General features: G+C 49.9%; 2 protein-coding genes across 2 annotated transcripts; both read left to right on the top strand.

The window, feature by feature from the left end:
* Positions 1–38,462: 38,462 nt before the first annotated feature.
* PRELP (proline and arginine rich end leucine rich repeat protein) lies at positions 38,463–53,083 on the top strand. The gene is made up of 3 exons (XM_082613239.1): positions 38,463–38,596; positions 46,889–47,874; positions 50,402–53,083. The coding sequence occupies exons 2-3, from the start codon at positions 46,905–46,907 to the stop codon at positions 50,575–50,577; spliced, it is 1,146 nt and encodes a 381-aa protein (XP_082469365.1). The 5' UTR covers positions 38,463–38,596; positions 46,889–46,904; the 3' UTR covers positions 50,578–53,083.
* A 5,142-nt stretch (positions 53,084–58,225) lies between these two features.
* On the top strand, positions 58,226–63,702 carry OPTC (opticin; the record flags this gene model as incomplete). The annotated part of the gene is made up of 6 exons (XM_082615182.1): positions 58,226–58,456; positions 59,201–59,336; positions 60,862–61,020; positions 61,722–61,924; positions 62,942–63,037; positions 63,532–63,702. The coding sequence occupies 6 exons, from the start codon at positions 58,226–58,228 to the stop codon at positions 63,700–63,702; spliced, it is 996 nt and encodes a 331-aa protein (XP_082471308.1).
* Positions 63,703–70,988: the final 7,286 nt, after the last annotated feature.

Genomic DNA, 70,988 nt, shown 5'->3' with positions numbered 1-70,988 from the left:
GTCTGTTCTTTGCTCAGACAGGATGGGGTTAAAGTAGCAGCTGATTAGGGAGCTCTGGCTCACTCAGGCGGGGGGTGGGGTGGGTATGGATGCGGGGTGAGCCTGCAGCGGCAGAGGCCGGCATGATGTTGTAACAGCCTGAGGCATGCCGTGTGTTCTCCCAGGGAAGTTGTCCCTGGATCACGGGACCATGGCAGTGGTGGGCTGCACAGGCTCCCGGGAGGGGAGGTGTGGATAGTGACCTGTGCTTGCACACAGGATTCTTGGTGGCTGCAGCAGCAGCCTTAGCATCTCATGCCTGTCTCTGGTGTCCACGCTGATAACCACGGCTTGCTCCCGTCTCTGGAGCTCGTTTAGGTGGTGCTCTGAATCCCCTTTCCTTGCGAACCACGAAACAATGGTTTCTTGCCTCTTCGGCAGTTCCAGACTTTTTCCCAGACTCCCTCCCGGCTAGCTGTGGCGCACTAGCCCCCTTCAGGCTATGTTCACGCAGCCAGCTCCAGTCCTCTCCCTCGGATCCGACCTCTGAAGCCCAAGCCTCAGCTCCCAGCCCCCACCCGCCCCGGCAGGTGAGCAGACAAGCCTCTCAGGCTGGTGAGTGCTGGTCAGCACCGATCCTCTGTGCGGAAATCTCTCCACTTTGCCCTCTGCACTCTGTTGCTGCGCTCTCTTCAGTGGTTCCAAAGCTTCCCCCCTTCCACCCCCCACCCCACCCCCCACCGTCTCTGCCAGTGAAGGGGCTTCCTAGTGTGTGGAAACCTTTCCTCCTTCACAGCTCCCTCCCACTGGTGCAGGTCCCGTCCCTATTCTTTTGTCTCTGATTTTTCTTTTTTCTCTTGCCCTACCCAAGTACGTGGGGAGTTTCTTGCCTTTTGGGAAGTTTGAGATCTTCTGCCAGCCTTCAGTAGGTGTTCTGTAGGAGCTGCTCCACATGTAGATGTATTTCTGATGCATTTGTGGGGAGGAAGGTGATCTCCACGTCTCACTCCTCTGCCATCTTGAAGGTCCTCTCAAGGGTAGTTTATATTTTTCTAGTTGAACTTAAATATGCAAATACACACTTAGCCACAAAAACACAGAACTCTCTGTCCATGTCACCAGACAGGTTAGGCAGAAGACGAAGTCATCTCTGCCATGCTCAGGTCAGTAAGCTAAGTCTAACCTTCTGCCTCCTCCCCCACCCCCTCCCCACTTCCCACTTCAAGGGTTCTATGGGCTCTTCTAACCGTGGACTTATTAATTTATAAAGTCAACATCGGGCTTCCCTGGTGGCGCAGTGGTTAAGAGTCCGCCTGCCGATGCAGGGGACACGGGTTCGTGCCCTGATCCGGGAGGATCCCACATGCCGCGGGGCGGCTGAGCCCGTGAGCCATGGCCGCTGGGCCAGTGCGTCCGGAGCCTGTGCTCCGCAACGGGAGAGGCCACAGCAGTGAGAGGCCCGCGTACCGCCAAAAAAAAAAAAAAAAGTCAACATCACTGAGAGTCTGTTTATGCCAACCAGTCTTCTTGGGATACAAAGATGAATGAAACGAAGCCATGGAACATAGGAGCTCAAATCATAGATGCGGGGGGCAGATAAGTACAAGGGCAATCATGATTTAATGAGATTAAGCCTGTGGTATGGAAGTAAAATGTGCTGCTGGAATACAGACGAAGGGTAATTTAATCAGTTTGGCAGTGACGAAGGGTAATTTAATCAGTTTGGCAGTGGAAGTATGGAGAAAGTGTGCAGGATGAGTAAAAGTTCATCACTTAAAAAAGAGGGGGTGTCACTGGGGACCAAACCAAGCCATCATTCATTCATTCATCCATTTATACCTTCACTCACTAATTTTTAGGACTGTGATAAGCAATAAACAAGACAGACAGACTTTACTTTTAATGTAAACTTTAACACACATGCAAGTGTTCTGGAAGGGGCAGCTGAGTGAGATGAACCTCTCTAAGGAGGTGACACTTAGGCTGAGACCTAAAGGAAGAATAAGAATTAGCTAGGTGAAAAAGAGTGGAAACATGTTCAGGCAGAGAAAGGAACATGTTCGAATCTAAAAGTGAGAGAGTTTCATGCTTATGAGAAGCAGCAAGACGTCTGGTGTCATTGATGCTAAGAAACATGGAGGAGAGTGCCATGAAATGAGGCTAAGGAAGTAGGAAGGGTCCAGACATATTAAGGGATTCCCCCAACACACACACTTCCTCCTGATATGGTTGTGTGCAGAATTAGGGGGAACACTAAGAAGACAGAGCCTGGAGTTTAACTCTAGAGTTGAGTTCAACTCTATGAGATTAAAGAGCTGTGGGCTGGGAGCTCTTCTGCATCCAGTCGCTTGGTATGGGAGATGTGGTCTAGGAAGAATACAAGTGTAAGCTGACAGAGCTGCAACCTTGGTATATTGTAGCCATGTCACATGAAGGCATGGGATTCTCCTCCCTTAAATACTCACCATCATGGCTGGTACAGGGCCATGGATCAACAAGGATGTCATGCAGCATCAGATAGGGATGCCTCAGTCAAATGTGACCATCCTACAAATAAGACACCATATAACACTCAAAGGTGGCCAAAAGAAAGTACCCGATGGTGGCCTGGCATATTCTCAAGTTCCCCCCTTCTTTTGGCCTTTGAATGCAGATTGACTTTCTTGGACTAAGCGACCACTGTGGTCCTTAGGCCCAAAAGGGGTATAGATGGAGGCTCAAGTGGTTAGTGTGAATAGTAAACAGAGGCAAGTCCTTATTTTTATTCCAAACTTGTAACATTAGGCATACAAGTTACACTAAATGTTTTTGATGGGACACCATCAAAAGCATTTAGGCTAGGAAATGTAAAGATCAGAATTACATTTGTAAAAGATTACTTTGAATACTGGTGAATTCAAAGTATTCATGGAATACTTTGGAATGCATTAAAGGAGAGAAAGAGAATAAAGCCAGAGAGACTAATTAGGAGGTTTTATTAGTTAGAAATGCTTTCAACTTCAAGTAAGAGAATACCCAACATAGTTTAAACCTTGGTTTAACAACAAGAAGTCAGGAAATCAGGCAGCCCCAAGGGATGGTTGGGCAGCTCAATAATATCATTAAAGACCCAAGCTTGTTCTATCCTTCCACTCCACCGCTGTCCATGTGTTGGCTTTTTTTTTTTTTTTTTTTTGCGGTATGTGGGCCTCTCACTGTTGTGGCCTCTCCCGTTGCGGAGCACAGGCTCCGGACGCGCAGGCTCAGCGGCCATGGGGCCGCTCCGCGGCATGTGGGATCTTCCCGGACCGGGGCATGAACCCACATCCCCTGCATCGGCAGGCGGACTCTCAACCTCTGCACCACCAGGGAAGCCCCATGTGTTGGCTTTTTATTCTCTTGCTTGTCCCCTCATGGTTGCAAGATGATTGTCTTACCTCAAGACACAATAATCTTATTGAAGGCAGAGAAAAGGAGGAAGGAACAGTGCTAGCCACCATCTGTTCCTTTTCTCAGAAAAGCAAAACTTTCCCAGAAGCTCATCACAGATGTCTCCTTACATCTCATTTGTCAGAATTGGATCAGAATGCCCCTCTAACTGCAAGCGAGACTGCAAAATTGAAAATCTGGATTGTACATTATAATTCAGTGCCTGAAGCTAGATACATTGCTGCCTGGAGCAAAATTGGGATTCTCATAGCCAGGTGAAAAGAGAAATGACTGTTGAGTAGGAAATAAACAGCAATGGTCACGGAGGCAAGAGAAGAGGGCCCCAGATAAGATACATTGGAGATAGAGATATTTAAAAGGTAGAAGTTACAGAACTTGGTGATGGGATGAGGAGAATAAAGGAGAGGAAGAGGAAAAGGTTGATTTCCAGGTTATCAGTTTGGGCAGCCAATGGATTATAATGTCATCAGAAAATATGAGGAAAAAACACAGATGTGGGGAAGATGAAGAGTCTACTTTTAGACATTTTGAGTTTGAGGAGTTTGCATATATCCAAGTATTAATATCATGTATGTAGGTGGATATATCACTCTGGAGCGCAGGAGTAAGTTCTGGGCTATAGATATGGATTTGAGAATCATTGGAAGCCATGGGAGTAAAGGGGTTTGTTAGAGAGGATGCCTTGGGTTACACAGAAAGAAACACAACTCAAACAAGGTTAAGGAGAGAAAAAGAACAAATTTGGCTCACACAGCAGGAAATACATAGGATGCGGCTAAATTTTGGTCCAAGAGCATCTAATACTGATACTCAGATCTGGAAGGTGGTGTTTTTTTTCCCCTCCAACTCCCGCTTTTCTTTATCTTTTATAAGATAACAAATCATTTTTGTGTATATTACTTCATTATATCCTCATGACTATCCCTTGAAGCAGGTATATTATTGTCCCCACTTTAAACATGAAAAGCCAAAGCCTAAAAGATTTAGTGTCCTGTCCTCACTCAAGAAGGGAAAGGAATTTAGATTTGCAGTCTGCAAGGGACATGAATCTCTGACTCTCAGAGCTCCTAGACCTTTAGCTATGGGCAGAAATGGCCTTTCAATGAAGCTGTAAATTATTTCCTTCTTGTTGTCGTGTAGACAAGCATGAGTGATGATTGTCTCTCTCTTGCAACAACTCACTGAAGGTCAGCAGGAACTGACCAACACAAGTCAACATCCCAACATTTTTCTATCAAGCCCCCTAAATCACCACTCCTGGAGTTGTTTGACTTATGTCGACAACAAATCATGGGAATAATTTGAGCATGTATGAAAAATGAGGGCTTTCCTGGTGGCACAGTGGTTGAGAGTCTGCCTGCCGGTGCGGGGGACACGGGTTCGTGCCCCGGTCCAGGAAGATCCCACATGCCGCGGAGTGGCTAGGCCCGTGAGCCATGGCCGCTGAGCCTGTGCATCCAGAGCCTGTGCTCCGCAACGGGAGAGGTCACAACGGTGAGAGACGCACGTACTGCAAAAAAAAAAAAAAAAGAATAAGATCCAGGAAAGCAGAAAAGATGGAAGATATAGAAAATAGAGGTGCGAAGGTGGTAGAGTGTGGGATCCATAGCACCAATGGAAAGACTGGCCTCACAAGCTGCCTTCCATTGTAACAGGGAGGCCAGAAGAGAGAATGGGAAAGGATGCAAGGAGGATTGGATATATCTATGTCAGCTTGCTCTACCCCATTTCAATACCTTTCTATATTACCTTTCTCTGTTATAGAGGCTGGAAAGAGCAAACCTAAAATTTCTGGTGTCCCTTGCAGCTAGGAGTGTCCATGGGATGAATTCTAGTCAATGGGAGTAGCTGAAATCCTAGAGGGGGCTTTCCCTTCCTGAATAAAATGGCAAAGCATCTCTAGCAGTGGGCTTTTTCCTTCCCACCTTTTTATTTCCTCTCTTTGTCTTGGCTGGGCATTGGCTTTGATGCCTGGATATCCAGCAGTTATCTTGCAACCATGAGGAGAAAGTACACACACTAAAGTTGATGGAACAGGAAGATAGAGGCTGGTACCTGAATGATCTCCTTGAGCGACTGCACTTGCCCTGTACTATCTATCTCCACACTTTTTGTTTCCTTGAGGAAGGAAGGAAGGAAGGAGAGAAGGAAGGGAGGGAGGGAGGGAGGGAGGGAGGAAGAAAACAACTTTCTTAGTTAAGCCATTATCTGTCAGGGTTACTATTACTGATAAATAAACATAAACCTGGTTTATGTATACCCCTGGGGCCTCTGGGATGCCTCCTTTTATTCATAGAGGCACTCCCCTGACAGCTGTGGACACAATACTAATGGCAGTAGATGCTGGGGCTCACTGGGCCATGCCATAGAACATGTGGGTATCAAGACTCCTGTATAAGTACAACAGGAGAGCGGAAGGAGCTGGGTTAGCAGACCTAGAGGAGCTTCTCTTTGGAAGGGAGTAGGGAAGACAATAGAGACACACTGTGTAGCAGAAAGAGCAGCTGACTGGGATTAGTTATCCTGGTCCTAGCCCTCAGCCTGCCACTAACTATCTGTGTGACCTCTCTGGGCCTCAGCCTATAAAATGAAGGATTTGAGCTAGATCAGTGGTTCTCAACTTTACCAAAAAGAAGAAGAACCCTATATTTTTTGAAAGACTTTTGATCTACCTAACTGCATTTATCAAACTATTCATATTTCCATGAGAATACTCTGTTGATATAATTCCAGCCAAACGCAAAGAAAAACAACTTTTAAATTTAGCCTGTTTAGTCTTATCATAGGATAAAATTTCCATTAGTTCTTTAGAAAGTTGTAAATGTTTCTCAGATCCACATGATTATCTTTGAGGACTCGTCATAATCTAGGGATTCGCCTAGGAGATCTCTGAGGTCCAATTCCCTCTCCCATGATGCCAGAGCCCTGTGCCCCTTAGCAGCCAGTGGAGGTACATTTTCCATTCTACTTGTAGGCTCAGTTTTGATTTCCAGTGCCAGGAGCTATCTTATTTCCTTTGTGAAAGACAAGCCTGTCCTAATGGCCCATTCCTGCTGGCCTGAGAGTACCTCATTTGCCCTGCGTGTCTGCCAGCCCTCCTCAAAGGTGATCTTTTTCTACCTTAGTCCACCTTCCTCCTCATGCCAGGAGGGAGCTGTCTCACCTAAACCTTCATCTCAATTACCCTGCTGTGCAACCTTCTGACCTGAGAAACCTGGAGACCCTCTCAGCCAGTCTGAGGAATGAGCCTGATCCTTTCCCTCAAGTAGCTCCATCTGCTGCTGAAGAGAGAGGGGCAGAGACTCTCAATCCAGTTGAGTAAATGCTGTGATGGAGAATCCAATTTGCTGCTGAAGCACTTAATGGTCAATTCTACTTGGACGTGGGAAGGCCAGAGAGAGGTGGGAGAGAAGGTGATATCTGAGTAGAGCCTGAAGGGTGAAGGGAGAGCCAGGGCAACATTTGAAGATCAGTGCCACAAAGGAAGGTTGGGCTGGGCTGCGGAAGGGCAGGGCTTGCATGCTGGTTCGTACCTCATTTGTCTGACAACTTTATTTAAGGCCTCCCTCCCTCCCTGCCTTCCTTCCTCTCATAAATATTTATTGAGCATCTTTTTTGTGTCAGGTATCCTTTAGGTGGTAGAAACAAATCTGAATAAGACATGTCTTGTCTTGAAGGAGCAGACACTCAGGAGGCAAGGATATATCCACTCTATTCCTGCTCCTTAGAAGGGACTGATAAGGATTGTTCCTCCCCACCCACTCTGACCCCGACACCTCACTGCTCTAGAGGAGTCCAGGCCTGGACAGAGGATGAGTGGCATGCTCAGAAGGCATGGGCACTTAGTGGAGAGCCTGTGGTAGGATCATCATAAAATAATCCTCATTGGGCTTCCCTGGTGGCGCAGTGGTTGAGAGTCTGCCTGCCGATGCAGAGGACACGGGTTCGTGCCCCAGTCCGGGAAGATCCTACATGCAGCGGAGCGGCTGGACCCGTGAGCCATGGCTGCTGAGCCTGTGCGTCGGGAGCCTGTGCTCCGCAACTGGAGAGGCCACAACAGTGAGAGGCCAGCGTACCACAAAAAATAATAATAATAATAAATAAATAATCCTCAGAGATGCTGTAATCCTAGTAGATCCTGGAGGAGAGAGGCCAGCACCAATCAAGTTTGTTCAACAAACTTTACCAAGGATCTCCTAAGGCTACTGTTGGGGTTCCCGGGGAGAGGAAGTATTCCTTTCCCCTCAAAGCATGCACATTAAAGTTGTTGAGACAAATACACAGTGAGAATGTTAGGGAGAGTAAGATAACTTCCCTGAGAGAGGTACAAAAACCAGGGGAGCTCAGAGGCAGGGAAGAGCCTACCCAGTCAGAATGGTTAAAAATGGAGAGAGCAGCTGTTGGGATGAGGCTTCTCATCAATTAGGACAGCCTTTGGCTACATGTGACAGAAACCTGATTACTGAGGTTTAACAAATAGGTGTTTGTTTTTCTCTTGTGACAAAAAGTGTGGAGGGAGGCCCACGCAGGTCTCAAGGATGTCATCAAGGACCTAGGCCCCCTCTGGCTTCCGGGCCAGCATCCTTAATATGTAGCCTTCTTAGGTTGGAAGTTGGCTTCTCCACCCCCAGGCATCAATCACATCATAGACTTTCAAGGGAGCAAGAAAGTGAAAAGCAAAAGACACATGCCAGATATATTACCACTCTGCCTCCTCCTTTTTTGTTAAAAAAAATGTATATCTCATTGGCCAGAACTGTGTCACATTATCACCTCTAGCAACAAAGAAGCCTGGAAAATCATTATTTTTAGGATGGCACATTGATCTCCCTTCTCCAAACAAAAGCAATGTATTGTCAATGAGGCAGAAGGGGAGCACAGATATGGGCTAGACAACAAGCAGTGCCTGCCAGAACCCTAAAGAATCAGTAGAACCTGCTAGAATGAAGTGTGGAAAGACTTCCAGGCAGAGGAAACAGCAAGAGCAAAGGCGCAGGGTGGGAATGTGCCAGGCATGTTTGGGGCACCACGAATATTCCAGTTCAGCTGGAGCATAGAGTGTGACTAGTGGGAAGAATGGACTCTCTCACTTAGTCCCAGCTTACCCTTCCCCCTCCCCGTGTCCTCAAGTCCATTCTCTACGTCTGCATCTTTATTCCTGTCCTTCCTGGGACTAATTTCTTGAACAAACACTAACATGGCACTTACTATGTGTCAGACACTGTGCTAAGGACTTTCTAAATAGTAATCAATTAGTCCTCATAACAGCCCTATGGGTTAGGTACAATATTACCAATGTGTTACAGATAAGGAAACTGAGGTACAGAGAGGTTAAGTAACTTGCCCAAGGCTCCACAGTCACTCACAGCAGAGTCCAATTTTGAGCCAGAGTCCATGTTCTCAAGGACCTCAGTGTGAGGCCACTGTGTGGAAGCTTCAGGAAGTTCTCTGGGTCACAGAAGACATGCTCTCTAAGGGGATGGTCAAAGATGCCAAGGGCTAAGAGGGAGTTAAGCATGGACACGGCTGACCTCTGTGACCTCCGAGGACTGTCTCTCACCTTATGCCCTATCCAGGCCTGCTAGGAGTCTAAAATGGATTAATGGGAATGAAGGTGCTTTGATAAAGTTGGGCCGTGCTCCCTGAATACAAGGTCATGCCATTCCCCAGGTTGGCCAGCACTGGAATATCAATAAGGTCTTCTAGTGAGACTGAAGGTCAAGGACACTGAGAGGCAGGGAAATTATTTCCCTTCCGGCCCTGCCTGCCTGCCCTCCATTCCTGACCTTCCCCAACTCCAGGAGGGTGAGAGGAGAGAGTGAGGCAGAAAGGAGTAAGGAGGCGGTCAACACAAGAAAAGACAGGCTGCCCTTAAAACAACAACCAACAGTCCCCTCCTGACTTAGAGGTTTGGTCTATGCGCTGAGCTTTTGGCTTAAACTGAAACCCTTTGGCCCATCCTGCCTGCTGGGCACAGGGTTTGTTTGCCCAGCAGATCGCTTCAGCCTGACCTGAAATTTTTCTAGCAAAGGGTCAGTGCAGACCAGGAAGAGGGCCTGGAGCAAGAAGAGATAGTAGCACCCATCTTGCAGAATGGGCGGAGGCCCTGGGGGGTCTCTGGCATTTTGTCAGAGGAGCCAGGAAGGCAGCCTCGATTCCTACTTCTCCCCAAGCCGACAGCTGGGTGAGACAGCCCCAGGGCCCAGTCTGCAGACTCACTTCAGTTGTTCTGTTTCCATCTGTCCCAGACTGACTGCCTCAGGAGCTGCGGTGGGGTGGACAGAGATAAGCTCTCTGCCAGAGGCAGTATGGAGCGTGGCTGGGAAGATGTCTGGGTCTAGGAGGGGCTGTGTACAGGAGACATTATGTAGCCGCCATCTAAAGACAAATTACAGGGATGAGGAGGATGGAGAGAAGGGATAGAGGTGGTTCCTGAAGGCTTGGGGAAGGAGAAAGGGAAGCTAAATTAGGACAGTGAAGAAAAAATAACCACGCAGAGTAGAAAAAGGAAGGAAGAAAGTAAAAAAAGGAGCTTTCTGCATCCTCCTGGAGGGCAAAATAGAGAAGATAGCTTCACTGCTAAACTTCAGCAAGAAGCATTGGGTTAGATCTTAGATTTCAAGAGGGGGGACCCACCCACCTTTATCCACTGGCATGGTTGCACAGTGAGACGTCTTCCTTAGAAGCTGGAAGGAGGGATGGGCTCTGAATACATCCAGGGAAACGGGCTTAGGGACCTCCAGAAGCCCTTCTAAGTAGACTTTACAGTTTCCTCAGAGCCAGGGAAAGAAGAGAGAAGCAGGAACTGGGAGGAAGGAGGGCAGAACTGACATTAATCGAAGGCCACAGTGTAGGCTCTCTGCTGACGTTCTGTCACTGAATGCAGACACTGGCCCCCGTGCAGGCGCTAGATCTCTCTTTCACAAGGGAATAATCTGAATGCTCTACAAGGTCAAATGGCAATTAAGTAGCAGAATCAGGATTTGAACTCGAGTTTGGCACAAATGCCCATGATCTTTCCACCAGGGTACTTCTTGGGCAAAGGCAGTAGGAGGAGACTTCGTGGGAGTTGAGGAAGAGAGCCTGCTATAGTGGAAAGAATGCTGAACCTCAAAGACCAAGGTCAAATATCTGGATCTGACGTGCAAGAGATGTCTTATGACCTTAGACAAATAATTTCCATCTCCTAGTCTCAGTTTCCCATCTTATAAAGTGAGAGCTTGGGCTAGGTGCTCTCTAAAGCCTTTACTGTCTCTAAGCACATAATGTTTAGTTGGGAACCTGCTTCCATTTACTGCAGTAGCCTTCTTTTTCCTACTTCTGGTATTATGTTCTATTCTGGGCATGTGAACTAGGGGTGGGTACCTCTTCTTGCAGCCCATTCAAGACTGAGGGCAGAGACTAGAAATTATGATGACACTTTCTAACGTGGTGTGATCAATTAATTAACCAAATAAATAAACAAATATGTATTAAACCTACCACGTGCTTGACACGGTGCTTAGTTGGTGATACAAAGGAGAATGAGGGGGCTTCCCTGGTGGCGCAGTGGTTGAGAGTCCGCCTGCCGATGCAGGGGACACGGGTTTGATCCCCCGTCTGGGAGGATCCCGTGTGCCGTGGAGAGGCTGGGCCCGTGAGCCATGGCCGCTGAGCCTGCGCGTCCGGAGCCTGTGCTCCGCAACGGGAGAGGTCCCATCAGTGAGAGGCCCACGTACCGCAAAAAAAAAAAAAAAAAAAAAAAGGGGAATGAGACTTGACCTCCAGGTCCAAGGAGCTTACGGGCTAATGGGAAACCCACATCCACAAAGGATATTTGCCAAGTGTGATCAGAAATCACTCACGCTTTATGGAAAAGCTTGGTAAGCCATGCCCATTTCAGCCCAGGCTCCTCCACTCAGAGATGTATGTGAGCCAAGGTCAAGGGTGTTTGGGACCACACCTTCTCTATTTTGTCAGCTGTACCTTTGGCCTCTTGGATGCTGGCCACTTCTGACATTGGCAGCCACGTTGAAATCGTAGTCAGTTGTCTCTGACTGTGGTTGGCAGTCTCTGGGGGAACCTGGGACAACTTGTTCATGGCCAGTGGACGGTGATAAGTGTGGGCATGGGGCAAGCATGGAGCGGTGTGGCCACACTCAGGAGGACTTGAGACAGGCCGGGACCCAGGAAGGACCCTTTGCTGCAGTGCTTGTACCTGGACACACGTCTCCTTGAGCAACAGAACACAAAGAAACTATAAGGGACTAAAAATAAATGTGCGCATGCACAACTGGGGCAAATTCTGGACAACGAGATATAAAGAGACCAAAAAGCTCAACTGCCACTTCCAAAGAGCCGGGAGCAAAATCAGGGGGTTGGGAGTAAAAGCAGGGTATTGCGCGTGACCCCTGCACACGCCACCACCTAAGGGGTGGGCAAACCACTTAAGCCACCCCTCAGGCCTGACCCCTGGACACGCTCCTACCCTCACTGCATATTAGGAAACAGTTTGCCCCGCCCCCACCCCAGCAAGCGAGCGAGCAATCAAGGGAACCTGTTGTTTGTTCACGTTACGGGGCCCCAATAAAGCCTTGCCTGAATTTCTTGTCTGGCCTCTGATCAATTTCTATTCATTAAGGAGGCCAAAAACCCTGGTCAGCAAAAGGCTGAACAACCTGACTGTGGAAGGGAAGACCTTAGGAGGACCAGACCACTGATGCAGAGGTAGAGGTGGAGGACCTTCCTGCCAGAGGGGATGAGAATGTTTACAGGCTTGGAGGAGAGAAAGCAAGAGTCTTGTTCCAAGGATTGCAAATAAATACTTGAGCTGGCTGGAGGGTAGAGATAGCACTGAAGCGGAAGGCAAAGCCAGCTGCAAAGGGGCTCAGAAGTGATGCTGGGGGTCTGCACTTTATCCTGAGAATAACAGGGGAGCTGTCCCTCCTGCTCTTGTCCAGAACAGCCCTTCTGTGGCCATTTCCCTTTCCTGCCTTTCTTTACAAGACTCCCAGGTGCCTAGGATAAGCTCCCTTTAAGCTTGGCCTGGTTAAATCTTGCCCATCCTCCAAGGCCCTGTTCAGATTCCCTTTCCTCCAGGAAGCCTTCTTGGACTACCTCATTTCATTTATTCATTCATTCAACAAATGTGCTTTAAGGTCCTCCAGTGGGCCAGGCACTGTGCTAGGCACTGGCCATGAACAAGCAGATATGGTTCCCATCCTTGTGCAGTCTGTGGAGCACAATGTTTTGGAAACCTCGGTGAAATCTCCTCTTTTGATCTCCTCTAGGTGCCCTGCCAATGAGGCTGTCAAGGACCCTTCCAGGAGAAGTCCCCTCCCTCCTAGACAGACAGCAACTCGGGGCAGAGACCAGGCCTCCTCATCTCTGTATTCTGGAGGTGGTTGGCACAGTGCTGGGCACTTGAGATGCTCCGCCCGCATTGTAGAAATATCTGGCTTTCCAACAGCTTTAAGCAAAGTGGAAAGTTCCCCTGGCTGACACCCACCCTTTCCCTATCCTCCCCAATTCCAGCGCAGCTCCTCTGCAGAGAAAAGAGATGGAAGCTCCAGCTGAACCTTTAGCCCCAGGATGCAGAAAGAGAACAGAGAAAGGAGGAAACGCCTGGGCTGGATGCCAGCCCGGATGCCTTGGGCCAAGCTGGGGCTTCTTGGTCCTCTGCGCTCTGGAATGTGGCAAGCGCTTGCCAGGGTGGCTTGGAGCAGCTCCTCCCCAAAAGCCACTGGCTTTTCACCCTGAACAGAGCCACGCTGGCAGCTCCTCCTGGGCCTTCCTCGCAGTGCACTGGTGCCCCATGCTGGACAGAAAGCAGGCACTGATCTCATTCCCTCCTGAGGGTTTGTGTATCACTGATGGAGAGGCCTCAGAAGGCCTTGCATGGGGCTGAGCCTTGGGCATGGCCCCTGAGCTTTCTCCACTCTGACCTCTGACCACTCACCTGGACTCTCTGGGGTTTTTCCTGACAGTGTGGCAAACTCATTGTCAGGATAGGCTGACCCCCACCCCAGTATTGTCTTCCTTTGAAACAGGCACAGACCCACCACCTGCTGGCGGGCATATCCCAATGCAATCTTAAATTAAAAACAGGCTCCTCGGAGGTCAGTCCAAATGCCCACAGCAGGGCTGGGGCACCCTGTGTACGTCTCCCACCTTCAGGGGTGGGGAAGATGAGAGTGATCATGCCGACAAGAAACCAAGGCCAGCCTGCCTCTGGGCAGAGGATGGAGGGCAGAGTCAGGGGGGATGGCGACTGAGATGAGGCGGAAGGCTGGAGGAGGATGGGGTTCTCCTGGGGCTGAGACAGTGCCCTGGAATGCTGTGGAATGTAGGAGCGTCCGTTTTTTAATTTTAATTATTTTCCCCCTAATAACAGGCTGTGTGCAGCTGCTGGAAAGAAAAGGGCGTTAACCTTCCAGAGCCATGGAGTGGACAGTCCTATCTCTATGACTCTGTGCTGACCCCTCACCTCCCAGGGCATGAGCCTCTTGGAGGGACACCGCCACAGTCCTACCAAAGAGACCAAGCAGAACTAGCGAGAGAAATGCTGCAGGGAAACAGGGTCAGGGATCAGTGACCAAGACTGGAAGACGTCAGGAAGAAGCAAGGTCAGAGACAAGGAAGAAAGTGCAGGAGGGCAGCTTGAAGAGATAAAGTACAAGGAACGGTCAGATCAGTCAGTGAACAGGACTGAGTTTATCCACCAGAGAAAGGAAGAGCTGAGTGTCCTGAGACCATGTGCTAGGGGCTGTGTCAGGGCCTTTTAGAAACATATCATTTAACCCTCATTTCAGCCAGGTCCTGACCTCTTTTACAGCAGACTGAAACTTTTGTAAGGAATTTCAGTAACTTGCTTGTGGCTCCATGGCTGAAGTGGTGGAGCGGGGATTGAATGCAGGTCTATCAGATTGCAGATGGCTTCCCCATCACTCTGTCTTCACTGTGAGAGGAGGCGTGGCTGGATCGGAGCAGACAAAAGGAACTCCAGAACTCTGGAAAATTAGGACTGACATCGGCGTCTTCTACAACAACTCTGCCTCCAGGAGACATTAGATTTCATTGGGAACAATGTCATGTCTTAATTAGGTAGCCAATTAATTTTGAAGGGAGGTCACAGAATCAACCAACCTTCCTTCCTTCCCTTCCTCCCTCTAACATTATTTATGGCGCAGTTACAACCTGTCGGGCATGGTGTTAAGTCTGAGGAACAAACACGACTAAGAACCAGCCCTTCCCCTTGGGGAACTCACAATCCTTTGAGAAATTCCAGGAAATTGAGGCAGCTCTTTACACACACACCCTTACTCTCAGGACAATATTTCCCTGTCCTTACTTCTGAGTTCCTAATTGGGGGCCCAGCAAAGCTCCTGCTTCTCCCCCGAGCCCAGCTCCCTCTGTTTTGAGAGACAGTCAAGCTCTGGCCAAGCCTCTCCTTCCCCCTCTTCTCCCAGAGTTGCTCCAGAGGCTACAGCCAGAGTAGTCAGTGACACCACAAAAAGGTCTCTAAAAGCCCCGAAAGTCTTTGAGCTCCTTTCACATATCTGGACACAGCTGGGCCTGGGGCAGCCTAAATTCTCCAGGCCATAAGTCACACAGACTTCTAAGCCTGGAACAGATGAACATTTCTTTGGCTTCGAGCCTCTTCCCCTCACAGTCACTGACCCAACCGTCTCCTACACATAGAAACACTCACCACACCCCATTCCTGCTCTGCTGTGAAATCACAGCGCAGCCCCCAGAGAGCTGTCACCCACATGGTCCATGCTCAAAGCAGTTGCCATCAATAAACTCAGTCTGGCAACCAAAAAATGTTTCAAAATAACTCAAGTTATTTGTAGTATTCTCAAAACAATACTTCTCAAGATCCTGTTTCCCCTCTCCCGTTTATTTCTCTATATACCAAATCTGATCCTGTAGCTCTCCTTTCCAAAATTCCTACTTCCCAAACTCCTTTTCCAGCTCTTCGTCTTATCTCCACTTTCCTCTTGCTTCTGTAACACAAAAGCCCCAAACACACAGACCACCCCTGGAGAGAGGGGAGGGGAAGAAGATGACTGGGTAAAGCCCTCTCTCCTGGGCAGGGGAAAGGGTGAAGGTTGGAAATATTCATGCAGTCATCACTTTTTCCCCATCACAGTAGCTGTCACTACAGATAGCCCTTACAGATCACACCAAGCCACAGCTGGGCAGGACAATTGCTGGACAAAGGGACCATACCAACCTGACTATTCTGGTCAGCCCTGATCTAAATATTCTGTTCTAATTCTAAGCTACAATGGGTTACCATTAGTCAATTGTCCCACTTCTGATTTGGAAGAATATGGTCACCATATCTCTGACCCACATTTTCTCTTGGCAACTCTAATATATCCTGACTGTATTAAATACTTTGTATATTGCTATAGACTGAAAGTTTGTGCCCCCTGCCCCAAGTCATATGTTGAAATCCTAATTGCCAATGTGATGGTATTTAGAGGTGGGGCATTTGGGAGGTGATTAGGTCACAAGGGTAGAGCCTTCATGAATAGATTAGTGTCTCTATAAAAGAGACCCCAGTGGGCTCCTTTACCCCTTCTGCCATGTGAGGACACAGTGAGAAGACAGCTGTGTGTGAGTCAGGAAGTAGGCTTTTATCAGATACCAGATCTGCTGGTAACTTGATGTTGGACTTCCCAGTCTCCAGAAAGATGAGAAATAAATTCTTGTTTATGAGCCACCCAGTCTATAGTGCTCTGTTATAGCAGTCCAAATGGACTACGACATATACATTGTTGATTCTGTTAGTGTCTGCTTAGTCACCTGGAGACTGTAGGTTCCTTAAGGTCTCAGACCATGTTTATTCTCATTCTGTCCTAAGCCTCATGAACAGGTCTGTAGTGGTTAGCTAATGCTGCATAACAAATCATCTCAAATATTAGTGACTTAAAACAACAACAATCATTTATTACCTTTCATTGTTTCTACAGATCAGGAATCTGGGAGTGGCTTGGCTGGGTAGCTCTGACTCAGCTCTCATGAGGTTGTGGTCAAAATGTCAGCCAAGGCTGCAGTTCCTAAAGGTGTGATTGGGTCTGGAGGATCCACTTCCAAGGTTGCCTATTCACATGGCTGGCCAGTTGGTGCTGGCTGTTGGGGGAAGGCCTTGGTTCCTCTTCAAGGGGACCTCTTCATGTGTCCTGGACTTCCTTACAACATGGCTACTGGGTTCCAAAGGCAAACATCTTGAGACAGAGTGAATCAGGCAGAAGCTGAAGCTTTTTGTGACCTAATCTTTAGAAGTCGCACAGCATCACTTCTGCTGTGCTCTGTTGTTCAGGGCAATCCCGAGACCCTGCTGATTCAAGCGGGGAGGGAACATAAAACCTGCCCCTCACTGGGTTCTAGTCACCTGGTAAGGAGAGCTCATGGGATGGGATAAATATACAGATGTAGCCGCATTGGGAGAATAGAGTGCGACCACGTCTCTGGCCCTTGTGAGCCCAAAACAAATGCTCATGGGTGGACTTTGTATTCACTGGCACTTGGAACTGAAACAACCATGTCACTGGGGAGGAAAATTAATTCAGAGTCTGAATTCTTCACTGCTCTCTGTATCCACATCCTTTGCCATGAAATCTTTGGTGTTCTCCCTACCCTGACCCTTGCCCCAACCATATGGCTTGCCTTGACTAACAGGTTGTCAGCAGACGTGAATCCAGCAGAGGCTTTATAAGGCACTTGCATGTTTCTCCTGGGGCTCTTGCACTTCTGCCCTTGCCGTAAAAATAAGTCTGAGCGAGCCCACAGAGGATACGAGACATGCAGAAAGGAACTGATTTGTCTCAGCTGTCCCAGCCGAGGAGGGTTGACCTACAAATATGTTAGCAGGGCCAGGGAAGATGAGAACGACTCAGAACCCCACAAGCTTGTGAGCTAAATGAACACTTCTAGTTTGAAGGCCTGAGTTTGGGGGTTGGTCAGTTAGGCTGCATTTTTGAGGCAATAAGTAACTGACATAGCCCTCTCCTACTATCACAGAAAGCACCGCATGAGCTGGGAGCCTGTGTTCTAGGTCAGGCTCAGTATCTGTTGTAGACAGAATTAATGGCCCCCCAATGTCCACATCCTAATTCTCAGAGCCTGTGAATATGTTACCTTACATGGAAAACGGGACCTTGCAGATGGAATTAAGTTAAGGATCTTGAGATGGAGAGATCATTTTTCATCATCTGGGTGGGCCCAATTTAATCACAAAGGTGCTTATGAGAGGGAGGCAAGATAGTGAAAGTCAGGGAGAAGGTGTGATGACAGCAGAGGTTGAGTGTGTGCTCCCGCTGTGGAGGACAGAGCCACAGCCAAGGAACGCAGGCGGCCTCTAGAAGCTGCAAAAGGCAAGGAAAAAATTCTCTCCTAGAGCCCCCAGAAGAGACACCATTCTGTTGAAACCTTGATTTTCACCTATAAGACACATTTCAGCCTTCCGGCCTCCAGAAATAGAAGAGAATAAATTAGTTGTTTTAAGCCACTATGCTTATGGTAATTTGTTACAGCAGCACTAGGAAACTAATATAGTGTCTAACAACTATATGCCCTAGAAGCAGTCAGGTGCCACACTATGAGCCTCACTTACTCTTCTGGCAAATGAGGAGGCGTGGTAGATTAAAGATGGCCACAAACCTTGACTACTCCTCCTTTTGAGACCTGGGTTGGCCTTAGTGGCTTGCTTGACCAATAGAATGTGGCAGAAGTGACGTTCTGTAACTTTCAAGGCTTGTAACAAGAAAACTTACCTCGGGCCTCCCTGGTGGCGCAGTGGTTGAGAGTCCGCCTGCCGATGCAGGGGATACGGGTTCGTGCCCCGGTCTGGGAGGATCCCATATGCCGCGGAGCGGCTGGGCCCGTGAGCCATGGCCGCTGGGCCTGCGCGTCCGGAGCCTGTGCTCCGCAACGGGAGAGGCCACAACAGTGAGAGGCCCGCATACCGCAAAAAGAAAAAAAAAAAAAAAAAGAAAGAAAACTTACCTCCTCTCAGGTCTCTCAAAACACGCTTTAGGAGCCTAGCGGCCAGCCCCTGTTTTAAGGCAGGCCTATCTCCTAGGCAGCTGGTTACCTGGCTCAATTTTTAACAAAATGTCTATGGACGCCCTCTCCCCCAGTCCCTTCAGACTCTTGCAGGGGTGGGGGGTCCCAGATCAAATCTTTGGACAAGTGCCCACTGATTAACGGGACAGAGAGTCCAGCTTTCCACCCGAGTAACAGCTTGACTCTTCTACTCTCTATATCATTCTTTCCATTGGCTTCTGGAGACAGGGCAGCACTGACTGCTTCCCTTGGAGCTGTCATCCCAGGCTCTGCCCCAGCCTGACATTTCCCTGGCAGCCAGTGGGTTAAGCCTAGAGTTTGCTGGGGTTGGACAGGGTGGGGAGTGTTGTTCAACAGAAGGTCTGGGAATTAGAGAGCCTAGAATTGGACCTGGACTGGGACAAGGGAGAAGGGAACAAGCTCCTGCCTTTACTTAGAGGAAGTGTTGGTGCATTCCAAACCTTCCAACTCATTTACTCCAACTTCCCTTTTCTACAAGCTCTTTACAGCCAGGACCTCCCTGTCTATATCTGCCAAATGTAGGAACAGCATCACCATTTTCAACAATGAAATTTTCAACCTTTCCCAAAAGATGCTATCTATAATTTAAAAATAGGTTTTCCACCTCCCCTCTTTTCATGCACTAGTCTAGCTATTTCCCATATATATATGTTATGTATCACTCTGCATTCTCTCTAGGAAACCGCAGAGTCTAGGAGTTAAGGCTGTGGGCTCTGGAGTGAGATAGACCTGGGTTTAAATCCCAGCTTGCCTCTTAACAGCTATGCAGGTGAGTTACTTAGCCTCTGTAAGCCTTGGCTTTCTTTTCTGAAGAATGGAATGAATTATTTCCCTTACCTCATAGGGCTATTTGAGGGACTAAATAAGACAGACCACATCAAGGACATATAATAAGTGCTGTAGCAATTGTTATTTAGACTCTCATTGCTTGGTTAGCTCTGAATACGTCATTACACAACTGACTTCTTCCCTGGTTCTTTATCTAAAAGACAAGAATCTGGGCAGATGGGGAGATAGACACGAAGGACCTCACCCCAAGGCATTTCTGTTCTCCATTTCCACTGTGGGTAAGGTCAGAAGGGTGGGCTAATGAGTTCAGAAATATACCTAAATTTTTTTTCTCCCCCTGCAGTACGCGGGCCTCTCACTGTTGTGGCCTCTCCCATTGCGAAGCACAGGCTCCAGACGCGCAGGCTCAGCGGCCACGGCTCACGGGCCCAGCTGTTCTGTGGCATGTGGGATCTTCCCGGACCAGGGCACGAACCTGTGTCCCCTGCATCGGCAGGCGGACTCTCAACCACTGCGCCACCAGGGAAGCCCAATATACCTGAATTTGACAAGAGACCCTGGGGCTTGGGGTAGGCTGTCATCCTCTCTGTTCTGTTCGTTTCTCTAGTGACAAGCCTTCCAGCCTCAGTCTCATACTCCACAGGGTAGGAGAAAATTTCTCAAGGGAAGGCTTAGAAAGAGCTGGCTTTGGAGGACTGAGCACAATTTAGAGGACTGGGAGAATAAAACTATATGCCCATGTCCATATCTGTGGGTGTATTTGAAAGTGGAAGACACTTGGAAAAATGCAGACCTGAATGATGGCATTAGCTGAGTCACACCCCCCCACACCCCCCACACCCCCCACCCCCCACCCCACCCCCACCCCCCGGCTTGCAGGCGCTCTCACCTGACTCCCGACAAATAGGTAAATCCCCAGTTTCCCTTGGGACACGAGCCAGTATTTTTTGGTCCAGATGATGTGCAAATGCTCCCCGATGTTTAAGGTACATCCCTCCTCCTGCAGCCAGCCTAAGCCCTGTTCTTCCTTCCAAGAGGTCAAGACAGTGAGCACGCAGTCAGAGGGCTCCCTCTTCCTCAGCAAGAACATTTTCCAAGTCTATGGTTGCAGCTCATCCCAGTGGGAAGCCGCTGAAGGCAGGAGGTTCCATGGCTCCACCTCACAAAGTGTTGGGGGAGGGGTGGGTACAGGACTCACCAGGCCGCCCTTCAGAGGAGCCGGTGAGGCAGCTGTTCCAGACGTCAAGGCTGCTAGGGCGTTAAACACATAAAGGTCAACGGAGCCTGTGTCTGGAGCCTCCTCTGGGCTCCCCTGAGCAGCAGGCACCAAGACACACTGTGTTCATGACCCATTACACCACCCAAGGTGGCGACAGCTATGAAATTGCAAAACATTTTCCATCCTCAGCCCTGTTCTGGTAACTTCACTCTCTGCGGCTAATACTTCTAGTTCTTCCATATTTGCCTGAGATGAATGAATGACTAGATTCAGGAGTTTTGTTTGGGGTTTTTTTGTTTGTTTGTTTTTTTGGTGAAATGTTTGGAAAATTACTGCTAACACTACAATGATCCTCTTTCTCCCTTTTATTTATTTATTTTGTTAAGGGAGTGGGGTTGGAATAATTTTTTCTTCTTCTTCTAAAAGGTACTAGAGATTTAGATTTGTAGTACAGTGACCACCTGTCTTATATTTTCTCAGAAAGCCCCAGTTTTTTTAATGTAATTTGTGTAATCTTTACATAAATATGATTTAAATTTTATGAATCATTATTCACAAACCATGTGTACAAGAAGTGTGACTCATTTCCTTTCATTTCTGTTTTGATTTTTATTCAGTTGGGTTGGCAGAATCTTCAAGAACCACCCCTCTTCCCCAGGGTGGTGTCTAATGTGCCTGGATCTGATTCTCAACATGGCCTGTTTGCAGAAGAAACCTCCTCTGAGACCTCAGCCACCCTACCTGGTCTTGGTGGATGGGACCCTCAGATAGTGAGTAGACGTCCTTTGTTCTGCTCCATGGTCCCTTCAGGCTGATGGCTCTTTCCATTATTCTCTGCCACTCTCCAATGATTCTGGAGCTCCAACCATGTGCTGGAACAAACAGGAGCTTCTATAAGGCCTTTACCTGCCTAGGAGGTCCAGGCAGCATTTCTCTACACACTCGTTGCTACCTGGAGCTGTCCCAGTCGATGAGGTCCATACCCCCTGTTCTTGGATCCCTCTTATCTCCCTGGTATTTTCCCCTCTCTGGGGTCATTGAGTGAAGAAATGTGTGCAGGGTCAGCTTTTCTAAAACTCATTAATGTCTGTGCTCTCTTGTCCCCGTCCCCCAACCCCGTACATCTGAATTTTACGAACTGTCCCTCTGAGCAGGGTGAGGAGAGTCTTATATTTCCTCCATAAAAATATATAATATCATTAATATATTTCTTATATTTCTCTCCCAAGTCTTGTATCTAATCTGTATTCTAGTCAAGGGGACAAAACTGGGCAGAGGGTGATTTTTGCTCTGCTGATACAACACTGCCCGAGGTAATGAACTGAGAAAGACCTAGCTTTGGAGAGGAAGGGTAAAGAGGAGATGGAAACAAGCGGGGCCAGGGTGAGACATGTAAATAGTTCTGAAAGTTTTCCTGCTCAGCATAAAGACTTACAGCCCTTTAATATGTTGACCATATGTCCAGTATTTCCTATGACAGTCCCCAGTTTGAGTAACTTTATTCTTTAAAAGGAGACTCATTGTTAAATCTGTAGCTAAGTTTGTTTTAAATTTCATCCTTTGGGAGGGCTTTCCATATAGATACATTAAAGGTGGGAGAGGGTGGGAGGACCCTGAGGTCTGCCTCACTTTCTTCTGCAGGTGGAATGCATCATGGCCAAGTGGAGGTGTCCAGAGTCCCCCTGTGCCATCTGGATTGGAATAAGACATTGCTCAGAAACCCTTCCAAAGAATTGGGGAGTGTCCCTGAGCACCTCCCACTCCCAAAGGACAGTGCATGTGCTCCCTGGTTCCCCAAGCCTAGCAGGGCAGCTCGCCCCTCATCCAGAGAACTGTGGAATCCTATCTGCTTCAAGGACTCTTTCCAAAATGATCTCCCAAGCAGCTGCCTGAACTTGGAGTAGTGACAACTACATCTCTCACACCCCACTCATTTTGTTCTCTTCTTGTCCCTTCCCCCCAAGTATAGCATCCTGTACTAGCATTTCCTAGTATGTAAATAGCTTATAATCAGGGCTTGGTTTACCTAATATGTTCTTAGAGTAATAAAGGTAAGTGTCATATGTATAAGAGTCACACCCGGGGCTTCACTGGTGGCGCAGTGGTTGAGAGTCCGCCTGCCAATGCAGGGGACACGGGTTCGTGCCCCGGTCCAGGAAGATGCCACATGCCGCGGAGCGGCTGGGCCCATGAGCCATGGCCGCTGAGCCTGTGCGTCCGGAGCCTGTGCTCCGCAACGGGAGAGGCCACAGCAGTGAGAGGCCCGTGTACCGCAAAAAAAAAAAAAAAAGAGTCACACCTAAGCCCCCCTGATTTTCTCTTCCCCCACACTGCCCCAGGGTCATCCCAGCCACTCCCATGACTTCAGCTACCACCTATCTGCAGATGACCCAGTCTCTGTGTCCAGCCTACACTTCTCACTAAACCCCACACCTAACCACCCATCTGCCTAAGCACCCACCTTCCACTTGGAGGTCAAATTTGAAACAACACAAATTCAAGTTCTCCAAAAGTGGACTCCTTAATTTCTTCCATAAACCTGAGGCTCTTTTGTGTTCCATATTCTGATGCATCACATTTGACAGTGGTTTTCGGTCCATGTATGTCAGTGGATGGATGGGTGGGGGGGAAAGGGCATGTCTATGAACCTCTTAAAATTTTATGCAAGATTTTGTGTGCACATGTGTTTTCTTCCTGCAGAAAGAGATGGCAGGTTTTTCAGAACCTGACTGTGACCACTGAACTAGAGAGTCAAGCCCCCGTCTGTTTCTCTGGCTTCATCTCTTGGCAGTCCCGCTTTGAGCCCCAAGCCCCACATTTCCTGAACCTATGCTCGCGGGCAGTGACTGACTCCTGGAGTTCCTGGAAAATGCCATCAGTTTAATGTATGCTGGTTCTTCTACTGAAGGGTGTTCCCACGCTCTTTGTCTGCAACCTTCAGGCAGCACCTCTTCGGGGAAGCCTCCCTTGCCTGACCCAGGCAGAGCTGATCAGCCCTTCCCTAGTGCCCCACCTCTATATGGCATCCATCATACTGTAGAACAGCCTCTTGCATCCTGCGTGTGCCTCAGAATCTCCTGTGCATCTTTTAATAAAATGCAGATGCTCCAGCCTTGCTTCCTCCCCAGTGAATCAGAACTGTGAAGGAGAGAGGCCCCCCCAGGGGACTCTGAGGCACACGCTGCATGCTAAACCACAGTTGTAGGGCATTTTTGGGGTCCATATTACTTGGATGCACCAGACTATGAACTCCTTGAGAGCAGGGATCTTGTCTCAGCCACTTCCCCATCCCCGTGGCACTTAGAACAGTGACAGTGCACAGGAGAATGAGCCAGTCTCAACACTGGCCCACTGGCTGCCAGGTACCATTCTAGGGATTTCCATATACCGCCATTCAGCACCTACAATTTTCCCATGAGTTACATCATTGATCCCCTTCAGAGATGAAGAAATATTTGTGAATGAGTGAACAAGTGAATCATACTTTCTAGAAAGATGATTGGTTTAGAGAAATCTGAATATGATTTATTTCATAAACATGACTTTTTACAGGGGCAAGAAATATCTCACTCTGTTCTGATCATGTCCAGGGAGGGGAGAAAGAGCGAATCCGGGAAGAGATGTGATGATTTTCTGGAAAAGAGAACTACTCGGGTGGTGGCAGAACCAGACCAGGGCTGCCAGAAATTCACCCAAGAAGCCCCAACACAGCCCAGGCTGAGCCTGCCTCTTCCCATACATGAGGGGCTTGGCACAGGGCAGACTAAGAGGGCCACCAGGGGAGGGAGGGCAGCATTCCTGTCTCCTGCCTCCTCCTTCTCATGGCCGTTAGTCCCAAGGCCCAGTCTCTAGCTGCCATTTGCTCCCTTGGGAGCAAAGTGATGAGGAATATAGTTTAAATCATGAAGTTTAAATCAGAGGCAGCCCTCTGTGTCCATTCACAGCCACCTGAAAGCTGAACAAGGCCTTTGAGATCACAGAATTCTGCTCCTTTCCACGGAAGTAATGGGAGGACCACTCCCAGCCAGAAAGGGCAAGTAGGATTCAGAAAACAATGCAGAAGGGTGGCTGGCAGGACCTCAGTCGCACCACAACCATGGCACCGGGGTGACCCAACCCTGTTCTCTCCCCATTTTTCAAGGTCCTGCTCTTCAGGAACCACCTTAACCCTAACCCTCCAGAAGCCTTCCCAGAAATTGCACACTGTGTCCTCTCTCAGTCATCCACTCCCAACTCAACCCCAGGGCTTTCCCTCATAACACTTCTCTCTTCCCAGGCTGCTAGTCCCAGCTTCCCCAGGGAGCTGTGAGCCCCTCAGACATCACAGACCTCCCATAGGAGCTAACACCCCACTGGGAGCTCAAGAGTAAACAGGCTGACTATTCTGCTTACCAACAAGTCTTAAAAAATTAAAAACCTCCCAGTAAAATAACATCCAGTTATTTGAGTGAACAATTTGCCCTTAGATTTTAACGTAGATTTTAGAGTTGTCCCAGCACAGTTTTTCAGAGATGTAACACAACAAGAGTTTAAAATGGTCTTGAATTCTAGACGTAGACCCCTTGGGTTCAAATTCCAGCTCTGCAACTTATTAGCTGTAAATTCACAGGCAAGTTCCTTAACCTTGCTGTACCTCAGTTTCCTCATCCCTAAAATGGGTATAAAAACAGCACCTAGTCATAGAGCTGGTGTGAGGAGTGGATGAGTTAGTGTAAAGCACTTAGGACAGTGTCTGCCACACAAGCAGGAGCTCATAATGTGATCCTCTCATTAATTAAATTGATGTGATTCTCACATGACCTCTTGTGATTCTCACAACACTAGAAAGTAGGTAAAGATCTCTCCTCTTCACAGAAGAGAGGACCAGTCTCAGAGAAGTTATGTTACTTGCCTCCGACAACACAGCTAATACATGAGCACATGGCTACTCAAAGCCAGGATTCTGAGCTCCACAGACATGGCATAAAAAGCCCTGAATTCTGGTGTCCCTACCGTCCCTCCAACTTCCCCTCCCCTGGCATTCCTGTGGCCTTCCCACACATTCTTGAAGCTTCCCAATAACAGTTGGCTTTCCCACCCCAAACTCACTGTGGGCTGGGGGAATGGTGTCCCCCTCGCCCGCCACACTCCTGCTTTTCTGATCTTGGGCAGAGTGACATTCACGAACCACTCTGGGCTCAGTTGACAGTGCTGGTGGGCGCCGTGAGCAGGCAGGAGCCACGGTCCTCATTTGGCTTTCCCAGGACCCAACCTACACAGGATCCTATAGATTATCTCCTGGTGTCATCTTGCCAGGCTTTGCTGACGCAGCTGCCCAGGGCCCAGTGCAGTGGAGCCTGTCAGAGGGGGATGTCCTAGAACACAGGACTCTGCCCCTGAGGCAGCTTGGTAGAGCTGATGTGCCAGGAAGGTGGCTGGGTAGGTGTCCTTGGACAGGCTGAGGACAGAGAGTAGGTTGAGGACCTTGCTCTGCATGGGAGCCAGATGCTATCTGAAAGGCAGAATGATGTTGCATAGAAGATTTGGGTAGGATCCTCAGACAGGAGAGACCTGGACAGAGGCATATCAGCTGTAGTGTGAATGCCGATCCCTTCAGGGTGTCCTGGGCTTTGCTGCTCACCCAGTCTCTTCAACACAGATGTTGCCTCACTAAGTCTCATTAACTGTCCTCTCAGGTAGATATTGTTATTATCTCCATTTACAAGTGAAGAACTGAAACTCAGAGCTCCTGTCTCCAATTTAGGGGTCTTGCTACTAACCTCAGCGTTGAACAGACACAAACCTAAGCCAGGAGACCAGGCAGGTTCCAGACGCATATGTGAGCAGGTGACGCTGGTGGGGAGTTGGGTAGAGACTGGAGAGCAGGCTCTGCTCAGTGCCTACTGATCGCTGCCAGGTGGGAATGCAGCCTCAGGATTACAGGATCTTTGGTTTTCTCCGGAGAAGTTGGAAATCTGGATTTTTAAAATGTGAAATTTCCCGTTTTTTAATGTTGGCAACTAATTTTATTTAGTTTAAAATGTCTAGCAGGCTTCTCTGCTGGCGCAGTGGTTAAGAATCCGCCTGCCAATGCAGGGGACATGGGTTCGAGCCCTGGTCCGGGAAGATCCCACATGCCGTGGAGCAACTAAGCCTGTGGGCCACAACTACTGAGCCTGCGCTCTAGAGCCCATGCTCCACAACAAGAGAAGAAGCCACCACAATGAGAAGCCCACAACAAAGAGTAGTCCCCACTCGCCACAACTAGAGAAAGCCTGCGAGCAGCAACAAAGATCCAACGTAGCCAAAAACAAATAAATAAATTAATTAATTTTCAAAAAGTCTAGTGGGCTAAACAAAACACATTCTTGGGCTGGATTCGACTCAGGCTGCCAATTTGCAGACTTGGGCCAGCACGCTACCTTTAAGATGCCAGTAAGGCTGGGATAAGCCCTATCCTCCTCAATTGAATTAAAATGTTCAGGGGCTTCCCTGGTGGCACAGTGGTTGAGAGTCTGCCTGCCGATGCAGGGGACACGGGTTCATGCCCCGGTCCGGGAAGATCCCACATGCCGCGGAGCGGTTGGGCCCGTGAGCCATGGCCGTTGAGCCTGCGCGTCCGGAGCCTGTGCTCCTCAACGGGAGAGGCCACAACAGTGAGAGGCCCACATACTGCAAAAAAAAAAGTTCAAATGCCCCTGTAGGTCATACACATGTAAGTCAACACAAACCAGTGAGTGAGGAATTCTTTACTGAATGCCTGTATGTCAGACTTAGTTTTAGGGATACAGGATGTATCTCAACAAAAAACAGAAAAAACACCAAACTCATGGAGTTATATTCTAATTGGGAGACGTGATAAAGATAAATTTGTAAAATGTATGTGTTAATAACAACTGCTAAGGAGAAGAAGAAGGTAGAAAAGGGACTTACGAAGTTTTGTGCAGGTATTTCAATTTCAGACAGTGTGGCCAGAGACAGCCACTGAGAAGATGAAATGCGATAAAGACTTGAAGTTGAGGGGTGAGGGAGTTATGTAGATATCTGCAGGGAGAACAGACAGAAAGGGAATAACAAGTACAAAGGCCCTGAGGCCCAAAGAGAGTACCAGAGCGGATGAGAAACAGGAAGGGAGCAAGAGTGGCCGGGAGAGGGGTGAATGGTAGTATTAGAGGTGAGAGAGGTAAGAGGAGTGAGGGGGAGAAAGCCAAAGTACCTAGGGCTTTGAGTGTCACTTGGAGTGAGACTGGAAGCCATTGGAGTGACAGGGTCATTCTTGCTGCAGTGTTGAGGATCAGTTGAAGAGAAGCAAGGAATGAAGCAGAAAGAGCTTTTAAAACACTAGTGTGATAATCTGGGTAAGGAGATCGTGGTGGCTGGGGTCACAGTGCTGGCTGTGAGGGTAGTGAGAAGTGATCAGATTCTGGACGTATTTTGTGGGTAAGCCCAGTGGTGTGCTAGTAAAGGCTGAACAACCAGCTCTTGCAGGGTGGTGGCTGATTTCCATTCCTAACAGGTAACAGAGAGGTTTGTGAAAGCACCAGGCCTGGAGCCCTCCAAGGGGCAGGAAGGATGTCAACCCCACTCTTGCTGGATTCAGCAGGGGCCTAGAGGCAGAGTTACGCTTCCAGGTCCGTTCTTCCCCACCAGCTTGGTTACCCAACTCCTTTTGTGGGATCTTGGGTACCCCTGCCTATGGGTCAGTGAAGAAGTGTAAGACACAGATCTTCTATGGCTGGTAGCTGTGTGGCTTTTGACAGGTTATTTAATCTGAGTCTCAGTTTTTTTGTATTTAAAGTGGGGATAAAAATGACAATGAGGCGGGCTTCCCTGGTGGCGCAGTGGTTGAGAATCTGCCTGCTAATGCAGGGGACACAGGTTCGAGCCCTGGTCTGGGAAGATCCCACATGCCGCAGAGCAACTAGGCCCGTGAGCCACAACTACTGAGCCTGCGCGTCTGGAGCCTGCGCTCCACAACAAGAGAGGCCGCGATAGTGAGAGGCCTGCGCACCGCGATGAAGAGTGGCCCCTGCTTGCCACAACTAGAGAAAGCCCTCGCACAGAAATGAAGACCCAACACAGCCATAAATAAATAAATAAATAAATAAATAAATAAATAAATAAAAAGCCAAGCCTTTGAAGCCCTTTTTCTAAAAAAAAAAAAAAAAAAATGACAATGAGCCAATATATGAAGTTTCTTAACATATTGCCCAGCACATAGTAGCCATTTGATGTGTGAAAATTATTATTATTAATATGATAAGACTAAAACAAGGGGAAAAATGAAAGATTAATTTAGGATAGGATATAATTAAGGATATTTTTAGGTGGTATAGACCAGATCAGCCTTCAATCTTGGAAGCAAGTAGGGCCAAGAAAAGGGGAAAAAAAAAATTGAAGTTAATGCATCATGCATGCATTACATAAATATGTATAAGGGGGCCTACTCTATATCTTTTTCCCCTCTTCATAGTACAACCACCATTTGTGATATACTTAGATTTATTTATGTGTTTGTTTATTTTTTTTCCAGCTCTATTGGGGTATGATTGACAAATAAAAATTATATATATTTGGGTTACACAATGTGATTTTTTTGAGGTTATTTTCTGTACCTCCTGCTAGGCTGAGCTCTCCAGGAGGGCAGGGACCGTGTCTGTTTTGTTCACAGCTGTGTTCTCAGAGCCTAATATAGTGCCAGCCACATAGTTGGTGCTCAATAAGCATTTGTGGGATGAATGCCAGGCCTGGGCAGGGTGCTGGGATACACTGTAAGAATTCATAGAGCATTTCATCTTAAGGGGAAGCTGGAATAACTTCACTAATTCTCTGAGGGCTGTTCTGAGATCTTTGTGAGAGCAGAAGGTATCAGGCAAGGGGCCTGAAATGAGGAGAGAGGGACAAGGCAGTGGAGGAAGATGACAGGCACATGAGCACTGATACGAAGGCAGCAGGGGCACCAGAGATGGGCTGGGGTGGGGGGAGCAGGAGAAGGGGCCCAACGCTGGGCTTAGAAGCCAGGAGTGGGGCCAGGAGGGTGAAGGTGAAGCTTGCAAGAGGGAGGCTGAAAAGGGAGTGGCCTGGAGCCACCTCCGCCCCAACCCACCAGGGGCTTGGGTTGAGGGAAGGGACCCAGCTCTGGGTCACAGGGACCGGGTGGAGTCGAGGCACTGGACTGGAGCTGCACTGAAGGGTTGGGAGAGTCCTGGCAGAGCTGCAGGGCCCGGAGGCGCCTGGGGCTCAGTGAGGGCCTGGTGGAGAGGAGAGTGCTGCTGGAGCGGAGCGGCCAGGATGATTTAATCCCACGGCAATGTGACGGCTAATAAATTTCATATCCCCTCCCTGAGCTCAGCCACAAGAGGAGCCCAAGGCTGGGGGAGGGAGGAAGAAGCTGGGAGCAGGAGGGGAGAATGAAGTGAGCAGCCTGAAGAGGAAAAGGAGAGGAAATGAAGGGATGGGTGAAGGGGAGAGAGGACCAGGGGAGAAAGGAGGGGGAGAGAAGAGTGGGAGGGAGGAGTAGGGTCTCCTGACAGCAAGAATCAGTGTGACAGCCTCACGGACCAAATGGCCCATATCACACCCTTGTACCTCCGGGGGTGGTGACCATCACAAATCAGGTTCATAAATGCCAGTCTGATGGGGTGACACAGCCTCTTTCTGGGGGAACGTGTAGTCTAAGGGCAGAGCCACGTTATAAGAAGAGCACAGCTGGCTCCCCTCTGAGCCCGTCCTTGCCTTCCTCCTTCTGACCCCTCCTCCCCACACCTCCCCATCTCCCCTCTTTCTTCCTCTCCCCAGAACGAATGGGAAAGAGGGTGGCTGCCTGCCCAGAGAGCTACTGCATTCAGAAGGAGCAGACAGACGAGTAATGTTCATGATATAATAGCCCTAATGACAAGGCCACCGTTTACCCAGCACCTGTCTCCAGAACCCAAGGCTCTCTTTCAAATCCAAGTTCCGCTTAAGGCGGGAGGGGGCTTCTCTGTCCTCCAATAAGGATCTGGATGTAAAAAAGGAACCTGAATTCCAGCATGAGAGAGGCAAGGTAGACTGAAGGAAGAACTTCCTCACGAGGTCATTTAAGCTTATAGTGCTAGGCTAGTGAAGACTCGGGGTACGAAGGCAAGGTGGGGCGGAAAGCCTTCATTTCTGGGGGTATCTAGTGAAAGCAGAGCCACCACTCTCCCAGACTGCCTCCTCCCAACTCATCACACCACTTTGCTAACTCCAGAGCCTCTCATTGAGCCCTGGCCCATGGAACAGACAGTCGGGGCTGCCAGCCACCTTCCAAAACATGTTTTGCCTTTTTGCCTTCATTCTGTGGCTTGGCTCAACTGGGCCTAAAAATTCCCCACACCTGGGGTAGGCCAAGATGGGATGCTCCACCATTAACATCACTGTTTCCAGCCTGAACGCCCTGCTCTGTCCTCAGAACAGCCTTATGGGGTGGGACAGCATGTCTTCAGTCCCCAAAAGCAGCGAGGGGTAGCTTCCAGGGCCACATGGGGGGAGGGGCATCAAGAGGCCATGGTTCAGAGTGTCTGGGGTCTTGCTGCACAGCCCCTAGTGCCACCCCCAGAGTGCCTCCCAAGAAAGAGCATCTACGGTGGTCTTCTAAGACCTGGCTGGAGTGGCCCCATCAGCTCACTGCCAAGAGGTGACTGGATCGAAGGGGCATCATTTGTGCCCAGTAAATTTCTTCCCAGCTTGCAGCCCTCGGCCCAGAGCTCCCTTGGCTGAATCCTCTGTCTATGGCCGCCAAGGCCAGTGTAAACACTACAAAGGAAACACAGTGTCTCTTGGCAAGAACACTTCATAACAAAGCTCAGGATTCTTCCATGATGCTGTTTCGTGAGCTACGGCCATAAAAAGTATTCATCCTTTACTGTGAATCTTTGGGTTCAGACAGTCGTTATGGGTCTTGTTGCCCCGATTGTCCTGTCTATGTGTGTATTGCCCATTTTAGACTGAGAGTCAATGGAACACTTCAAATAAGCCCTAAGTTTCCCTGCTACGCTCCCTGGGCACTGACTGGGGAGGGAGAACAAGGATGAAGCCAATCATGGCTCCTCTCTCCCACACCATCAGCTGGGAGAATCTTGGGAAATGCCAATGCCAGTCTGATGGGGAGATGCAGCTTCTGTCAGGGGCAGAACCACACCATGTGAAGAAAAGACAAAGGAGATCCAAGAACAAACCACAGGCACGCAAGTGTGAACAGAAGGCAGGGTGAATGTAGGAACAGAGGGGTTCCAGGGATCTGCTCGGGTGGGCCGCCCTCCCTTCCGGAAGGGTGCTTTGACACAATTTCCAGGGCAGGATGGTGGCTCCACTCTGGAGAACCAAGCTGGGGCCCACAGACAACTACCAAAGGGCGTTCTCTCTCTCCCTCTGCTTCAGCCTACAGAGGGAGAGCCCCTGGAGGCAACAGAAGTCTCAGGCAGTGGGTGGGAGTGCATGCACACACTGCTGTGACATCCTACAGTAGCACTTCTGAACACTGCAGGCTGAGAAAGGAGAAAACTGGAGCTGAGAGCATTGGCTTCCGTCTTTGCCTCTGTCTGGATCCTTTCCCTCTGGTGGGGCCGGAATCTGGAGGCCCCACGTGGGCAGCCACGTGGCTCAGCCCCTGAGCCCTGTGATCTGGCTCTGAGTGAGGCCAGGGGTGTGCACAGGAGGTAGGCGGAGGAGGGCCAGGAGGCAAGACGGAGATGGGGCACCGTTCCCTGAACTGCAGGCCAACCAGTCATTTTTCCAGACTGGGCAAGCAGAGCAGAACACAAGAAAAATAAAAAGAAAGGAAGCTGATGCTAATGAGAGAGATAATGAGAGGAGTGGGCGAGCCTTGTGTCAGCTCCTGGAAAAGAAATGACAGCTCTGTTACCTCAGTAAAAGCCACAGACCAGGTCTCGGGAGACCAGGGTTCCAACGCAGCCTGACACCAGGAATAGTGTGGGTAGGAGTCAAGTCATATCATGTTTTATTAACTAACACCGCCCCCCACACTCCCACACACACATAACTCACTGTGGATTACCATTCGCTCAGCAAGCATTATCAGTATAGTGTAGCATGGACCCTGGAGCCAGGCTTCCTGGCTTTGACACTTAGAGACTGTATAATACTCTGTAAAATGGGGATAATAATAATAGTACCTAGTCCCGTGGTTGTTATGAGGATTAAAGGAGCTAATGCACTGTAAAGTACATGCATGGCACATAGTAAGCTCTTGGAAATGTTAGCTATTCTGACCATTATTACTCCTCTGCCAGGTCCTTTGCCAGGAGCTGGGTTTCTGCCTTGGAGACCCTCCGATCATACAAAGGAGGTACAAGCAGTAACTGCACCGTGCGGTAAGTGAAGTAAGAGAGCTGTGGCCCAGGGGAGCACGGGCAAGAGCAAGCTCACTCTGCCTGTGGAAATCAGGGAGAGCTTCATACAGGAGACAATATTTGATTTGGGTCCTGCAGGGTGAATAGGAGTTCCGCAAATGATGAATAAGGAAAGAAGGACATCTGAACCTAGATTGGGCAAAAGCTTAGAGACATGAAAACCTGGGATACATGACCTCGTGAATCTGGCTCTCAAGTTCTGTAGGAATTATAGAAGGAAATGAGAATGGCAGGAAGCCAGGTCAGACTGCAGGGCCTCGTGTCATGCTAAGGCATTTGAATTTTGTTCTGTAAAAAACTGAGACTCACTACAGAATTTTAAGCAAGGGGATCGCATGATCAAGTTTCTGTTTGGGGAAATAACACACTTGTGGGTCATGGAAAATAGATTAGAAAGTGAGAAGGCTGCAGAAAAACATACACAGGAGGATTTTGCAATGGCTCGGGCAAACACAAAGGAGGAGAAAGTATTCCAGTGCTTCTGGACTGGCTGGCAGGTTACACTGAGGCCAGGGTGCAGGGTACTGACACCTACTGTGTGTCAGAACTGTGCCAGGTCCCAGGGCTCCAAGTAAGAATCAGATTTGACACAGGCCACTGGGGAGTTTGTAGAGCAGGCAGAGAGGAGAACAGAGGAGGGCAGGGAAGTGGCACTGGTCCTGGTCTGGACACACACTAGGGGGATGCTGGAACACATGGACAGAGTGCTTATGGCTACCCATGGGGTTGGAGAGGAAGGTGCTGTCAAGAGATCATCCTAGAGGATGCAACAGCTGGCGGACAGAAGGGTCAGAGAGCAAAGATGTGAAATAGCCTGGAGGATTCTGGTTGCTGTGAGACAGTCACATGGTTAGGGTCTAGAGTTGGAGAAATGGGGCTGGAGAAGTAAGGAGGAGTCAGAGCTCAGCCAAAGGTGTGGATCCCAATCTCTCACGGCGGCAGGCTTTAAAAATACAGATCTATTTGAATCAGCATCTCTAAGGTGGGGGGGGTGGGGCTCAGACATTTTTAAGAGCTCTCCAGTGAATCTGACCTGCACCATAGGCTAAGAACCATGGTTATGGGGGCAGGGAGTCACTGAAAGGTGACCTGGTCAGATCCATGCCTTCGGAAGATCCAGGTGGAAGGTGGAGGGAAGAGGGAGGGGTGAGGCAGGGACACTCGTTCGGGAGCCCCAGTAGTGGTGTAGTACCATGGCAGGTGAGGGGGGAAGCTGCCAAAGCCACTAAGGAAATACAACTGACAGAACTTAGGGAGTCCATACGGTTGGGGTGGGGGGGGAAGAGAGGAGTTGAGAGTAAATCTGTATTTTAGGGATGAGAAAGTGAGGCCTGGATCAGTGGTTCTCAACAGTTTTGAGTGTGAGGATTTCTTTTCAACATAAAAAAAAAATGTGATGATAGTTAAACTTGCATTAATAGAAAATACCTAAGGACACCAGCTACGTGGATTTCTAAAATGATCTCTAGATCATTTTAAAGAACCTGCATTTTATTCATCACAACAACATAGATATATACATGAACAAGAACATTGGAAGCAGAACAACCTGGATTCCAGTCTTATCTCTACCATTACTAGGCATGTGACCTTGGACACATGAACTATCTGTGCCTCCGTCCCTCACCTGTCAGATGGGTGTTTCAGAAGTACCGCATCATGAAGTTGTACTAGGATTGAAGAGTTGTTCATGTAGAGGGCTGAGAAGAAGGCTTGAGGTATGGTAAACTTCAATGAGCTTTAGCTATTACTATAATTTTTTTTCAGGTTAAAGATGATGCTTGGGGCACATGTGGATGTGAGGACGCCCAAAGTCATGTGTGGTTGTCCCAGGTCGGTCTGAGTTGCTCCTGCCCTCCTGAACTTTGCAACATGGGGCATAATTAACTACATATGTCCACGTGTCATCATCACATGGCGGCAGTGTGACTGTGCCTATTTAAGGCAGTGTCATTACCCAATATTCCATTGCATGGAGCAGGATGCCATCGGTGATTATCGGAATTATATCTGGAACTTGGATATTAGATCTAGGTATTGTGACTTGCAAAAGGCAAGTTTTACAACATAAATATTAAGTTAGACTGGAGTTCCAGGATGATGTAACTGGAGGGTGGAAGAGGCATCCCAGAACCTTGGAGGACCTCACATTGGAAGGCAAAATGCCATTACCACTCCCCTCAGCCTGGCTTCTCGAGGACCTGAGGAACTCTGGAAGCCATGCTGACTAAGCAGCCCCCTGACCAGTGTTGTCTGGTCATGCCAGCTGATGGTATACCAGGACGGCTCAGCTGGCCCACAAATTGACAACCTCTGGACAGGATCATGAACAATGAGCAGAAAGGGATTTCAGGGTCCTCCAGTACAACTGCACTCCCTGAGTGGCTGCAGACAAGGTTCATTTCTCCCCTCCCTGTCTTTGCCCCTCCCTTTGGTTGACAACCAGAGCCCTTGGGGGTTTCTGAGTATACATGCAATGTCTTGGCCAGAAGTAAAGAGGATAACGAAGCTTCGTCCGGGAGAAGAAATGGTCCCTGGTTGGGGCCAGGCCACGGGAGAATGTGGGGTCTGGGTCTTGGGGGGGGCCTGAGCCCCTGGCAGAGTGCCAGGAGCCAGCATGTCTCCAGAAAGGAAACGAGAGCTTTGCAGAAGGTTTCTGTCCTCGGTACACAGCCTTAGAAAGCGTCCGAGGGCTGCTCGGCCAGAGGGGCCTCCCAGGATGAAGGGCGTGTCCTGCAGCACTGGGGGTAAAACGTTAACGGCCTCAGCAGCCTGACAACCCCAAGGGGAGGGACACCCAGGACTGAGGTGGAGTTTTCCACTGTCCCGGTGACAAGAGTGCTCAGATTCAGAAACTAAGTTAAATTATAGAAGAAAGTTTAAATTGTAAAATAATTTAACTACTTAGTCAGTAGACTTCAATTGATACCTGCCACACACAGATGAGAAAACTGAGGCTCAGAGAGGGCAAATCAGTAGCCCAAGGCCACCTAGTTAGCATGGAAAGGAGGTAGAGCCAGAACTGGACCCAAGTTTGTGAGACTCCAAGCCCAACACTGCTTACCTTAAAAATGGGTCAGGAGGGGGCAACAAGCCCCAATGTCCGTCAGGAGGGGTGGCTCAGACAAATATGGGGCAGAGAGTGAGAGAGAGCCTTATGCACCAATATGGAGTGATCATCAAGATATCCCACTGAGTAAAAATAAAAGTGCATAGTTGCTTGAACCTATTGCTTGTATGTGCATTAAGTTAAATCTGGCAGCACGCAAGAAACTGGTATGCCGGTTGTGTCCTGAAGGAAACTGGGTTACGGGGAAACAGGTAGAGGGAGACGACTTTTCCCTCGTGCAATCTTTTGTACCTTTTGGATTTTGAATCAAGAGAAGGTATTAGCTTTTCATATTTTCACAATACTAACATTTTTTAAAAAGAGATCGGGGGGCTTCCCTGGTGGCGCAGTGGTTAAAAATCCGCCTGTCAATGCAGGGGACACGGGTTTGAGCCCTGGTCTGGGAAGATCCCACATGCCGCGGAGCGGCTGGGCCCGTGAGCCATGGCCGCTGAGCCTGCGCTCCGCAACAAGAGAGGCCGCGACGGTGAGAGGCCCGCGCACCGCGATGAAGAGTGGCCCCTGCTCGCTGCAACTAGAGATAGCCCATGCACAGAATGAAGACCCAACACAGCCATAAATCAAAAAAAAATTTCTTTAAAGAGATCGACAGAGAATTTCCTTGTTCAACCCTCTTTAATGTGATGACACAGACTCCTACTGAGCACCCAGGCTGTGCCAAGCCTCAGTGGGTGGGTGCTGCGGGTTATACCATAAGCCTCTACCCACCAGAAGCCACTCACCCCAGGCGACCCAGACCCCCAAGCTGGCTGAGGGGTACGTTACCACAAGACTCCCACAGCTCCTCCCTGTTGCGCATTTGCCCGGACCCCCAGCCACCCGAGGCTGTGAGCCTCAGTTTGTGAGGGGTGAGGGTCTGACCCAGATCCAGCCTCTGTGGGCCTGTTGACCACGGGGCAGTTGAGCCCAGACTGCTCAGGGCCACACCTCTCCTTCCTGGCAGAGTCTCCAGACAGGGCAGTGGGAAGGTGCGGAGCCTGAGCTGCCTCCCTGTGGGAAGGATCATAGACAATCGTGCCCTTTCTTCTCTTGCTTTAAGCACTCACTGCTTGTAATCAAGCAGCAGTTACTGTGCAGATCAAATAAGCAGGGAGCCCCCGAGATGGGATTTCAACCTGGGTGGGAAGTGTGAGCAGGTCCTGACTCTCTGGAAATGTAGCTGTAATCCACCACATGGGAGAGCCACCTCCCCACTGCCTCACCTTCCCTGCACTTTCCTGTCCCCACATTCCGCCTCCTAGCTCCATCCTAGGAGTGGGCAACTGCAGCAGCAACCCAGGTATCTTGACTTCCCACCACCTTTCCCAGCCTTCACCTCATATTGTCCTTGACACACCAAAAAGAGACAAATACCTCCCTTGGGGTGAAGCTACACCCATTGGTGTCCCCGAGACTCCGGGAAGGGAAGCTCTCTCTGGAGGAGCCACCTCTTTCTGGAGGAGGCTAAGGGTCTGGCTATATGAAGCCAGTGAATCGCAAAACGCTCTCCCAGCCAATGCTTCCAGTGAAGCAGCTTCCCAGGGACCTGATGATAGAAAAAGTAAACATCATCAAGTTTTCTAAGTAATCAGCTGAAGTGGCAGGAAGTTTCGATGGGCTGTTACTTAACACTTAGCTACAAGTGTGCTGCAGTTTTTTAACTGAGGAGAATTGTTAGAGGTAATGGTCTTACTTGAATGGGTCTTCTGGGATGACATGGACAGGGGACGTTTGGGTTTCCTCATGTACTTTGTGTGATGACCATACAGCCTTCAACTCTCTCCTGCGTGTGATATACATGGAGAAGCTGAAAGAAGACACTGACGTTGTTCACACGGAGAGTGACTTCAAGTCTTACATAAAATCTTTATTCTGCCTTTACCTCTGCAGTGTGATCCCAGGCCAGACTTTTCCCTCTCTGGTCCTCAGAGCATCCTGGCAGCCAAACCAAGGCTGTCTCTTGTGCTAATTCACACGCAGCAAGACTCCATTCCCTTAGCCACCTCCTAGACAAGGTGACCCAGGGAAGGATTGTCGCTGCTCAGAGGACACAGCCCACACCCCTCACATTTGGGAATGTAACAGCAGGGGAGTGAGGGGCGATAGAAGAAAGGCAATTGTTAGGAGGAGGAATGAAAGAATCTGGCGCTTTTCATTCCTTTTCCTCTGTTAATTTGGCCTGTTTTCCAAACATGGGTCAAACAATCTCCCTCCCAGAAGCAGCAACAGCAGAAGGAAATGTTATTAAAAACGGGTCCGTTAGTGAGCATGGTGTGTGGATGAAGTCTTTGGGAGTTTTGGCTGCTAAATAAAGACTTTATTGTTGTCATTCCTCCTTTCCCAAGCTCCCTCCCTCTCTCCTCTCCACCCTCCCTTCTCCCCTCCCTTCCTCACTCCTCCCCTCTCTCCTTACAATTTGCCCGGCCCTCCCCCAACCTAACCTCCCCACCCCAATAGGATCCGGTGGAAGAAAAGCCAGGCAAACACAAGCAGGAACACACCACTGGGAGATCAGAACTTCTAGCTGGCTCTCTGCTGCCACAGCTCCACCAAAGGGCGGGGGGAAACGGAGGGAGCCTTGCCGACTAAACCCAGAGCTGAGAGGAGAGGCAGGTGGTGCAGGTAAGTCCAGTCTGGAGATGGGGAGGAAGGCTCCTGCCTCCAGCCAGTTTCTTCCTGCTCTATCCAAGCTAGGTTATTGATCTAGTCTGTATGCTCTCCTTCCTTCCTCCCTCCCTCCCTCCCTCCCTTCCTTCCTTCCTTCCTTCCACCAAATTCTTCTCCTTTTGAAGGAGCTCAAATTAGTCTTCCTCATTTCTTCTCCACCCTGTTCCTTCTCTGCATCATTCTGTACCCATGAATTTGCTTGTTGCAAAAGCTAAACTTTCTTGGTACAGATGTTTGTTGTAGCGCAGAGTTAGGCTGCACACAGTATTTCTACAGACCAAGTTCCCATAGAAACCCTACTCTAGAACCCATTTCTCTGCACCTTTCACGTTTTGTCACAGGCACACACACGTGTCACACAGAGGCTGCACTCTCACTCCACATGCACACCCACGAATACACACACAATGTGAAGGCATCCTGTCCATTCACCTCCACTCTTCTGCATTATGACATGCAGGGCTAGAGCACATAGTGATGAGACACTGGCAGGGACACACGCAGGCACGCGCGCACACACTGCATCTTGTCTCTTGCCCTCTCACACGCCTCCCCAACTGTAAGAGAAAAGAGAAAGTGTGTTTCCCCACTGAGATGGCAGAGCCAAAAGAAATCATGTGTCCTGAGTCCAGGCGGAGTAGGAAGGGGATGAACAACAGCAGGAGCTGGAAGGATTTCTTCGTCCTTTAGAACTTAATTGAGTGGGAGAGAGAAAAGCAGGTTTCCAACCTGCACGGTGTCTTCCTAGTAGCTCTGACTTTGGAGGTACTAATTCCCAGCTCTGGGGGCAATTCATTTCTTTTTTCTGCAGGCAGCTAGAAAAGATTTCTCTTTAAAGCCACTTCAAAATTATCCCACATTGGTAAGGGGTCCCTGTGGGAGAGGAAAAAAGACAGTAGCTCCTTAATCAGTCAGGGAGGGGAAAACTGAGGTGGCCACCTGAATGGGGCTTGCTTCCAAATAGGGTGGTCCCTCTCCATCTCCCCAACTCATTTCTCTTTGACGACACAGAGTGCTATCCCAAGGCAGGCAGGGCATGGGCTAGAGCAGGGTCTCCAAATATGGTTGATCTTCCAAATGCCCTGAGTGCAGGGGAGGGGGAGAGGGGCGCTTACTAAAAATCTAGATGTCTGGACCCCTTGCTCCAGACCCACTGGATCAAGACCCAGGAATCTATTGTTGTCTTAGGACTTGAGGGTCAGCTAGGGCTTGAGAACCTGAACCAGGGACCTGAAGGAGACCTGTGTGGAATTGAAGAGCCCAGGATTCTGGCAGTTAGCTGCGCAGAAGGGCTGTGTGGCTTCCTGGACGTGGACTGTCTGATGGAGGAGCTCCAGAGTATCCCAAGTGGGCCACCCTCTTTTGCAGAGTAGAAGCAAGCACCTGAGGGAACAGGGAAGACCTCCTGTGAGCTCTCACCCTCCCTTCTCCTTGTCAGCACTGACAGGTATGTCCTGGGGGAACATTCCAGAAAGAAAGTTCCCCCAAGATAGCTCCAAAGAGTTTATGTTTCCTCTTACCTGCTAATCTGCCTGCCCTGGGCCCCCAGGGGCATGCGTGGGGCTCCCCTCCATCCCTTCTAGATCCCCCCCTCCCCTGCCCCACAGCTGTCTGTTCTGACGGGCTCACCCTATTTATTGGGCCTGTGGGAGAATCTGGAAGGGGCAGAAAAGCCAGGTGCAACAGGTTGGGATGGGAAGTCATGGGTCACAGTGGGACTCCACAGCCTGCTGAGGACAGGAGAGTGCACCGTCCCTGGTCAGCATCCCCTCACCTGCTTCAGAAAGGCTAGGGGTGGGGGTTACTGAATTGGAGGCACAGAGTAAACGTTCCCCGAATGGCCGGGGGCATCTGTGTTCTCTCTAATTTGTTGGTTCTGAGACCCAACTGTGGTCTCACAGGCCCCAAAGAGGAGGAAATTGCTCTGTGTAGGAGAGCTGCAGGAAATCCCTGTGCCCACCTGCAAAGATCAGCCTTTCGGTGGAGGGCAGGGCTGTCCTCTGGCCAAGCTGGAGGGAAAGAGACCCCATTACTTTGAAACAATGTCAATAATAGCTTAACATTCACTGAGCACTCACTTTTCACACATTTCCTCACTTAACCTTCAAAATAATCTGATAAGAAGGTGTTAGTATGCCCATTTTACAGATGAGGAAACTGAAGCTTAGTAGAGGAAAGAGATTTCTCAAGAGTACCCAGCTAAACAGCTGAAGAGTTGTAGGGTTGAGACCCACATCTACAAGCGCCCAGTGCATCAGACAGATTCTTGTATGCTTTTTTCAGGGCTTGGAGATGATAGGGGATGGAGGCAGAGAGAAGGATATGGTGAGGTGACAGGCTGTCAGAGGACTAGAGCCATTCTCACGCTTGTTTCTTCCCCAGGCCCTTGGAATGGAAAACTTGCTCTTCTGGACTAGTGGCCTGAGGCCAAAAAACCACTGTGTTTACACTTTGCCTGGTGGTAGACACTGGGGAGACAGATTGTCTCTCCATAATAGTGTTCTATTGATTTTTAGCACTTTCTGATCTGTTGCACATTTTAAAGTTGCTTATCACACTTACTTCTGAAAACAACTGGATGAGGAAGATAGGGATAGGGAAGACTTCATTATCTCCATTTTACAGATAAGGAAACTGAGGCGAGAACAGGGTCACGCCACTAGGTCGAGGTAGACAGGGCTGTGACCCCACGTCCCCTGTCTAATATGCACCGTGATGCGCTCCCTGCCTCTGCCCCAATCAGGCTCACCCTTACTCTGATTTCACTCCCCAGGAAAGGGACAGTGCATCAGTGATGTGCTGAATTTATCATGCCTCCATGTCAACCCTTTCCTTACCTCAGGACCCCACAAGCCCTACTTGGAGGCCTTGGAAGAGTCTCAGGCAGCCTGGCTGGGGCTGCCTCACTCCTCTGCTAACAGCTGATCAGAGACCACCTGATTCACCTAGCTTCCAACTCTCTTCTGGGCTTCGGGAAGAGATAAAGGGAACAGGATGGCTTTCAGAAGTCTGAGTTTAGGACAGAAGGAAGGGAACAAAGAAAGAGGGTCATCCCAATGTCCATGGGTGTGTCCAGGGGCAACCCCATCCTCCATGGTAGGGTCACTGTCTGTGTTAAGCCATGGAGGCTCAGGGGTGACAAGCTAGATGGGAAATCTGACAAGAAAGAAGAACACCAGGAAGTAACGTGGAGTCATCCTTCTTTAACCTGGGGAGACACACCCAACCTCACTCCCAGCCCAGCCCCAATCCTAGACTCTCTCCATACAAAGCCAATTACCCGTAAACTTGCCCTAATGACTTGGCAAACCCATGTGGACCTCAACCCTGCCCCCAGTCCTGAGGCTAAACATTACAAGGGTCCTGGGAGTTTGAACCTTAAATGAATGAATTTATGAGCTAAGCAGGGACAGGGCTATCTCACTTTAAAAATCAGAGTCTCTCGGACTTCCCTGGTGGTCCAGAGGTTGACACTGTGCTCCCGGTGCAGAGGGCATGGGCTCAGTCCCTGGTTGGGGAACTAAGATCCCATGTCCCACACAGCACGGCCTAAAAAAAATAAATAAATAGGTCAGAGTCTCTCTAGAGAATATGCTCTTTTATAAACAAATAAATGAATAAATGAAACCACTGTCATCTGTAGAGATTTTATGCTCTACAACATGCCTTAATGTGTGTGATCTCATTTGATCCTCACACAGTTGAGGATCCTGGGGCTTGAGGAAGAGGTTCAGAGCCAGGATTCAAGCCCAAATCTCTAATACTTGGAACTGAAATTTGAATTTAAAATTCTCTTAGAAAATGTTCTTAGGGCTTCCCTGGTGGCACAGTGGTTAAGAATCCACCTGCCAGTGCAGGGGACATGGGTTCGAGCCCTGGTCCGGGAAGATCCCACATGCCGCGGAGCAACTAAGCCCGCGAGCCACAACTACTGAGCCCGTGTGCCTAGAGCCCGTGCTCCGCAACAAGAGAAGCCACCGCAATGAGAAGCCCGCGCACCGCAACGAAGAGCAGCCCCCGCTCGCCACAACTAGAGAAAGCCTGCGTGCAGCAACGAGGACCCAACGCAGCCAAAAGATAAATAAATAAATTTATTAAAAAGAAAAAAAGAAAATGTGCTTAAATGAGGGAGTGAATTTGGGGTTGGTCAAAGCAATTGCTTTCCCCGCACAAACGAGCAGCTTTTTGAGAACCAGTGCTGGTGAACAGGCTGCAGGAGGAGGTCAGTGGTTCTAGGTGGACCACATGTGTTCATTGAGCAAGCAGTGAGCACAGCCTGGCAGAAAGCTGGGAGGCGTGCTTGCAAAGGCATACGAAATTTAAAACTCACACACACTTACAACACAGCCTAAGGCACTGTTATGACTGGACAGAAGGTTCTGGAAGACAGGAACATAAGAAGGTGTGACTCTGGGCTTTGTGAGGAAGACTATGGCTCCTCTTGGAGTCCAAGGACCTCCAGTCTGTCACAAATTCTGGTTTGGAGACTTAGACTCTGGGGGCTGCCCAGGCTCCGGCAGGACGGGGCACTGCCTGATGAGAAAAGCCTTAGAAATGAGCACTATTTCCTAAAGAAGGAAGTGTGTGCACGTGCGAACACACACACACACACACACACACACACAGAATGGTTCAGCCACCGGCTAAGAGAAAGGGAATTGAACAGATCCAATTTCTCCATGGAACAGGCCCAGGAGCTTCTCCTTGGGAATCTCCTCTCAGCTCTGAGAGGAGCTTGGCCAGCCCCAGAGGTCTAGAGTGTAGAAGGGTCAGAGGACCCATGGGAAGATAAGAGAAGTTCCCAAAAGGTCTGGCATAGGAGGTGGGGATGAGGAAGTCCTGTGTTCACGTGGATGGAAGGAGTGGGGGGCAGCCCTGCCAGGTGGAGCTGTGACTAACCTGTGATTCTGTCACCCCTGACAATGAGGCCAAGTGCTGCCCAGGCCCTGAACTGCCAAGAAACACCCCTGGGCGAGGGCCAGCTGCCTGAGTCACAGTGCCTCACAGAGCAGGCTTCCACTCTGGACGAGCTTTACTTGCTTCCCTCAGGGCCCAGTACCAGGTAGATGCTCTTGGTGACGAAGGCAGTGCAGGGAAAGAGGGCCCAGCCAGCCTGGGAAGCCTCCCCAGGGCAGGGCTTCTCACACCACGAGAGATCTCCTGCTTATTGTCAGGCTTCTGGGGGATAAGGAAATAAAAAACGCCAAAGCAAAAATACTCAAGGTCACAAAAATTGGGGCTCTTAAAATGTTTGGTTTTAGTACACTAATGTTTTAACCACCTGTTTAAAATCTATGTGCAATATGGTTGTGCTATTTTCAAGAAAATAACTTGTAACATATTAATTCATGGTTTACCAGTTACAAGTGGTGTGGGGTCCGGCAACAAGACTCAAGTTTAGTTTTACAATGAATGTCTTTTCCTCTCAGTCCTTTTGGTGTATCCCCAAGACTGTTACATCCTCAGCTGGAGATAAAGACAAGAATCTAACTGGAAGGTCCTTTGTGATGGGAGGCCCAGGGGACATGGTACTCCGGGACCCCTTGGAGAGGTCTGCCTGGGAAGAGACCACCTTAGAGGGAGGTGAAGAAGTAACAGAAGCTGCAGGGCAGTCTCCTCCCTCCTCCCTCCTCATCTGTCTTCCTTCCTTCTTCCTCTCCTTCCTTCCCATACTCAGTTTCCTCTATGAGGACTCACTCATGCACACAGACGACAGGGGGGCGTGCGTTTTCTTATGTGTGTGGTGCGGGGAGAGGAGTGGTGTGTGTGTGAGAGTGTGCAGGCTGGGTGTCCAGGGGGCATGTGTGAAAGGTGTGGGGAGACGCCCTCTGTCCCTCCAGGGTGGGCTCTGCCCTCTTTCCTGTTTCTTGTCTCATTCAGCTCCTCCCGAGCATCGGACTCAGGACTAAGTAGCTGGTGAGGGGCTTCTATCATCTTCCTTTGAGCAAAGCCAGCAGGAAGCCGGCACTGGGTCACACAAGGAAAGATGTGGGCTCCAAGGAAAGAGAGGGGAAGCCTGGAAGAGAGGCTTCACAGGGTCCAGATGCAGCTGGAGATACACTCCAGCCCACTCTCTTGCAGGGCACCCCAAGGAACCTGCATCTCCAATGTGTCCCAGACCCCAGGAAGGAGAGGCACAGACCACCACAACTGTGAAGCAGCAGCAAGGAGGGACATTGGAAGCAATGTGGAAACAGAGACCCTGGAGGGAGACCAGAGGGGCTGTCACAGGGATGATGGCCCTGGGAGGGGAAAGTACAGGTAACCCAGCCAGGCCAGGGGAGCAAGTCTATGGGAGAAGCCAATTTCCATCTGCAGACTTGGGTCTACTGCAATTTCCCCAGCTTAATTCAACTCAAACTACATGGCCCTGTCTGAGGTGTCATCAGGACCAAGGGGAAGGGCAACCCGAAAACATCCTTTAGCAACCTATTCCACTATGTCTCTGAGGCAGGAAGTTCTTCTTTATATCCCACCTCAATCCCATCAACTCCAATGGATATGGAAAGTAGCAATACCAGGTCAGAAGAAGTGACTCCACAGCCTTTTTTTTTTTTTTTTTTTTTTTTGCGGTACGCGGGCCTCTCACTGTTGTGGCTTCTCCCGTTGCGGAGCACAGGCTCCGGACGCGCAGGCTCAGCGGCCATGGCTCACGGGCCCAGCCACTCTGCGGCATGTGGGATCTCCCTGGACCGGGGCATGAGCCCGCATCCCCTGCATCAGCAGGCGGACTCTCAACCACTGAGCCACTAGGGAAGCCCCACAGCCTTTTTTTTTTAATTGAAATATAGTTGATGTACAATATTATAAGTTACAGGTGTACAATACAGTGATTCACAATTTTTAAAGGTTATACTCCATTTATAGTTATTATAAAATATTGGCTATATTCTGCGTTTTGTACAATATATCCTACTTTATTTTATACATAATAGTTTATACCTCTTAATCCCCTACCTCTGTATTGCCCCTTCCTGCTTCTCTCTCCCCGCTAGTAACCACTAGTTTGTTCTATATACCTATGAGTCTGCTTCCTTTTTGTTATATTCACTAGTTTGTTGTATTCCCCATAGCTTTCAGTTCCTTCCTTGTTTATTTCCCCAGGAGCCTCCACATCCAGGGAGAAATTCTTGGTGTGTATCCTGCTGGCAAAGACCAGCGTTCTCTGAGCTGAGCACTGGGGGTGAGGGGCGATCAAGGGCAGACACAAGAGTATCTGCAGCACTTCCTTCCCAAGAGCTCTGTGAGCCATGGAGAACTGGGGTTTTGTCCTGGATCTGCTATTACATAGCTTCCTGGCCTTCACAAGCTACTTCTTTCCTCCAGCACTCAATTTTTATAAATAGTCAAGTCTGGACTTGATTGGTGGATTTCAAAACATTTTTAGCAATGCAACTTTTCTTTTCAAATGAATGCTTTGGCTAAACCTCAATATACCTAACAGATTAAAAAAACACAGAGTGGGCTTCCCTGGTGGCGCAGTGGTTTAGAGTCCGCCTGCTGATGCAGGGGACACGGGTTTGTGCCCTGGTCCGGGAAGATCCCACATGCCGCGGAGCGGCTGGGCCCGTGAGCCATGGCCGCTGAGCCTGCATGTCTGGAGCCTGTGCACCGCAACGGGAGGGGCCGCAACAGTGAGAGGCCCGCATACCGAAAAAAAATTTTTTTTAAATAAAAAAACACAGAGCTGCTCAGGTTGGCATAGGGGTGGGTTGGGGGTACCCCAGGGCCATCCCCTTGGTCTCCCTCTCTGAGGAGGACCCCACAGAAATGGGGGCACAGTTTGAAAACCACCGAGTTATGGGATCTGTAAGGACCCTGCAGATGTAACACGCCAGGACTCTATGGCTCACATATTCTAACATCTCTCCTATAAGGGGAGTATAAGTAGAGGGATGGTTTTCTCATGATGCAAATGGGGAGACCGAGGGCTAGAGAGGTTAAGGGTCTTCTCCAGGAAACCCCGGGACTCCTGATTCACAGCCCAATGTGCTTTCTGCCAGAATGGCTCACACTCTCCAGAGCAGGCTTAACATATTCAGTGGCTAGGCCTCTGGGAGAGGCATCCAGACCCTCCAGCCCTGGTTACTTTCTCACCTGCTGGATACAGGCAAACAAGGAGATGCTTCCACAGGTCCCTCCCACAGCTGCCCCTGGAGCCCATCCTGACCAACTCTAGCTGCAAAGACATGTCCTCTCATTACTGAGGCCCAGTAGGCTGATGACTTCCTGTATTCCTCCCCACAGGGGCGTCACCTGGATCATGAGGTCATCCCTCTGCTGGCTTCTCCCACTTCTCCTCCTCTTGGCCTCAGAGGCCCAAGGCCAACCAACAAGACGACCAAGACCCAGACCAAGGCCCCAGACCAGACCCAGACTCAGGCCCACACCCAGCTTTCCTCAGCCCCATGAGCCAGCGGAGCCTACAGACCTGCCTCCTCCCCTCCCACCAGGCCCTCCGTCTATCTTCCCTGACTGTCCCCGGGAGTGTTACTGCCCCCCTGATTTCCCATCTGCCCTCTACTGTGACAGCCGCAATCTTCGAAAGGTCCCTCTCATCCCATCCCGCATCCATTACCTCTATCTCCAGAACAACTTCATAACTGAGCTCCCAGTGGAGTCCTTCAAGAACGCCACGGGCCTGAGGTGGATCAACCTGGACAACAACCGAATTCGCAAGGTGGACAAGAAAGTGCTCGAGAAACTACCCAGCCTGGTGTTCCTCTACATGGAAAAGAACCACCTTGAAGAGGTGCCCTCCGCTCTGCCCCAGAGCTTGGAGCAGCTGAGGCTAAGCCAGAACCATATCTCCAGAATCCCACCCGGCGTCTTCAGCAAGCTGGAGAAACTGCTGCTCCTGGATCTCCAACACAACAGGCTAAGCGACGGCGTCTTCAAGCCCGACACCTTCCAGGGCCTTAAAAACCTCATGCAGCTCAACCTGGCCCACAACATCTTGAGAAAGATGCCACCCAAGATCCCCGTGGCCATTCACCAGCTCTACCTGGACAGCAACAAAATCGAGACCATCCCCAGCGGATACTTCAAGGGCTTCCCCAACCTGGCCTTCATTCGCCTCAACTACAACAAGCTCTCAGACAGGGGCCTCCCCCAAAACTCCTTTAACATCTCCAACCTCCTCGTGCTCCACCTGTCACACAACAAGATCAGCAATGTGCCTGCCATCAGCAACAAGCTGGAGCACCTGTACCTCAACAACAACAGCATTGAGCGTGAGTGGGGGCAGGGCTGGGCTGCAGCCACTGCGGGGGGAGCTGGAGTCTCTTCTGCCTCAACACTTTCTCATGAGCCTCATGGTGGGGGGTGCAAAAAGCACCCAATGGGGCCCTGGTCTTCGAACCTTGGTCTTTCCACTTACTATCTATGTGACCTTAAAAGGATATCTGACCTCTCTGGGACGTTTCCTCATTTGTAAAATGAGAATGGCACAAAGCTGACATGAAGATTTAATAGTGTAATATGGATAAAGTGCCCAGAATACCATGCTTGGAGGGTAATAGTTTTTCTCCCTCCACTCCTTCCCATCAGCCCCAGCTCCTTTGCCCTCCAGACCTATAGGTAAGGTAGACATGGACTATAGCCCTGGACATTCTCCTAAAAGCAGAATGGTGACATTTAAATGTTGACTCTGAAATGTCCTGGGCCTGTCCACTGCAGAAACTGGCAGCTGTGAGGAAAGAGGCTTCTTCCCAAGCCTAAGCCTAGGTTTCACAGAGTGTAAAAAGCATACACAGAGAGGCAACTATATACTCAGAGTATACAACTGGTAAAAATGTGCAGCCAGAAGAACATGTCCATACGCAGGTGCTTTCTGAATCTATCTGGAAGGCTGGAAGATTTAGTCATATAAGATAGTACACTTAAGGCAGAATTTGCCTAAGCTACATTTACAGGGTCCCGGGCTTGGGATAAAAAATTGCAGGCCAGAAAAGAGGCTCGAAGTCACAGTTTTACTTCAATCAAAAATGTCAGGTCTGAGTAGAGCATCATCAGAACAGTTTGAAAACAAAAGAGAGAATATTATCTGGTCCGTGGACAAAATCAGGCCACATTCACACAAGGAATGCAGCAGCTGTGTGGATAAAGGACATCACGAGGAAAGAGAAGCACTCCTAAAATAATATTAGGAATCCTTAGTTTTCAAGCCAAAGGATGAGAGGGGGATTTTTGAATTTCTATAATAGTGAAACAAGCAGGTGGGAGAACAGGCTTATTCACTCATCTGAGATAATTACACAAAGGTAGGGGAAGGCTTCTTAAAGTCTTGTAAGAAACAAATTCAGGAAAAGGGAAAACTACTGTCTAATTTTACCCTGCAGGTAGCAAACTAATGGAACACATTACCCCCAGGAGGCTGTATAGGCCACAAATCTAGACAGAAAGGATACCTTGATTAATACATGGCTGACAAGTTTCTACCACACTGTGGAAGAACAGGCTGAGGAGTGGGGGTGGGGGTGGGGGAGTGTATTATCCAGCCTTCTGAGGTTGAAGACAGAAAGATCACACCCACTCTCACCATTTCACAGATTTGAGAACTGAGCATCAGGGTGGTAAAGTCCAAAGTCACAAAGGTCATAGGAAGAAAATCCATCTATGTCAGGGCTATTTCTGCTACTCCAGTGTTGAAGAGAGAAGAAAGGGGAGAGAGGGAAGACGAGGAAGAGGAAGGAGGAGATGAAGAGCAACCACAACAGCAACCCACAGAAGATAAAAGAAGCAAGGCTTAGGGAGAATAAAAAGCTCCATTTAGAAGATGACATCCCTCATGTCATCTAATAAGAGGTGAAGGAGAAAATGGAAACTCATTTTCCGTTTGGAAGCCTACCACAATTTGGCCATAACTTACCTTTCCAGCTTACTTTCTCCAGAATCAGTAATCAACTTCAGAATCAACCGATTCGTCATATCCTAGGGCCCCATGCCCTTCCCAGGCCCCCTTTCCTCTTCCTGTCATCCCTATTTCAGTTAATGTAACCATCTTCTGCTCATCCTCACGTCTCACATCCTGTTCACAGGAAAACCTCCAGAGTAACCCATCCACCTGCTGGCTTCAGATCTTGCTTCTCCCTATTGTTTCTCCACACTGTAGCCAGATTCATCTTTCTACAGTATAAACCTGATCATAGGACCCTTCCAGGTTTAACACTCCAGGACACTATGGTTCATATATCCCACCATCCATCTCATAACAACAGTCCTGCTCAGTGCCATTCCTCAGACTGGAAATCAAAGACCCCATCCTTAGTGAAATATTTGAAAGCCTACCATAACTGGTGGCCACAACTTACCTCTCCAGCTTAGTCTTCCTAGTATATCACATTGTACTATTTACTGGTCCCAAACTCTGCCATGAGCTTTTTGGCCTCCACAATATCATTCAAATAGGTCACAGCATCAGAACATCATCCCCAGGTCTCTACCTGCTGTAATCCTATCTTTGAAGGTTCAGCTGAAAGTTTACTTCCTCTGTGACTCTCCTGAGTAAATGTTCAATAACAATTGTTGATCAATTCCAACTTAATTTGTTTCACAAATGGGTAAACGGAGCCTGGAGGTTAGGGTCGACTCATTCATGGTCACACATTCCCAAGAACTGGTCAGCCAGTTCCAGAGAGGAAAACTCTAGAGTCCTTGTCCCCGTCTACCCTCTTCTTCCTCTTTGTCTTTGCCTCCAGCCCTGTCAGGCCTGACCCCCTGCCCATCTCTCCTGCTGACTTCTCCCCTTTTTCTCCATAGAAATCAATGGGACCCAGATTTGCCCCAACGATATAGTTGCCTTCCACGACTTCTCCTCGGATCTGGAGAATGTGCCACACCTCCGCTACCTGCGGCTGGATGGAAACTACCTGAAGCCGCCCATCCCACTGGACCTCATGATGTGCTTCCGCCTGCTGCAATCTGTGGTCATCTAGGCCTTACTCTGCCCCTGGAGCTCCTCTGGCCACACTTGAATGCAGTGGCCCAGGTGCCTCTGCCCACCATTTGTTTTCTCTGTCTCTTTTTCTTGCTCTCAGCTTTGCCTTTCCTATCCCACCCTCCTGAAGCAAGGACAAGCCACGTACTCTGCTGCCCCTGCAGCTTCTAGAGCAAGACTTCCAAAGGCTTGATTTGGTCCACCCAGCTCAAAGACACCCACTGCACATCCAAACTTCTGGCCCCAGAAGCACAGAGGTGTGTCTAAAGACTTCCTATTTTCTCTCTCCTCCTCCCCTCATCACTCCTGGGTAAGTCTGGGCTATGAACAGACATCTGGATCTTGTCCTGGCCAAAGCAAGCAGAAGATGGTCAGGGGCAGCCTAGAGGTGAGGTTTGGGAAGTCCTACTGGAAACTCCTCCGTGGTGGGCAGCTCTGGCCCAAAGAGGCTGAGAAACCCGTGTCTCCCTGGCCGAGGATCCCATCTTCCAAAACTGCTGCTCCACCACCCCATTCACTGGCACCAGACAATGCACCAGCTCTGTGCCAGCTCGTGTTCTGCGGAAAGGAAGTGCAAGGGAATGGCTGAGGGAGGGCAGAGGGTCAGAGATTCACACAAGGGCCTGCATCCGGCTGTCTCTTCATAGGGATGAGATGGGGCCCTCCTTCTCAGCACACAGCCTCCTGGCTGGTCCTCTCTGTTCCAAGAGTAAGAACAGGGAGAAATATTCCAGAAGAATGGCTCAAAAAACTAGGAATCAGCTGGTGGGAGAGGGGTGGGAGTCAGAGACCCAGGCTGGGCCCCGTGTGGGTGCAGATGGATCCTTCTGCCCCCTTGGCCACTCTGGATAAGAGGCCTGATGCCCTGGGGAACACGGCCTCCACAGTGGATCGTACAGAGCCACCAACCCCGCCCCGCCATCTGTTCTCTATCAGTGAGGATGGCCTAGTTCTTTCCACTCCCGGGAAGCAGTTCCGGAGAAACTGCTCAAGAAGGGGTGGCGCACCTGGAAATCTCCCAGAAGCCTCTTCCCCTTGTGCAGATTGGCCTCCCCTTCTAAGACAGACACAGCAGTGACACCTGGTGGCTGGTGCTGGCCACAGCTGGCTCCCGTGTTCCTGCTCATCTCTCTGGTGTGATTTTCCAAGATCAAGGAGTTGGCCTCAGGTTCCAACTTGGAGAGCCATGGGCGATGTGCATGGTCTCTCTCTCCTCTGGGATCTAAAGGGCACAAAGGTACGGAGGCCCCAAGGTGGGGGATCTGATTCCCATCATGAGTGAACACAAGTGGGAACCTTCAGGAAACCAGTTGAGGATACAGTTTGTTCCGATCTGCTCTTACCTTATGGGTCCCCTCTGCTCTCAGCTTTCATGTGGTACACCAAGGAGGTGGATAAGATACCCCTCCAAGGACCCTCTGGCGCTCATGTTCCTGTATGCAGCTCCATCCTTTAGACCATGTTCTAATGCAAGACGAGTCCTAAATATTATCCCTTTCCCTTGCAATAATTTATTCCCTGTGTGGACTGTCCTCCCCACAGAGTTCCCACCCCACCCTGTCTGGCCCAGGTGAGCAGTGCAACAGGCCTCTAAGGGAAGCCTGGGTTCCACAGGGCTGACTCAACTTCATCTTCCCCTTAACTCCCTCTAGGGGATGCTGACCCTCTATAGCCTCTGAGTGTATGTTGGTGGGGGTGGGAGCATATGTCCTAGAAATGAGTGGGATACAGTGCCCACTCCCAAGTGAGGTTGAAAAAAGTTCCAGAGATGTTTAAGAAATTGGATTAAGCTAGGTCCCTAACTTCAAGAAATTCCCATTATACTCTTATTTTTCCCTTTTGCTAATTTACAGAATATGGGCCCATTTCATTACAGCCTCCTTCCCCCATGCTCGCATACAACTGCTTCATTCTTCAAGGCTGCAGCTGGTTTCTTCGAGGCTGCAGCTGGTTTCTCCAAGGCTCCTGCTTTGAGTCAAGATATTATTGTGTCTGTAAGCAACCTGGTGCTATGGCCTGGATAAGCCCCTTCTGCACCTTATTCCCACCTTGCGTCCTCAGCCCCTCTGATGAGGCCCTCAGGGGAGCACAGCTCCTGGGGCTCCCCAGGGAGGAGGGGTCGTTCCCCAGCTCCTGCCAACCTGAAGTGTTTTGTTTCAACAGCAACAAAATCACCATCATCCTATTGCCGCATCTAGAATATTTCTGCTTCCTCCATTGCTCCCTGTATCTGTAAACCAGAGGAAATTAAATTGGCTTTACAGCACCACCCTCCCACATACAATGTGCTGTTTTCCCTTGGGCTTAAGGAAGCCCCCTCCTTCATATACAAGTTAATTCTCTCAGTGCTGCTGACGTATGAACATACAGGTGTGTAGGAAGGTGTGTGTATGTGTACTCTGTACATATATCTATTCTTTCTTGAAGACCATATTAACTTTGTGCAACAACTTTGACATTCCAGCACGCTTCACAGCAGAGAAAATAAAGTTATATGAAAAATATCCTGCTTGAACTTGACAATGTAAACAGAAGAGAATAGTACCTTAAAGTCACTTTGCCACCCCTCTCCCCCTGCCTCCCACCTTCCTTGCTCTGAGAAGACTGGTGGAGAAAGGATCCTATCCTTAAGAAGCTCTAGGAAAATGATTCCAAAAGTGTTTTTGGTGAATTTCCCCCAAACTCACAATTGTTACAAAAATAATCCCTGAAGTCAGACAAGAAATCTGACAGCTACATTTTAAGCCCAAATCTCCAAGTTCTTTTTAACCCGCAGATACCAAATTGTTGAGGTCTCCCAAATGCTCAGTACTGAAAGACACAAAACAGACACCATTCCTGACCAGGAAAAGCTAACAGACTACTTGAGGACAGGTAGTGTAAGATACACAAAACAATGGCAGAGGTGTATCAGCCAGCCACATCATCTGGAATGGTCTACACGCTATGCAGATGTTCACAGAAGGGCAAAAACAGGGTACCCTGGAATCTCTCTTCAGGTGGCAGGTTTGTTCCAGAACCAACCCTGTGATCCTCCCAGACTACACCATCTTCTTTTGAATGAAAACTGCTAGATGCTGTCCCACCCCTCCCACCCTGCCCCCTGAATTCCTGCTTCAGTTCAATTCAGCAAGTTTTCAGCATATATCAACCATGTGCAAGGTTCCCAGCTAAGAATTCAAGGATAAGTAATATATACCCCATACCACTGAGGAATTCATAAAGGGAAAAATCCATGAATTAGTAATTGCATGTCTTATGTGTCTGCAATAATGTTGGGTACAGAAAGCATAGTAGAGAAGGCCTCTACTTCTGCCTGGGAGAAACCAGAATGGCCCCTATCATTTGAGCTGGATCTTAAGGTTTTAATCAGATTTTGCCAGGTGGGAGAAGGAGGAAAAAGCACATAAACAGGAAAGAAGAGAAGCAGCATGAGAAAAAGATTGGACGACATGGAGTCTACCCTGTATGAGGTGTGTGTGTGTGTGTGTGTGTGTGTGTGCCTGAGAGAGGAAATGAGTTCCAGTCATGGAGTTATGTAGCTACAAGCCCTCAGCAGGGAATAGACCCTTGCTGTCCAAAAAGCAGGAGGGTTCCTGAAACTTCCACCCCTGCCTCTCTCTCTGCCCACGAACAGGGAAGCAACAGGGTCAGCTGGCCAGACTTCTGTCCCCAGGGCCTGCCACCTCTGTTCCATCATCATGCCTCCTGCTTCTCCTAATGAGATTCGGATTAGACCAGCTCCCGCACCTCCCGCCACCTTTTCCGGGCTCTCTGGGAGCTGAGCTGCCTGGGACAACAGCATGATCGTTAGACGGTTCCCACGTAGGTCACACACACACACACACACACACACACACACACACACACACACACATCCCATGGACCCTCCCTGAAATCCATGGTAACCAGAGTGTGTGCCGGTGTGTTTGTGAAACCGAGAGCAGAAGCTGGGACAGGGTCTAAGACGTGCAGCCTAAATCAGAAGGTGCTCCTTTGGGGTTCCGGGGGAGGGGGCTGGGGGAGGGTGCGGAGGAGGGGAGCCGGCTCATGCGTGGCGTGACCGCAAATCTGGCCAAGCTGGCCGAGTGCGTGGGAGAAGACCGATTGCAGGGGCCACAGCGATAGAGCCCAGAGAGCAGGAGGGCTGGCGGGTGTGCGTCACCGAGAAAGCGGGGAAGGAGAGTGGGAGCAGAGAGCAGGGGGGAATGAACGAACAGTCACATCTGCATTCTTCGCAAGGAATAAGTGGTGTGGGGTGGGGAGGGGTGAGGCCCAGGCTGACTGGGGGGCGGGGCGGGGGCGCTGGTTTCTGGCTGCAGTGCGTAGGCTGTAGAGAGAAAGTAGAGGACAGCCCGCCGCATATGCATTCTGCTTCCTGGGCACCTTCCTGGCTCCAGGGGCTCTCTCCCTACACCAGCAGAGCCCTGCGTGTCTCTCCACACGTGGGGGGCTGTCTGGGGCACAGGAACAAGTGTTGCTCTGGTGACAAGGTTCTTGAGCTGGGGAAGCCCCCTCCACACCAGCTGGTGCCCAGGAGCACTGCAGGCTGAGCACTGCCCCTGGGGCCCAGGAGCACCGCAGGCTGAGCACTGCCCCTTCACCTGTTGTGCCAGGGCAGAGATGAGTTCTGCCAAGGCCATCTCTTCTGAGGACACGGAGACACATGGCCTCAGGACCTCAGGGGTGAGGCAAAGAAGGGGAGGGTCATATGAATGAAGGAGAACTCTCTGGCCTGAGAATCAGGAAATCTAGGACCTGGCCCTGGCTCTGTGTGACCTTGGGCAAGTCACCTCACCTTGCTGGGCCTCAGTTTCCCCACATGCACTATGAAAGGTTTGGATTAAATGATCCTAAGGAGAACCATGCAGCTGGGATTTGGTATCTGGTTAGTGGGAGGAAGTAGGGAGGAGCATCACCTATGAACCTGGGCAAACATGTATGCAGGCTGGCAGACTCCTGGGGACAATGTCTTAGCCCCTTACCCGTGCCTTCAGCAAGGACTTGCCCTGCAGCAACCTAAGGCACCAGGGAAAGGAGAGTCTCTCCTGACACATACATCTTTGGTAGGGGACCATGGAGTGGGGGTGATTCTCCTCATCCCCCTGAGGACCCCACACAGTGCCTCTTGGTGTTTATGAAAGGGAAGTCTTTTTCTAGGGCCCAATCTTATAGATTGGGAGAACTTCCTATATCTTCCTGCCCATCATCGTCAGAGAGCTTGAAGTTGGCTATCAAATCCTGCTCCGTCCCCCATTCACCTTCTCTTTGAATCTCTTTCCCTGTGGTGATCTTTGTTCAGTTATGGTCCTGTATTAGAGGTCCAGGTGGTGGGTAGTGGTGCTGGTCGGAGTACCTCAGCTGAGCCTCTTTTAATCTTTGGATTCCATCTATGAAACCAAAGCCTTATCACTCTCTGGCTGGAGAAAAAAGCTGGAAAGCCAAGCCCCATCCTTCCACGTACCCCCACTGCTGCCTCCTCTTCTTGGAGAGTACAGAATCTGAGGGGTCGGTCTCCCCTCAGGAGGTGGGAACCACCTGCCCCCTCAGAGACGGTGGGCCAGAAAAAGAGAGACGTAGCAGACAGAGAAAGAGAGGAAAAGATGATGGGAGGTGGGGAGGGGTGCGTATAGGGGGCTGAGAGTAGAAGAGGTGGAGGGAGGGAGAAAAAAATTCTTTCAAACCAAGCAAAGGAGTGGGATGAGGGACCCGCTGAGGAAAGAGGAGAAGAAACAGCTGGACGTCAGGAAAAAGAGAAGTCTGATTGGCTACATGCCTGCCTTGGCTGGCTCCCCTGCCCTCCCCAGGCGACAGTCTATCCAGACCCCTCCGTGGGTCATGACTTCTCCATCAGAGTCTCCACCTCTCTGGAAGCTGTGAGCCTCCATTTGGAACCAAAAGAGTCTACAGGGGTAAGCTTCAAGGCTTTGAGGTGTTGGGCCCGTTGGTATGCAAAAGAGGGAGAGTGCTTGTGGGGAGGAGGGCATGGGTGCAGTGGGGTTGGGTGTCTGGGTTGAGACAGGGGATTGAGGTTGGAGGGAGGGAGTAAACTGTCTTAGGGCTTTAGCTTGGAGATTTTTTTGATTATATAATTTGGTTTGGAGTAACGTATGGGAGGTAAGATGAAGAGACACCTCTTGCTAGGATGGGGGCTTTACCCCCTTGCCCAGCAAAAATTAAGAAAGGGAGCGTGCTCGCTTTGGCAGCACACATACTAAAATTGGAACGCTACAGAGAAGATTAGCATGGCCCGTGCACAAGGGTGACACGCAAATTCATGAAGCTTTCCATATATATATATATATATATTTTTTTTTTTTTTTTTTTTTTTTTTGCTGCATTGAGTCTTCGTTGCTGCGCGCAGGCTTTCTCTAGTTGTGGTGAGCAGGGGCTGCTCTTCGTTGCAGTGCGCGGGCTTCTCATTGCGGTGGCTTCTCCTGTTGTGGAGCACGGGCTCTAGGTGCATGGGCTTCAGTAGTTTCAGCACGCTGGCTCGGCAGTTGTGGCGCACGGGCTTAGTCGCTCCGCGGCATGTGGGATCTTCCCGGACCAGGGCTCGAACCCGTGTGCCCTGCATTGGCAGGCAGATTCTTAACCACTGTGCCACCATGGGAGCCCCATATTTTTTATAATTGAGTCACTGTGCTGTACAGCAGAGATTGGCACAGCATTGTAAATCTATACTTCAATTTTTAAAAATGAAGAAAAAAACGAGGGAGAGTCTACTAGAGACTTGTGTAGCTGGCTTTGGGGAGAGCTGCATTATCAGAAATACATTGGGTACCTCACACCCACACTGCACACATTCCTTGACCCATCTGTGCATATGTGGATGAACTTGCATGAACATTTGAATTCACCTGTACACAGAAACCTAAGGAATTTTCCAGGTGTGTACAACCAAACACAAAGAGCTCTTTTGTTTCCATAATCATTTGTTTCTAAAAAGCTGCATTTATAAATAGATTTTAAAACTAACATGCTTTTTTACACTGTAATCAATTTTTAAGCCTATGTTCTCTAAATGGACTAGTCATTCCTGGAACTAGGCATGCCTTCTTTATTTCTGTGCCCCCAGAGACAAATCCAGTGCCTGGGACTATTAAGATATCTCATAAATGTTTGTCAAGCAAAGGCATGAATGAATGAATGATCTTTTTAAAAACCACAGGATTCCTTAATGGTGAAGTTTCTCTAAATCTAGTTTAGTGGCTAATGGTTGTACTCTGAGTGGGTGGTTGTATAAAAGAACATCTGTGTAAATTCACAAGTGTGTGCCTAGTTAGTAGGGAGGTATGTAGACAAGGGGACATGCATGAGTGTGTCTGTGTTGAGATAAGTAAATGAGCCTTTGCCAGGTGCCTGCACATTCCTGAGTGAGTGAATATCAGTGTGTGGTTGAGCATGTGAAGAGACTGAAGTGGCGAGCAGTGAGGGGGGCTGGCAGGAGATATCCCCCTAGATGTAGCCCCAGCCTTGAAGGAGCCTGCACATGCAATGAAGACACTAAGTGTGTGACAAATGGCTTAAGAGTCTGCAAGTGTTGGGGTGGGAAGTGGGGTGAGTTTGTGGGCTATTCCCCCAGGACTGGATACCTAAGTGATTCGGCCCCATTCTCATCCCATCCCCCACCTGCCAGGACTTCCATGAAGCTCCTGGCCTTACTCAGCCTGCTGGCCCTGATGCTGCAGGAAGCAAGGACAGCATCTCTCCCAAAGACGGAGAGGGAGAGGGAAGGAGACCAGCCGCACGGGGAAAGTGATTCTTATGCAGTTCTGCCTCTGGAGGACTATGTCCTGAGCCTGGACAACTACGATCAGGTCATTGACCTGAGCAACTATGATGAACTCACAGACGACAGGGACCAGCTCCCCAAGGTGAGGGGCATGCAGCAGACCCATTGCATTCCCTGCAAGAAACTGGGAGCCTGAGGCCTGGTCCCTCTCTACCTGTTCCATAATGCAGGTATCTCAAGCCTCCAACTTTCTCTAGGAGGTGGAAATTCTTGTCCCTCCACAGGAACTTGTCATTTAGATAATACTAAGAAAGAGGACACAACACTTCAAGTTCTTTGTCTGTTTGTAGTAAATCTTGTGGGACTTCCCTTAGAAGTCATACATCCCTCCTTCCCTCTGCCTTCAAGACCATAAGGTGTATCTCACTGGGACAACAGCAATGTCCTCACATTCTCCCTTGAAAAAAGGAATGTTACAACCTGTCTTTTCTTAGACTATCTTCAGTTCTGAAGTTCTTTTCTCAGTCCTTTCTGGCCTTTGCAGGGACTGATCTGAAGCCTGCACTCATCTGCTGTCTGACCTTGGTCTGTGCGGGCAAGGGAAAAGCCCAGCCTCGGGGGTCTGGAGATGTGGTTCTGGCTCTGCCACCAGATGGCCCCTTGAGCTCAGTCCCTCCCCTATCTGGACCTCAGTTTCCTCATCCATGTCATAATGAGGGACCAGATGCTCAGAAGGTCCTTGCCTTGCTCACTCTTTCAACCATCCCTCCCTCGTTCTCCACAGTGACTCTTTGCAAGCTTGAAATTGGTTGCTGATGTTCCCAGAATCTAAAGTGAAGTCCCTCTCAGTCCCTCAAAGCTGGCTTACTGTATACTGTGTCTCCAGGTTAAAGGGACCAGCCTGGCTTCTCCAACCAGGACAAGTTTCACTCAGAGCACAAAGGCTCCAAGGACACCCCCTTCAAACCCCACAATGGCCAGGCCTACGACGCTGGGCCTGCTGGTTTCCCTGACCAACCATGGTAAGTTCACAGGCACAGGTCTCAATAGCCACAGGTCATGGGCCGGCAGCCATGACCCAGCACCAGGGGTACCAAAGAGGAGTGCAGTCAGAGCTACGGAGTGGAGGATCAGGGAGAGAAGGGGAAACAGCTGCAGGGGAGAAAAAAACAAAAAACAAAGGGAGAGTCTGGCTGTTCCTAATGCTTCTTCCTGAGTGCACAAACTGGATAGGAAGCAAAGAAATGCAAGAACTCCGCTGTGCCTAGAAAAGCCACCTACCTTAATTAATAGCATTGCTGGGGGAGCAGGTTGAGTGGTAATTAGATTAGTGACAATTAAAGGCCTGTAGAGAAGAATAAATAACTTTGTGGCTGTCATTTGGCATGGGGGCAAATGAAGCAGTCATACTGCTTTTCAGCTTGAATTCCCTCGTTAGCAGCTTTTCCCTCTCCTTGAGGCCCTCCTGGAGACTCTGAGATGCTGGCATACCCGCCGGTAGGGGGTTGGCACTCTGCTGGGGATCAGAACTGAGGCAGAGGAGGACGCAGTTAACTCCTGACTTGCTTGCTCTCGGTCCCTGTTCTCCTCTTGAGATGTTTGCCTTGGGTGGGTATAGGGTAATGGGGCATCTGTAGAGAAAACACTTCTGTCAGGAATCCATGACCTCCCAGGCTTAAAGAGACCATAAAGGGCCTCAGCTGGACCTGCCATTCAAGGCCTGGGGATAAGTACACTGTCTGGTCACGACTGGTGAAGAAGAGCTATCTCTTAATCTTGGGTCTGTGTCACTACCAACAGAGTTCCCCCTTGAGCTGGACGAGCAGTGATCTCCAGTAATCTCTGTCCTTTCTCATAACAAGGGATGGAAACCTCCTGCAGTATTCAGTAAAACCTTCCCAACTTTGTAAAGCCAGTCTGAGCTCAATGGCCTGGCCTAAGTCTCATGACCACTGGTCATGGACTGAGAACAGGGGAGGGATGTTTTCCAATAGAAAACTGAGATGCTGATAACCATAAGAAGGGGAAGTGAATCCTGGGCAGGCAGTGTACACTCCACCTTGGCTCTATTATGCTTTTTGGAGCCACACAGAAATGTCTAACTCCTCGCCCACAAGGCAGATGGCAGAGCCGGCAGCCATTGGCCATTCCACTGAATCTGGCTTTATTTCATCTTCATTGCACCTTTCAGGACCAGAGAGGAGCCCTATGGAAAAGAGACTGATAGATGTCCTAGAAACACCCACATAGGCCCAGAAAAACCTACACAGGACCAGGATCTGATAAAGGCACTAATGGGCTTGGATTGTAACGGGTAATAACTGAGGGTGGATCTGCTTCTCTTAGGTCAAGGGCTGAGTGCCAGGCTGGCAGCGGCCCACAGCACTCCTGGGTACATTGTGACAGTCGGTCTGGGCAGCAACCCAAGAAGACACAGACAACCACGGCTCAGACACTCCCTGGGGCCGGGGCTATTGGTCCCAGAGGCTGAAGGGAGTCTGACTGAGGAGGGGGGTCTCCCTTTGTTCTGTCTTCCACCTGGGCCAGGCCTGCCAACCTGTCTGATCTGCGTGTGCCTTGGTTCCTCTGTGTACTGTGATGACGCTGACCTAGAGGACATCCCTCCTCTTCCCCAGACAACCGCTTACCTGTACGCCCGCTTCAACCGTATCAGCCGAATTCGGGCTGGAGACTTCAAAGGGCTGAGTATGTAATGTCCAGGCAACAGAAAAGAGTGGGTGGGCAGAGGGAACCCCCAGGGTCCTTTCCCTTGCCACCCAGCCACATTGAACAGTCACCAGACCAAGTGCCTTTCCCTGTTGGCTTTCAGTCTCTCCAGCTATCAAACAGAAATAGCCCCAGTCTCTTTAATTCCTTTCCTTGAAGATTTTTAGATGGCAGAAGTGACCTGTTCTAGTATGTTCTCCCCGAAGCTATGGGAAGCAGGGGAGGAGAAGGTATGATCAAGCCTACGTTTTCAGGCTGTCCCAGTAACTGTAGCTCTCTGCCATCCTGGCCTCCGGACAAGACCGTGGTAACTCTTGTCTCTAATCCAGATTCTCCCACTAATTACTGACAGCCTTCCTGGGCCTCATTGTTCTTTTGTGTAAACTAACGGGTAGAAGTGGGATGGATCCAGGGATTCCTGAGCCTGTTGGGTCTTACCCTCAAAAAGCTTCTTCCAAGCCAATCCACATAGGACAGAACTCCAGGGAAAGGTATAACAGAATCTGAGGGCTTTTCCAGGTTTATAAAGTGATTCCTTCTGGTTTGGACCTGGTGCAGGTGGAGAGCTGGCTAGCATCTCCTATCCTGAGAGGCAGGGAGCAGGGCACAGGCAGCTCCAGCAGGAGCGAGGGAAGATGGTGTGTCCCTCACCTCTCTGTGTTCTTCCCTGCACCTCTTAGCGAGACTGAAGAGGATCGACCTCTCGAGCAATGTCATCTCCTCCATCGATGACGACGCCCTCCTCCTGCTGCCTGCTCTGCAGGATCTGATCCTCCCTGAGAACAAGCTGGCAGTGCTACCCATGCTGCCCACTGGCATTGAGGTCCTGGACGTCCGCCTGAACCGGCTCCAGAGCGCAGGGATACAGCCTGAAGCCTTCAGGGTGAGCCAGGGCCTTAAGTCCCCCATCTGCCACCTGCCACCACACACACACACACACACACCCCCATGGCCCTCACGGGATATCTCTGCTCCAACCCTGTTCTGGGGCGTGAAAATCAAACCCCATTTTCCTCATCTAAACCATCATCTGCTCCCCCTCTCCCTCTGTGGGGCACCTGGTCTCTCGGCTTCTTTCTGTGCAACTGCCCAGTCACCTCCCTGTGCACCAACATCCTCGCACACTCAGTTTCTGCTCCCCTAAGACTTTGACTTACATGTGACTGGACTTGCAGTGGTACTGGCTCCAGTTCTCTCTCTACATATTCTTTTATTTCCCAAACCCATCACTAACTGACTAATCACTGTCTTTCTAGGAGCAAGTTCTCAAGAGAGAAAATCTGGTCACTGGCTGGCCAGTTTTGATGGGAAGGGCTAAACACATGGCACAAATATGGCCCCCTGGGCTGCCCACTCAGCAGGGCCAGGAAGAGTCCTGGGACAGTTCCAGCGAGGAGATGAAGAGGGGTGTGGATGAGATTGACACCCCATCTCTGTCACACTCACATATGCAATTTGCTTCCATTGTGCCTGTGGCTTTCATTACACTAGTCCGAGTATTTCCCGACCATGCTCTCCATAGCTGCTCCAGATTTAGCATCTGGAGACTTTTCACTTGGGAAAGTCCCTTCTGATAGCAGAGATGCTGAGGCTGGGCTGAAATGTCCTGCGTCCTGCCTCCCACCCACCCCTGCCCCTTGCCTGCTCTTCCCAGAGTCCCCGCTGACACTGCCGAGTGCCTTCCCACTCCCCGAGCTGCTGGCGCCTCAGTGATAGCAGCTTTTCCTTCTGCATCCAGTGGGAGGAAATGGGCCTCCCCCACAGCACCCAGTGTGGACCCTGGCACCTGGCTGAGGCCCAGGAGACCCTGAGTGAGCGAACGGGGTCACATCAGGCACCCATCACTGCCAATGGCCCCACAGCACCCACCAGCCTCCCGCACCCTTTGCCTCCTCCCCAGGCGCTGGAGAAGCTGCAGTTCCTCTACCTGGCCGATAACCTGCTGGACTCCATCCCCAGGTCCCTGCCCCTGAGCCTGCGCTCACTACACCTGCAGGTGAGCTGCCTCCCCAAGAGCAAGAGCATTGAACAGCACAGAAAGTGGGGGTCAGATTGCAGGGAGCCCGCCCCCTTAGGCAGCAGTGGGTCTACGTCACTGAGAGCTCACTGGAGACAAGGATTGGTAGGTCTTGTTCAGACCACTGTCCACAGACTCAGTTTGATTGCTTCCCCTTCCCACTCTTTGAAACACTTCCCCTCCATGTCCTTATCCCATCTCACCCAGTTGCTTGTTCCTTTTCCCCCTTCCCTTACCCTCTGTCTCCCGTCTTGCCTTCATCCCTCTCAATCTGCCCTCTCTCTCCATCTGTCCTCAATGGGTCTCCTCTCCTCTTTCCTTGTATGGGGCGTTGGCTTTCTGTGCCTCGGTTTCTCCAGTTGTAAAGGGGAGGCGAGCTGGTAGGGAGAGCGGACTGAGCCTGCCTTCAGTGCGGCCTGAGGGCAGAATCTCCAGGCGGAGGAGGCTTGCAGCTGTCAGTGTGTTCTTTCCAGAATAACATGATAAAGACCATGCAGAGGGACACCTTCTGTGACGCTGAGAAGCACAAGCACACCCGGAGGCAGCTGGAAGACATCCGCCTGGACGGCAATCCCATCAACCTGAGCCTCTTCCCCAGTGCCTACTTCTGTCTGCCTCGGCTCCCCACAGGCCGCTTCACCTAGCTCACCCCTTCCACGGCTCCCAAGTAAGAGCCCTTGGAGGACCACCAAGGGCACGGGCCTCCTGGGCCATAGGGCCCGATCCCTGTCAGTGGTCTTTCATCCAGGCACTAAGCATCCTCAAGATCCAATTACAAAACTCCAGACACACCCCTCCCCCAACCCACACACGGAAATCTCCTCCAGGAGCCAGATTTGTATTTCTCCATCCTCTTTCCTGAGCACCTTATGGCTCCTGGCTCAGAGAACAGCGACGTCTGCAGCAAAACTCTTTCCCATATCCCCCATCCCTCCTACCCGTACAGAATGCCAAGAAAATCATGTAAGAGGAAGAGGAGGAACAGAAAGAGAAGGAGGAAGTGGGGAGAAGCAGTGGCGTGCTGGAGCCAGCTCTTACTACTAGGCTTGCAAGAACCGATTATTAAAATTTCCCAGAATTTTGCAAGCCAGGTGTTAAATACAGCCATTATTAAAAACTAAATTACATAAACTCACAATTAAATATATTACGTTGAAAACAAATGTACTAAATACTCAAACTCATCACCTCCCAATTATTTTACTATGTTTTACTATTAACCATGTTCTCGAACTTTTTTACGTCCATGGTACGTGTGTGGTGGAACTACTATATAATGACATGCTGCTACTGCCCATCTCTTCCCAACTCTGCTTTCAGTGACATCACATTGGTAGTTTGAAATTGGCCATGGTGGGAGTACTTATACCACGCACATCGGTAAACACTACACATTAGGATGTTTTTGAGAAAGAGAGAGAGCCTGTTGTGAAGCATTTGCCAGCACACCACTGAGGAAAAAGAAGAGCTATTTAAACTACCCCTCCCCCTACTTCCAGGCCACCCCACTGGGGGTAGGGTGGGGTTTCTGTGGGGCTTTTAAAATTTTCTTACTTTTCCTATGCCAGGGCTTCCTGTTACATTTGGAGGGAGCCATTCATAAGGATGGAGAACTGACATGAATCTTCATCTGGATGCCTCCTTGTAGCGCTTACCTATTCCTGGCTCAGTGACTAGCTTCTGAGCGCGGATGGCTCAGCCAGCTGGTTCCTAGCCATGCTCTCTCGATGTTTAACCACGAGAGGGCAGCCTTGTGCAAAGATAAATAAATAAATATAGCAATTACTCACCTGCAACTTTCTTGGATCCTGGGCTGGGCCTGCTGTACTGGGCGAATGGGAGGAAGGGCAGCTATGATCTAGCCAACTTGCCCCTTGAATTATAATGGGAGGAGAGGTGTCATCTTTCTCCTTTTTATAAGGACATGTTGGGCAAGGGGGGGTGTAATAGATGGGTGCTTGGCATCAGGTGTTGACTGGGGCATAGAAGAAGGGTGAGGCCGGCAATTCATGTATTCATTCAGCAAGGATTTTATTGAGCACCTACCTGCTATGTGCAGATGGTATGCAATAGACATACTCCTTTTCTTCATGGAGCTTAAAGTCAAGTGTGGAAGACATATGTGAAACAAATAATCACACAAATAACCACACTATTCAACTCATGATAAATACTGTAAAAGGAATATACAAAACGTTATGAGAACTTACAGGAGGGGGACACAGTTTAAGGGTCCAGGAGACCTTGAAGAATCAATGTCTAAGCTGAAAGCTGAAGGAATAGGAGTTAGCCAAGGCAACCACTCGAGGCCCCAGGTGATCCCGAAGTCTGGATGAACAGGTGTGTCTTGGGGCCCACCTGGAAGGGAACCCATTCATCTGCCTCCCCCACCACTGTCTAGACCTCTCAAAGTACTGTGGATGCTCAGGACAGTCCTGTAAGCAGGCCAGTCAGGGATCATTATACACATTCTTCAGATGAAGAAATTGAGAACTAGAGAAGACTCCACACACAGGCTGCAAACTAGGAGTGGGAAGTCTCAAAGGCGGTGAGAGGGGCCTGGTGCAGTTGCTGCTGTGTCCACCCTCCCTCTCCCCAAGGACCCAAGGATTCCAGGACCCAGCAGGCTCCCTCTCTGTCTGTCTGTCTCTCTCTCTGTTTCTGTCTCTCTCTTGCTCTCTCTCTCTCTCTCACGTGCACGCTCTCTCTCATTCCCCAGTCCCATCCTCTTCCATATCCCACTTTATCTGATTATGACCAGGCCTAGGCATGCAACAGTTGGAAACCTCAAGATCCACAAGTGCAAGAAACCCTGATTTGAAACAAGCCAATGAAAAAAACAGAAGAAATTTTCCAGAACTGGGGCTCCCGTGTGCTAGAAGCCACATCATACCCATATGCCCCAAGGTTAATATGTGCTAAATACAGAAAGTCATCTGACCCCTGTTCTATTGTGGGAGAAGGGGACTCACAATTTCTGGACTCCTGGAATTTGCCAGACACTGTATGAGAAGTTTTTATGCACATCAACTCACTTACTCCCAACCACCACTCTAGATAGTAGAGATGTTTATCTCCACACTGTGGATGAGAAAACAAGTTCATGAAAGGGAGGTACCCAAATTCACACAGCTAACAAGTGGCAGAGCCAGGAGTCAAACCCAGGTCCCTCTAAGCATAGGTTATGGAGTCTGGCTCCCACAGCACACTTCAATGTAGGCACTACTTTCAAGGCCAGCCAAGGTAGGCAGGTTCCTTTCCTGAGGCCATGGCTGCTGTGCTGGGTAGGATTTCCCCAAGGGCCTGCTGCCTTTGCAGCTCTCTCCTAACTAATGCCCCATTTTTGGCTAGGGAAACCCAAGGAATAGAAAGAACGCCCTTGTTGGCCGCCTCCCTGAAGAAATTATAAATAGTGCATCTGTCCCATGATCCAGGGAGTGGGGAAGGAAGAGAAATCCAAGTGGCTCCCAGCAGCTCTTATATCTTGACTGAAGGAGCTGGGGCTCTTCTCAGGGACCTAAAGAAGTTAGGGTCGGACACCTGGCAAGGGAAAGAGAGAGCACCTCTTTATCCAGACTGAGGGTCTCCTGTCTGGTGGAAAGGTAAAGACGGGTGTGAACCAGCCCTGCGGAAAAAAGGGAGAGCAGAGAGGAGTGGGCTGTGGGGGTCCAGTCAGGTGGGGAAGGAGCCTCACTGCTGATGCAGCGGGCAGTGCTAGGTGGGATTTAAATCCACCTCTCCAAAGAGCCAGTCTTTTCTAGCCTCACTCATCCAGGTCCTTAATGGCACTCAGCACCTGTGCTCCACCTTGGCAACCTTGGTGAGGACCCTTGCTCTTGGGTGGCTCCCTGGTGGCCCTCCTGCCAGCCCCGAGCAAAGGGGAGCACCCCCCCACCCCGTTGCACCCCATGGCCTCAGGATGGTTCTAGCTCCAGGCAGGCGCCCTGACCAGTTCTGTGACTTTGTGGGAGGGGGCAAAGAGGCCAGGGTAAGTTTGCAGTGACTGCCCGTCCACCTGCCCATCCTCAGCTCCACAGCCAGGCCCAGGGCAGGAAGAGGCTGGTAGGGAATGTAGGGAAGGAGGGGCTGCTGGAGGGGCTGGAGCTAAATCCATTCAGGAGCCAGGGAGTGTTTCCTCGCCCTGACCTTGCCTTGCTGCTTCCTTTTCCCTTTAATTTCCTCCCTGAATAATAATCTCTTATGCTTATGCTGTAAATTTTCACTTTACAGATCTCTTTGATATACGGGATTGAATTTATGGTCCCAATAACTCTGCAGACGGTATTATTATCTCTACTTTACAGATAGAAAATGGGAGGCTAAGTGATTTGTTCAAGAGAAAGTTGACTTAACGTACAGAAGCACAAGGGAGATGGGGGGAGACAACCATCATTTCTTGGGAATTCCTGCAAGAGAAATGGAAATCCCGTCACCAGCTGCTGGAGCAATGGATTAGTATCCCCCTCCCCAATCCCCAAGAGCTCTTTGAAAAGCAAGGAACAGCGAGAGCATCTCTCAGAATGGCAAAATGCGTGCCACCCACAGGGCTGTGGGCCTGCATCCTGATGGTGCACAGGAGGTAACGAGGAGAAGGCAGCTTCTGTGAATCTCAGCTCAGGAAAACCCCAGGACTCAAGGACACACTGCCCCCCATCTCTGCCCCCACCCCAGCAGGCGCATGGACAGCCCAGCACCCACACGCCCCCATCTGTGTCCTTCTTGCTTCCGGCCAGAAGGAGGGAGGCAGACAGACAGGAGGTGCACGAGGCTCTGCCCTGCCCCCTCCACTGTCTGGATCTCTCGGCTTTCTCTTTCCTCCTGCCTGCCCCTCCCCTCTCCCCCACACTAGACACCAACTCAATTTGGCCTCTCCTCTCTTTCAAGGTCATCTTTCTCAGCTGGGCCAGCTTCACATCCCCCGGCAGCCAACATCTCACCATCCCACAGACCTCCCTCCTGTGGTTGCCAGCAGCTTAAAGGAGGGTCTCCATGAGGAGGGGGGATGCTGGCTTCTTTCCCCACGGCTCCCATGTCTCCCTTCTCCTCCAAGAGTGACAAAGCAGCCAGGGGACCACCTCCTTCCTGTCTCACTGCACAACCCCCCGAACTCAGACCTCCTTCTTATCTTCAGACCAGCCTGTTCATCCCTACCAGGCGTGGCCAAACCTGTGGCCGGGACATGCATGTGCACACTGTCCAGTACGTGCATGCAGAACGCGCTACATCTGCTCTCTTCTTTCCTCCCCTCTGCAATCTGGTTCCCTTCCCATACCCACTGCTGTGCCCCAGGCACCGGAGCAAACAGTTCTTAGCCTTTTCCTGGCACTGCTGGTCCCAGCCCCATTGCCCTGAATCCTCGTCTCTGGTGTGTATCTAACACACAGTTCACACACAGGAGGAAACGCAAAGTGTTCTCTGCTGCAGCCACCTGCAAAGGAACCACAATTCAGGGAGCGAGCAACTGGAGTAAGAGTCCAGAGCCCTGAGTCTGACCACCTGAGGCCCTGACTTGCTGTGCAGCATGCGGCAAAAGTCATGCCAGCACCACACTCTGCCTGCCTTCCACTTGGGGCCCCTCAGCCTACTTCTGTGGCTCAGAGCGTAAAGAAGCCTGGTGGGCGTGGTGTATCTCCCCACCCCCATTACTTTTCTAGTCTAAGAACAAAGACCAAACCCTCCCCCACTATTCCCAGTAGCACAGGCCAACGTAGACAGAGACACCTAATGGTAAAGGAGAACAAAGGAAAACAAAGGGGAATAAGGACAGAAAATACACACCACACAGAATGTGTCTGGCCCCCAACTCAAGGTTTCTGATCCCAGATCAACTGCACTTTGACCCAAAAACTGGCTTAGCTGCAGGCCTTCCTGAGCCCCTCTCTGGTCCTGCAGAAGAGGAAACAATCCAAGCTCTCCTCCCACTTAGGCCCAGGAACCTGGGACAGGGACATCCATCCTGACCCCTCTCGACACAAGAGGCAACAGCTCTTGAATCACACGTTGCCCATGGTCAGTGTCCACCCACCTAGGATAACCATTCATCAAAGGATAACCGAAACGCAGTCTCAGGAGAGGTGTTTCCCTCCCCCAGAGGGGACCCTGCATCCAAGGACAGGCTCCTGGAGCCCAGTGCCTAAAAGGAGAGCAGCACCCCTCTTGGGGATCTAAGAAATCCCCATGGAGCCATGTCCTGGGAGACAGGCATGATGGTAGGTTTGAACCTTGGGGACAAGTGATAGCAGGTGAGACTGTGACCTTCGGGAAAGTGCTGGGGGATGGGGGAGGTGGGGATTGGCATGGGCAGAGGAGAGGTGGGACCCTAGTCATGCATGAAAAATGCCAGGCTAGAGAGATGCCCACAGGCCCCAGGCCCAGAACGCTCTGCAAAGTAGGAAGGTGTTAAGCAGTTACACAGATGTTTCAAGCTAAAACACCCAGCAGAGGAGAAAAAAAAAAAAAAAATGTAGTCTGTAGGAATTCAAGTCTTCCAGATCATCTGTATAGTTGGGTTAAAGTCACCTTGCCCAGGCAGATGCTGGTACCCCTTTGAACAAGTCAGTCTGAAAATATGGTCCATTTTAAAGTCAGCAGATCAGAACATCATCCCTGCAGAGATTATGGGAGGTAGCGAAAGATGGGAAGAAATTCAGTATTCCAAAGGCCTTGAGATTGCTCACAGACCTTCAGTCCAAGCCCCTGTGTCCAGGCAGGTCTTTACCTAGTGCAGGTAAAACCTCCCCTGGTTTTCAGTAAGAGCCAGAGGTCCAAGCTGCAGAAGGCTACCCAGCCACCATTTGCAGGACACCGTTGCCTGGCCTTGGCGAGCCCTTTGCATTGCACGCATGGTTACATTTAATCCCCATAGAAGCTTGATGAAGTGAGCACTGCCCCAATTTTATAGAAGAACCCCAAGAGGTTAAGTTCCTTGTCCAAGGTCAAGGAGTTCCTTGTCCAAGTTATGCAGCAAGTAAGAGGCAAGTTTGAATGGAAATTCAAACTTGGCCTGACTGCAAAACCCTCTAGCCCTCTTGGATTGGTGCTGGATGCCTGACATTCCTGGTAAATCATGGGTCACCTCATGCTTCCCATAGGAACCTTGCATATGGAACACACCCAATAAACACCATGCGGCCAGCTCCATGGTGTCGTGGTCCGAATGCAGGCTGGAAAAGAACTGTCAGACATAAGGCAGAACGTAAAGAAGATAGACTCTATTAGAGGGAAGGTCGCTGCCAGAACAGCAGGCCGACTTCCTAGGAGTCTGGGAGAATCGAGCCCCGAACATGTGCTATTGATCAGTTTTTATAGCCAGAAAACAAAGGAGTGTTCCGAGGTGAAAATTTCGTTTACTGATCTGTCGAGGCACATATACCTTCCTTCTATAGGGTGGGAGTGGGACAGGGCATATGCCTTTCCTTATTTGGGACAGGTCCCAGTTGCCCAGGTGGGCGTCCCCCAGGTGGGCTCAGGAATTTCATAACCATAGCAATATGGTGGGGAGGGCGATTAAGAGTCCAGTAGGGGGTGTGACGCTGACACTTTTTCAGGCAGGGTCATCCTTTGTCCTTGAAGCACCATTGTCCTTGGAGCACCGCACATGGCATGGGGAGGGAGGCAGACTTCTGCAGAAATCTGACCTTAAATAGCTCCTTTTCTGTCACCTCCTTACCCCAGTGGTGGTACCCGCACACCTGGATTTCTCCTTCAAGCCTTTCCAGTCTAGATCTCCCTTCCCACACCACCCCCCTTCCTACCCATTGTCTCTGAGCCCAACTTCTTGGCTCCTGATCTTCTATTCACCGATTTCTTCCCGCTTCTTTCACCCTGAATACAATAGGCTCCTTCCCGTGTGTTGGTAAACAGAATCACAACAGTCCGAGGGCGGTGTGTTCCAGACCAGGTTTCAGCTCCTCAAGGAGCCCCTCATGCC

This window comes from Mesoplodon mirus, assembly GCF_964341445.2.
Source record: "Mesoplodon mirus genome assembly, chromosome: 3".
Lineage (NCBI taxonomy): Eukaryota > Metazoa > Chordata > Mammalia > Artiodactyla > Ziphiidae > Mesoplodon > Mesoplodon mirus.
Note: the sequence above shows the minus strand (reverse complement) of the source record. Positions and strands in the feature narration are given on the sequence as shown.

Coding starts and splice junctions, on each gene's coding strand:
- PRELP (XM_082613239.1), top strand. CDS start 46,905: ATGAGGTCATCCCTCTGCTGGCTTCTCCCACTTCTCCTCCTCTTGGCC. Junction 47,875..50,401: donor CAACAACAACAGCATTGAGC/GTGAGTGGGGGC, acceptor TTTTCTCCATAG/AAATCAATGGGACCCAGATT.